This window comes from Lactuca saligna, chromosome 4 (genome assembly GCF_052625555.1).
Source record: "Lactuca saligna cultivar CGN05327 chromosome 4, ASM5262555v1, whole genome shotgun sequence".
Taxonomy (NCBI): domain Eukaryota; kingdom Viridiplantae; phylum Streptophyta; class Magnoliopsida; order Asterales; family Asteraceae; genus Lactuca; species Lactuca saligna.
The window spans coordinates 48,831,977-48,892,924 of NC_136420.1; the positions used below are offsets into that span (position 1 = coordinate 48,831,977).

Sequence of the window (60,948 nt, forward strand, 5' to 3'; positions counted from 1 at the left end):
ATAAAACTATAAACACTAAAGGGCCTAAGTGCTCTGAATTAAAAGTATCTTCAAACTACAAGTATTTTCAAAAGTATACAAGTATACCAAACGGTCGTCATCCGTAACCACAAGTAGAACAGAACATAAGTAAATGGGTGTTGTGTACTACGGTTAAACCTGGGCAGTTATGTAGTCGTGTCTAGGGTCAATATGGCCTGGCCAACTATATTCATTCGAGACACGACCAACATGTGCTTGGGAGTGACTGTGGTATGTAACATGCCTAAAACTTATCCTAATATCCCAAACATCGAATCATTATCGTGAATAATTCATGAAATACTATGGGAGTATTTCTCGATTCCAATCATCCGTAGTAATCCTCATTCGAGTAGTTCTCTGTGATCACTCTTAGCGATAAATTATCTGTTCGATAACTCCTTCCTGCTTTATCGCTTACTCGAATCATATAACTGTCATATCTATCGATTCAATGTAGAGGACTTACCATCCTCTTTTCCTTGATCTTATTAGATCAAGATGCCTCCCCGAAAGAGATCTAGCTCAAAGAACAACGACAATCCTTCTTCGCCGCCACCTCCTCCCCAGTTTGACCTAGCATCAGTTCAGGCAATGATGACAGCTGCAATGGTAGCAGCTATGTCACAAATGAACCCTAGTGGTTCGGGTGGCGGTACTCAATCTCAAAGCCCTGAGGGTAGCCAGGGACACCAAAGAGAGGGTTCCTATAAGGATTTCATGAATGCGAAACCAACATCCTTTAATGGCGCTGGAGGTGTCATTTCTTTATCTCGATAGTTCGAGAAAATCGAGTCCATCTTTGAAATCTGTGCTTGTGCGGAATCCGATAAAGTCAAATTTGCAGTCTGTACCTTCGCGGATAAAGCTTTGACTTGGTGGAATGGCCGAGTCAAATCTCTAACCTTACCCGTAGCCAATGCCATGGGCTGGGAAGCCATGAAAGAACTTCTCATTGCTGAATATTGCCCCCGTGGTGAAATGCAGAAATTAGAGCACGAGCTCTGGAACCTGAAGATGAAAGGTTCCGACATTGCTGCATATACTTCCCGATTTGATGATCTCGCACTTCTCTGCCCGGGGTTAGTCACTCCTGAAAACAAAAAGATCGAAAGGTTCGTTTGGGGATTATCTCAACCAATAAAGAGTCATGTTTTGACTGCTCGTCCGGATACCTATGATAGTGCCAAGACCTTAGCACAAATTCTGATTGATCACAACGACGATATTAAGGAAATCACTACCACTTCTGAGCCGACTCAAAGGAGTGGTGAAAAGAGTAAATTCTGGAAGAAGAAGAAGGGTCATTCTTCTCAAGGATCATCCAAGAAACAACGGACGGTAGCAGTCCATGCTGCTACTACTACTCCTGTTGTTGCTGTTTCTGCCATGGGATCCACTGCCTCAACTCCTACCAGTAAATATGCTGGTAACCTCCCTCTGTGTGACAAGTGTAAATACCATCATCATCCTGGTCCTTGTCGAGAATTGTCTTGCACCAACTGTGGTAAGAAAGGGCACACAGTTCGGTACTGCAGAACCCCTACTCAATCAGCTAACCAATCATTGGGAGCAGGTGTTAGTCAAGCCTGCTACAACTGTGGCGAAGTTGGACACTTTAAAAGAGATTGTCCCAAGAAGTCAACTGTTGGTAACACTGGAAGGGTCCTAACCATGGGACGGGAGGAAGCAGTTGCCGATCCCACTGTTGTTTCGGGTACGTTCCTTCTCGACAACTCATATGCTAGTATTCTTTTCGATTCGGGTGCTGAAAGGAGTTTTGTTAGTCATGCATTCAAACATAATCTAAAACCAAATCCTCAACCACTAACTGAAACGTTTACCGTTGAGATGGCTAATGGTGAGAAAGAAAGCGCTAACGATGTATTCATAGGGTGTACGCTTACCCTAAATGATCACTCATTTCCTATAGACCTCATGCCCGTTTCCATTAAGAGCTTTGATGTCATCGTTGGCATGGATTGGTTGAGTCCCAATCATGCTGACATTCTTTGTTACGAAAAAGCTATCCGTCTCAATCTTCCTTCGGATCAAACTCTCGTAATCTATGGCGATAAACCCAGTTCCAACCTTCATATCATTTCTTGCATCAAAGCTCGAAAACTCCTTCGAAAGGAGTGTGTTGCATTCTTAGCTCATGTGATCAACGAGAAACAAGAAGTTAGAGACCTTGCGAGAATTCCCGAAGTCTGTAACTTTCCCGATGTGTTTCCCGAAGAACTTCCAGGGATTCCTCCCGAACGTCAGGTAGAGTTCCGTATTGACCTAATTCCTGGAGCTACTCCCGTAGCAAAATCCCCGTATCGCTTAGCTCCCACAGAAATGCAGGAGTTATCAAGTCAACTCAATGAGTTACTTAGTAAAGGGTTCATTAGGCCGAGTTCCTCACCCTGGGGAGCTCCGATTCTGTTTGTCAAAAAGAAAGATGGATCCTTTCGGATGTGTATCGACTATCGCGAGCTGAACAAGTTAACCGTTAAGAACCGATATCCTCTTCCAAGAATAGACAACCTCTTCGATCAACTCCAGGGAGCCAGTTACTTCTCTAAGATAGACCTTCGATCAGGGTACCATCAGTTACGAGTCCGAGAGAATGATGTTCCCAAGACAGCATTTAGGACTCGGTATGGACACTACGAGTTTGTAGTGATGCCCTTCGGTCTAACAAATGCACCGGCTGTGTTCATGGACCTGATGAACCGGGTGTGCCGTCCCTTCTTAGACAAATTCGTTATCGTGTTCATTGATGACATTCTCGTCTACTCCCGAAGTGAAGAAGACCATAAACAGCACTTGAGGCTAGTGTTGGAAACTCTTAGGTCCGAAAAGCTTTACGCAAAATTTTCCAAATGCGAATTCTGGTTACGGAAGGTAACTTTCCTCGGTCACGTAGTAAGCGAGGAGGGTATTCATGTAGATCCTTCCAAGATTAAAGCGATAGAGAGTTGGTCGGCACCGAAAACGCCCACGGAAATTCGTCAATTCTTGGGTCTAGCCGGCTACTATCGACGATTCATTCAGAACTTTTCCAAAATCGCCAAACCGTTAACCACTCTAACACAGAAAGGTGTACCCTTTTGTTGGAGTGATAAGCAAGAATCTGCATTCCAAACGTTAAAGAGAGTCTTATGCAGCGCGCCTGTTCTGTCTCTGCCAGAAGGGACAGAGGACTTCGTTGTCTTCTGCGATGCATCTAATCAAGGCTTAGGCTGTGTGCTTATGCAAAGAGGAAAGGTGATTGCCTATGCCTCTAGACAGCTGAAAACACACGAAGTCAACTATACCACACACAACTTGGAGCTAGGAGCAGTAGTCTTCGCGTTGAAGATTTGGAGACATTATCTCTACGGAACCAAGTGCACAATCTTCACTGATCACAAGAGTCTGCAGCACATCTTTAATCAAAAAGACTTAAACATGAGACAACGGCGATGGGTAGAATTACTCAGTGACTATGAGTGTGAAATCCGTTACCACCCTGGCAAGGCCAATGTGGTAGCAGATGCCCTTAGCCGAAAGGATAGTACAAGCCACAAAGTGAAGAACCAGACGATGACCATCCATTCCAACTTACCTACGCAAATCCGAGAAGCTCAGTATGCAGCCCTCAAACCTGAAAACGTGTCAGATGAAACCTTGAGAGGAATGGAAAAGAAACTTGAGATCAGAGGTGACGGAGTTCACTGTTTCATGAGTCGAATCTGGATTCCCAAATCCGGTGGATTCAGGGAAATGGTCATGGAGGAAGCACATAGAACCAAATACTCTGTTCACCCAGGTTCGGACAAGATGTATCTGGATCTCAAGAAACAATATTGGTGGCCAAACATGAAAGCTGAGATAGCTACATTCGTGGGCAAGTGTCTGACTTGCGCCAAAGTCAAAGTTGAACATCAGAAACCTTCAGGTCTGCTCCAGCAACCCGAAATTCCCGAGTGGAAATGGGAGATGATTACCATGGACTTCATCACCAAATTACCCAAGTGTTCTAGTGGTTACGACACCATTTGGGTAATTGTCGATCGTTTGACAAAATCCGCTCACTTCATCCCGATTAAAGAATCATACAAGATGGAGAGACTCGCGCGAATCTACATCCAGGAAGTAGTGCGTCTACACGGAGTACCTGTTTCCATTATCTCTGATCGAGATGGTAGGTTTACCTCCAGATTCTGGCAATCTCTTCAGAAAGCCCTTGGAACCAAACTAGATATGAGCACGGTGTATCATCCTCAGACCGATGGACAGAGTGAGAGAACAATCCAAACCCTGGAGGACATGCTTCGGGCATGTGTCATTGACTTTGGAAAGTCATGGGATACACACCTATCCTTGATTGAGTTCTCATACAACAACAGTTACCACACCAGCATTAGGGCTGCTCCGTTCGAAGCCCTATACGGTCGTAAGTGCAGATCCCCTCTGTGCTGGGCCGAGGTGGGGGATACACAGTTAGCCAGGAGTCGAGTCCCCGACAGTGCTCTCACTGGTCCTGAAATCATCCGCGAAACCACCGAAAAGATCATTCAAATCCGTAACCGACTGAAAGCCTCACGTGATCATCAAAAGAGTTACGCTGATAATCGTCGGAAACCATTAGAATTCCAGGTTGGAGACCATGTCCTGTTAAAAGCTTCGCCCTGGAAAGGCACTGTACGCTTTGGCAAGCGTGGGAAACTTAATCCAAGGTATATTGGACCCTTTGAGATCCTCTCCAGGATTGGTCCAGTTGCCTATAAACTTCATTTACCTCACGAACTCAGTAACATTCATCCTGTCTTTCATGTTTCAAATCTTAAAAAGTGCCTATCCGATGAAACCCTAACAATTCCCTTAGACGAGATCGAGATCAATGAAACCTCAACTTTGTGGAGGAACCGATCGAAATCATGGATCGAGAAGTCAAACGTACAAAACAAAGTCGCATCCCGTTAGTGAAGGTTCGCTGGAATGCCAAGCGGGGACCGGAATTCACTTGGGAACGGGAAGACTCAATGAAACAGAAGTATCCACAACTCTTTTCTTATCCATGATTTGTATCTTGTCTTATGTTCTAAACTTGAATTTCGGGACGAAATTCCCTTTAACGGGGGGATAATGTAACAACCCGAAATTTCCGCTTCATTTCAATGTAACTTTTTCATAAATCAACTCGCGCAACCGATCGTCGTTCCGATTTCTGATTTCCGATTTCTCCGTTTAATTAAGTCATTAATTAGTACGCATCTAAAATGACTTAATGGGTGTCTTCATACATTTAGAAATCAATTTAACACCCAACTTTAGTGATCGGAATAATTCTAAAATTTACCGTATCGAGTTACGGTAACTTAATCGGGTACGACCGAAAACCCCGTCTAACGCCGGTATCGGGTAGAATTCCACTGTTTCCAAGACTTAAACACTATATAAACGTGTTTAGGACTTCATTTGAAGCCTTTGGTCAAATTATCACTAAACATTACCCACCTCTCTCCTAATCCAAGTTTAAGAGATCAAAACTCAAAGTTAAGGCTTCTAATCTCTAAGGTACCTTCCTAGCCTTAATCTATAACATATTTGGCATCCAATTTCGAGTTTGAGGCATGAATTAGACCAACATTCATGAGTTTACGGTCATGGAACCTTCATGGGCCGTAAACTCACATTTGAAGGGTTTTTAAGCCCTAAAACCCTTCCTTTGCATAGTTGGACTTTAGATATGACTATGGGACTTCAAGATATGGACTTAGAACATTTAAAACTATGATTTTGAGCCATTTAAAGGAGTTTACGGCCAAGGCATAAGCTTAGGCCGTAAACTCAAGTAAAAGGGGGTTTTTCATGCCCTAAAACCCTTCCAAATCACTCTTATGGCTTAGATATAAATTGTAGGACCTTGGCTTTAGCATTTGGACACTTGAAACATAAATTTTGTGGGACTTATGTGAGTTTACGGCCAAGGATAGTGCTTGGGCCGTAAACTCCCCAAAATGTGACATAAATCCAATTCTAGGGTGTTAGAAAGCCATCCAACACCACCAAAAGCCTTGGAATAAATCAAGGGACCAACCAAAAATACTTTAAGGGCCTAAAACACATCTTTTGTGAGACTTATAAGAGTTTCTGGCCAAGGATTGTTCTTGGGCCATAAACTCCAAAACTTTTGGTGTTAGAATGCAAACTAAACACCCCTAAAGCCCTTAGATGAAATCTAGATGCCCTTCTATGCAAGTTTTAGACCTTGAAACACTTTATATGACCCTACATTAGAGTTTACGGCCATGAGAAGGGTCTCATGGGCCGTAAACTCCATAACACCCCTCAAATGTCACATAAAGATCATACTAAGTCTTGGAATAATCTTATGAATCACATGTGATTGGTTTTAACAACATTTGACACCCATTTCATGAAGATTAAGGTGTTTACGGCCAGGAGCCTATTCTGGGCCGTAAACTCCCATAAAATAAGCTTTTGATGATTTAAATTCAGTCCAAGTGTTCCAAGGCAATTTAGAAAATCCATTCTAGCAATCCCTAAGTCCAATTGAGCCCTTAAAACACCAAAACCTCACCCACATGAGTTTACGGCCGTAAACTCATGTATGTGGGTGTTCCATTGTTGTAAACTCTTTAAAATGTTTACTTATGAGGAGTAAACTCAAGTCCCAAGTCCCTAGTGTCATTACAAATCCAAAGATGTCACCCGGGTCACTCCCAACGCTCGTTTTGAGGTGTTTAACCTCATTGGAGTGTAATGTTCCATATGATTAGTGAATGTATCTCTAATTGTATATATATGGACATTATATCATTTGACATAGGGTCATCGCGAGTAATCAAACCCCGAACCGACGTCTAGCATTCAAAACCGACAAGTTTCCGAGTCCGGTGAGTTCATACCCCTACCCTTTTTCACTGTTTTCATTGTTTTCAGGGGGGAACACAAGCAAAGTACAAGGGAATTCTTGTACTCATAACATGTTTTCAAATGTGTGTTTCATATTCTTATGCTTTTATAACTGATAACGACAACTGATAACAGATCGAACATACAGATCACGTAACATATATTTGTGAAATAAGTCTTTAAACTAGTATGTTTTACATGTATTTCACAAATGGTTTTCCACATTTTATCAGTTAAAAGCATGACATTAAAACATTTGAATATAATACCTATACACTGTTTTGTCCTCGGTAACACTCCACACACATACGCGAGTGGAGGACTTTCATATTATTACTAGTAAATTTGTTATTCCGGTACGATTGGAGACACGTCCTCGGAGAACACTCCACCTGGATTACGCGAGTGGAGGACTACACCCATAACCAGAATCTCTGGTATTTAGAGAGCGTGACTTGAGTGTATAGATCTATACGGGGCTGACTACCCCACACCTGGCTGCTAGCTACAGCCGAACCGAAATGGTTCAAGGGTGACGAAAGTCATAAGTATGTGGACGACTTATTGCCACATGTGGACTACTTATTGCCACAGGTTTCAGTCTATTGTATGGTTATGGAACTCGCAATTAGGATAACAGAGATTTACTTACAGTAATAATGGATTTCTTTATACATCGTTTACATCGTTTACATCTTTCACATCTTTTTACTTACTGTAACTAACATTCAGGAAGGTACGGGACCTTCCTGGGGAGAACATGGAACCTAATCACGATTACATCTTTTACATCTTTCACATCGTTTACATAAGATACATACATGCAGGAAAGCATGGGGCTTTCCTGGGTAATACTTACATAACTAGAAAGAGTCACAGAATGGATAACATTACATCTTTTACAATTTGTAACATACAACAAGGAAAGTATGGGACTTTCCTGGTAACACATGATAAGTAAACAGAACAGTTTAACCAGTCAGATAACCAACTATACATTTTCACATGAGTAAACATGTTTTCAGTGTACAAACTTACTATACTTTACAATTGTGAAACAATAACCAACTTTTGAGAAAATATGGGATTTTCTTGGTGTACATATCATTTCAGAAACAGAAAGGAAACCGATACATTTTCGTAAACCAAAACCGCTTATGAACTCACCAGCTTTATGCTGATTTTCAAACCGCTTGTGTTCTCAGGTCAGCGTTAGAACAGATACCCGAAGAATCCTTTTGCATGAAGACAGTGTTCATAAAGACCCGTTACATTTTGTCTATATATACTATGTATCACAACTGTACAAACTTTACTTTTGAAACAATTGTAAAACTGTTATTATGTAATGTAATGCTTGTTTTACTTTACTTACTATGTACATTGGATTTGATACTCAACATGGTAGTCCACCCCGGAAATGTATTCCGCCTTCGGTTTTCGGGGTGTGACACTTTTCCCCTCTTAATGCCCTAGACACTTCTAAAATCAGAACGATCGAATATTACAGCATATGCAATCGATCCTATACCCAAAACCTATGGGATATGATTCATAATGTCCTAAAAGACATGATACTTTTCTAGTATCCTGCTATAATATTACCATATATAGAATTTCCTTATGTTGAATCTTTTCAACATAATATTCATATATGTCCTTTGATTAAATTTGATTAAAATTTCTCGATCTAAGAATTTAGATTTCAAATGAAGTATAAATTTCTCTCCCCTAGGTATAGCAAAACAACTTTTCAACCTCTGCAACTTTTTGAATTGAAACTTTTGTTTTCTATAACTAATACTGCTAGCTCGCAACACTTAACATAATAATCATGCTCCCACTAACATGATGATTATATCTTTACCAGCATAACATTTATGTTCCCACTAGTTTTTACATGTACTCAAAAAACAGTTGGACTTCTATAAATCAATACTTATTGACTTTCTTACCAAAGTTCATATTCCTGATAGTTGATGCTTCGATAAGACTTTATCTAAGCTCATACACCTTTTATTAGAAATCTCATATGTGTGTCTAAACTATTTCAGAACTTATATCAATAAGTCCCACATATTCAGACTAATTGCCAAATCTCACAATTCGAACTATGAAGAGTGATGTCGTAATCATAATCGAATTTGAGAATGCAATTTAAACAATTGCTATCTCTTTAAAATCTTCCTCGTGAAAGTGTTTCCTCACAATCATTTTCATGAATTGGAGAGAAACCTTGTCACTTTGATTTTATGGTGTATGTGTTCCTATCCATGTGAATTTGTCATAACCATAATCATAAGAAAATGTTGCGCCAAATCCAAAACCATATGGATTGAACTTCTCCAATCTTAATTTCTTGCCACCTGGCAGAACAAGGGCCTACCATGTCTTCCAAGTAGTTGAGAAGCTCACCCATACAGATTAATGGACTTTCACCAATCAAGGTGCTTTGCCTTATGCAATCAAATGAGTACTCTTAGGACTCACATGCATAGTTAACTTAACTGGAATGACATAAAAACAAGAATATGCCAACACAATAGGTTATCAACCTCAAGTTGTGTGCTAGTGATAGACAATAGGTTTACTCTTGATAAGTTCTTGAATTCTTTTTCAAGATCTTTAAGACTCCCACTGACCTCTTGACATATCTCTTTTCAAGAAACATTCTGTGACAAACAAATATTCAACAGTTAGTGTGGGTTCTTATCATGACAAACACTTCACACAATTGGTCTTAGTTGGTCTTTGTCTTATCAAAGACATCAAAACTTACCAATTTCAAATGTGGAGGAGTAAGAACATTCCTACTTCAGATTATGTCACTCAAGGTACAATTTTAGAGTATGACTCTAAGACTTGATTTTGGAACGAAGTATGAATCACTTATTGAATTAACCATTTCAACAATTCTCGATTCCTCTTCTTAGCCATATTGGTGTACTAAGGTGTCCTTAGAGGATAAATTGTGATACGGTTTCACAATCACTAAGTCAATCATAAAACACGATACTCAAGTACTCTCCCTTCTTTTCAGATTGGAGAAACTTTTATCTTTCTCCCTAATTGATTCTTCTTATTTATTTTGCTTTACATTGAAACCTTTTCCACGATTAAGAATTACACTTATTGTTGTAAGCATAACCATATTTACTAAACTTTAAGCAAATCATGAAGAATATTCTTATCGTTCTTTGTGGTGGACTTGACCAATGCACAAAAATGTGTACTAGATCCTTTATTCCTTCACTTGACTCACATACTTATGTGAATAAGGAATTAGTCTTAATCTCCCGAATACAAAGGTTCCCATTCATCACACAATGCAAGTTGTATGATTCCAAGTTTCTGCCCAATTGAAACTTGGGTGATGAGAATCATTCCTAATTTGGTAAATTTTTGACACTACCACAAATAACATAACTAAGAATCACATTCATTTTCAATATTGTTAACAATAGAAACATACAAACATCAATTTTCACAAAAGTCATTGCAAGGATATATATATATATATATATATATATATATATATATATATATATATATATGTGTGTGTGTGTGTGTGTGTGTGTGTGTGTGTGTATAAGACAAAAATCAAAATTTCTTTTATTTATAAAAAATGCGGAAAAAGTGGTCCTTACAACACAATTACAAATGAAAACTATGTTACTAAATATGCTTAAGCAATCTCTCATAACTCCTACGTAACATCTCAAAAAATCTGATCATCGAACCATTCAATCGAAATTCATCTCTTCGCGATCAAACTCAACATACTTTTCCTTTAAGCTTCCTTTCTTTTCTTCTATCCTACAAAACATCAAAATTCAATCTTATCACATCATGTATTAAGAATCTACTAATAGGAACTTAATAGAGTTAGATAGTGGATTTTACCTGAAGCATAGGCATACATCTTGAATATCCCATCCTTGCGATCTTTCAGGTAAATATGGCAACTTCGCATCTAATGCCCCTTGTCTTGGTAGTAGAAGCAAACAAACTCTTTTGGAATAGCACATGGGACAATTTCAGATTCAGCCTTTCTCTTTACCACCCAGTCAAATGGTTTGACCTTGGTCGATCCCTTTCCACTGGAAAGAGAATACTTTTCTAGACTCCCAATGTTGCCATCATCAATGCCCACGGATGTTTGGGAGGTTGATCTACTAGTCAAATTTGCTTTACCAGTGCACCAATTCATTATTGATTCAGCGGCAATAAGCAAATAGGTAAGATCAATGATGGTCATGTCGTGGTCCATCATATAGTAATCTTTAATGAACTCACTATATGATTCGGGAAGCGATTGAAGAACCAAGTCAACATCCAGCTTTCTTGAGACTTCAACACCCAACATTCCCAATCTATCAATATATAACTTCATATTCAATACATGAGCACATACAGACTTTCCATCTTTGTGTTTGTTTTCCGTTAGGGCTTGAGTGACCTTGAAATTTTCAAGTCTTCGAACATGTGGACCAGGGAGAATTATTGGAGGAGGTGGAGGAAGTGAAGCATGATTTCCATTTCCACGATCCAATCGTGGAACATCATCTTCATGTGAAAAACTTTTTCCAAAGGATTCGGGAAGACCATAGTTGTTAGAATTTGACATCTACAAAATGGGAGAAATTCAAGTTGGTTGATTCAATCCTTAATATACCACCCAAATGAAATATTAAGGCTAGGACCCAACACAATATTCTACAATTCGGAAGAGGGATGTCGTAATCCAATTGCAAAATAGTTGAAGGTATGTAAATGATAATTTACCAATTTCCACCATAAAAAATGAAATGAAAAATTAGGTTTTAAGCGAATTGAAAGTCCTAGATCTTTTGAGATTCATTAAACTTTTCAATGGCATGTTTAATCTCGATTATGCCTTTCAAGTTTGTGAGTGGGATACCGAGGATCACAAACAAGGTGTGAATAATCCTGCAAATTAGCTTGGTACATTCGAAGACATTTATCACATAATCAATGTGTCGGTTAACCACACATGCTCCATTGATCTATGACAATCTGCGAGCTACGCATTGCCATCCTTCATTGGTCCCATATTAGTGTTTCGGTTAAGCACACACGCCCCACTAACGACCAACAACGTGCAATGTGCAATTTCATTTATTGGCACCAAATTCACATTTTTCCTAAAGTAACTAAGATTTGGGAATTTATAAAAGTGTTTAGTTACTTTGAACTACATTATAGTTATAATGGAAGGTTGTGCCATATTCTACCCGTTCGACTAACGACCTTCTACTAGTCAAGGGTACGGTGGGTAAGAGTGGATTCCTAATGGCGGTCATTTTACAAGCCACTTCCTTAAACACCCTTTATAGACCAGCTTTGTGAATGAGGCTTACTCACGGTAAGACTGACCTTTTACTTATACATATATAATGTATTAGACCTTTAATTTTATATAGTATAAGGGTGTATTTTATACATTTTAAAATACTAAGTGGTTTAATCTATTAATAAATTATACTTTTAATTTGATTAGAATTAAACCATATTATTATGGATTTATTAATTCTCTATTTTAATTAAACACTTAATTAATTTAATAAAATCCATAAGGATATAAATTTGAACTTTTCCAAACACTAGGGTTTTAGAATTTAATATTTCCAAATTAATACCTTTTAATTAAATTTTAAATTCCAAAACTTGAGGATAAATTTGAAACTTTTTCAAAATATTAGGGTTTAACTGTTTAAATTTCAAAAACTAAAACTTTTAGTTTCAAATTTAAACTATAAAACCTAAAGGGTGTAATTTGAAACTTTTCAAACTTACTAGGTTAAATATCTGAATCAAAATAATCCTATATTATCCATATTCAACCAAATCCACCAATTTTGATAAGGATATCCATACCAATCTTAAAAAATCGAATTTAGGCAAGAAAAATGAGTTTTGGTAATAATCCTAATCAAAATCTAGCCAGAAAATCAAAAAAATCCCGGCACCAGAACACTCAGCTCGTCGAGTCCACTATGGAACTCGTCAAGTTCATGCAACTCGTCAAGTCCATAAATGGACTCGGCGAGTCAGCCAGTCAGACAGCAAGTTTTTTCGATTTTCTAATCTTTAGCAGTTCACTTTTGCATCTATTCAATGGAAAAACGACCCAGGCTCTGATACCACTGTTGGGTTTTGAGCATAATATCATTCCTATCGTGTACATGCAACTATAATTGCTTTGGATCTAGGTTTTTCTAATTTGAACATACAACTATGAATACCAAAGAAATAACCCTATGAATAGCATACATATATCGAAAATCACATATGATTAGGGTTAGAATCTTTGCCTCTCTTGTTATGTTGTAATAACAAGTTTAATCCTTCTTGATCTTGACTTCTGAAATCCTAGTGCCCTAAGTCTTGCACAGCTAATGGAGCCACAAACACCTAATGCAAAAGGATAACTTAGGAGAGAGGTGAAATCAGCCAGGGAAACTCTAGGAAGCATAGATCTGATTTCCTCATGTATAAGGGTCTATTTATAGTTAAGGCTATTAGGGTTTTAAGGTGGAAACCCTAAGTTCCTTGATTAGGCCTTAAGAAATACATGGAACCCTTCTAGAAGGCCCCTTGGACGAAACCCTTATGGGCTTCCCATATATATTTCATCCAATCTCTTCTATTAGGAGTCCATAGCCCAACTAGCAACTAACAGTTAATTGCAATATCACTCCCCTTCAGTTAATCAGTCTCTTTTTATCACCAAATTAAGTCTCTTTTTATCACCAAATTAATTCCAACTTACTTTCTTATCAATACTAATTAAATAATATGATTTCCAAATAATATATTATTCTTGTAATATATTAATTAAAACAATTCGGAGTACCAATTTATTATTCAAATAATAAATTCTATTTTCTCTCTTCTTGACATCCTATCAAGTTGCATGAGTGAAGGCAACCCAAAAAGACCACGCTCATAATCAAATCAAGTACATACCAAAAATAGTTATGGGCTTAAACAACTAATCCAACATGTTTTTCATTCAAAACTACACATCCAGGGCTTTCAAACATATAAAAACTTCATTGGATAGTTTATGGCAAAAACTTCATAACTCCCTCTACAAAATTTAAAACAACGTACCGTATTTTTGTTAGAAGCTACACATCCAAAGCATTCCAAACATGTAAATACACAATTTTTGGACTTTTGGTTCATTCCATATGTAACATCCATATTTTCAGGTACATTATTTTGTATTTAAATCTTGATTTTATGGAGAGACTCGACGAGTTGAGGGTCCAACTCGTCGAGTCGAGTCGAGTTGCTCGCATGGAATTAATGATTGGACTCGATGAGTCATAGAACCGACTCGCCAAGTAGGTTCTGGGAAGAAAAACCCTAATTTCCAGAGGTTGGGGCCTATATAAGGGAACTTATGCCCCCATTTACACCTCACCAGTTACCCTACACCCCTGAGAGCAAACCCTAATCGTCAATAGAGCTAGAGAGTGAGTGAGGAGCTAATTTGAGTAGTTTTGTGCATCCTTTTAAGGAGATTTGGAAAGATTGGTGTGTTTGATCAAGGAGGGGTTGTAGATCAAGAGTTCTCCAGTGGTTAGCTTCAGTGCAAAGGTAAAAAGCTCCTATCTTGACCTTTCCTTTGTGAGATCTTAGTTTAGGGAGATTCTGAGGGTTTTCTCCTATCCATTATTGGTAATGAGTTATTTGAGCATATCATGAGGTTGAAACCTCAGATCTGGAATGTAGAAGGACTTGAGACCAAAGATCCAAGCTTTATTGAGCTAAAGTCTAGCTTTTTTGCATCTATCCCTTGTGGGAGCATGTTTTCGCATTATGAGTCTTATATGCCATGTTTAAACGTAAAGCTTGCAACTTTACGTGACAATAGAACCTTAGGATGGTAGATCTAGTGTTTGGAGTGATGGATCTGCCTTAAATCGTCTGAATGAGGACTCTGATCGAAGGGACTCGCCGAGTCCACGGCCTAACTCGACGAGTCGATCAGGGTTTGTCTCGGTGGGTTGATTGTGCGATAACTCGGCGAGTTGAGATGGACTTTTGGAGACTTCTTAGGATACAATGGGACTCGATGAGTCGCAAGAGTGCACTTGATGAGTTGGGTCAAGCATGGACTGTTGACTCGAGCTTGACATTTGTTGACTTTGGGGTTTTGGTCAACATGAGTAATAGAGACCATGGAGGGGTAAAATGGTATTTTATCCACTTCAAAGAGTTAGAGAGAGAAAGAATAGCCTTCGGTTATTTGAGTAGTGAAAAGAGTATTACTTAGATATATTCATCCTTTGTGTTAGGCGTAGGCTAGTTCGAGATCTGAGCGCGAGGTTATTTGGTCACCTGCTTGCGATGTGAGTCTTCTCACTATACTTTAACTAGAGTGGTAATTTTTGTGTGACCGGAGGGTCTTATATGTTTATTTGGGTTATGTGATATTATGCATCTTGTCTATGTGATATATGCTATATTATGTATTGTTGAGACCGGACCGGAGGGTCCAACAACCCATGAGTTCGAAAAGTCCTCACTGAGACCGGACCGGAGGGTCCAACGAACAGTGAGACCAAAGGGTCCTCACAGAGACCGGACCAGAGGGTCCAACAAGCCGTGGGACTGGAGGGTCCCACTGAGACACATTGATCGGAGGGTCTTACAGAGTTATAGCCTCGAGTGGCTAACTATTTTGTGTGCGGTATTTTGGGGAACTCACTAAGCTTCGTGCTTACCGTGTAATGTCTTATGTGTTTTAGGTTTTCTCAAGATCGCGGGAAGGCACCGGCTTGATTGTACACACCAGTGGAAGAGTTATGTTTTGAAGATCCTGGAATTTAATCAAACAGTTCTGGAGATGCGATTTATAAATTAAATAAATGAGATTTTTTGTGAAATGTGTTATGAGAACTATGCGATTTTAAATAAAAATTTTGTTTGAAAATTTATGGTGTTACAAGTTGGTATCAGAGCCTTGGTTTGAGGGATTCGGCTGCACCTTCGGGTATGTCTGGACTCAAACTGAGAATTTGAGAAAAAAAAATTCAAAAGAAACGATTTTTCTAAAACAAGCAAGAGTTCTAAGACAAAACGAGAAGGAGCAGTGTGTACAATCAGCCAGAGCCTAAACGGTGATTTCCCAAAATACCCTTACTTTTGTGTTATAAGTTATTTTATGAATTATTCATGGTAGATATAGGATAGGTATTACATATTTTTGGACTAGAGTTTCATGATTTGTGATGCCTTAGCCTAGGAGTTGTTGCTATCTTTGATATGCTTTTGAGTATGTACTGAGTAGAATAGTTAGATACCTCGAGAGGTAGGATTGCCTAAGTCGGAAATGTCTTTTAAGTTGGGAATAGATCAAGAGGAAGTATATGCGATAGTGGCTTATTATGGTAGTGGGGGGTCATTTGATGCCTGAATGTTGCTTTCTTCATGCTTTGTGGAACTCTTGATGATGGGAGACATCTACTAAGTGAATATAACGATATTCAAGAGGTAGATGGATGGCATCATGAGGAGTTCTTCAGCAGTTGATGGTAAAGAAGTGTGAGAACCTAGGAAGAGCCTAGGGAGTGAACTTAGTCAAATAAGTACGCTGACGAAGGAGAGTATTCGCTGGAGGGAGAACTTGCGTAATGGGATTGGTGATCGAGAAGGTTGAACAGCTACATGGGAAATCTGGGACGATCCTTGTGGAAAGTATGGGTAGATTTGGCAAGTAGTATGGGCCTGTAATACTAAAAACAGAGACCCATACTCGAAACAGTGAGAATTCAAGAAGTTCTAAGTAGCAGATTGAGAAGAGAGAACAAGGTTCGAGTACCATGATTCATAGTGGATTGAGAAGAAAGAACATGGTTCGAGTACCATGATTCATAGCGGATTGAGAAGAGAGAACATGGTTCAAGTACCATGATTTGTAGCGGATTGAGAAGAGAGAACATGGTTCGAGTACCTTGATTCGTAGCGGATTGAGAAGAGAGAACATGGTTCGAGTACCATGATTCGTAGAGGATTGAAAAGAGAGAACATGGTTCAAGTACCATGATTCGTAGCAGATTGAGAAGAGAGAACATGGTTCGAGTACCATGATTCCTAGCGGATTGAGAAGAGAGAACATGGTTCGAGTGCCATGATTCATAGAGGATTGAGAAGAGAGAACATGGTTCGAGTACCATGATTCGTAGCAGTTTGAGAAGAGAGAACATGGTTCGGGTACCATGATTCATAGCAGATCGAGAGGTGGCCACAAGGTTCAAGTACCATGTTTCGTGGCGTTTAGTGCTTCTGGTTTTACCAGTTATTCCATTGTGATTGGTTAGACTAAGATCAGATGTAGAATAGGATGGGGCTAGAGGGCCATGTTGAATGAGTTTCAATGAAGCATACCTTGAGAGGGAAATCGAGTTAGTTTCCAAGGGATTTTTGGTGAGATGCCATTTGGAGTCCCAAGACTCAAGGATGAGTAGAAGATGGTTATTTATGGAGGATTACGGTCTGAATTGAGCAATCGGCCGATAGAGGAGATGTCATTTTCTGTGATCAGAGCTGTGCTATTTCTGTTTCCCGTAAGAAGCAGAAGAGATATTGAGACTTTCGGTTGAGCTTGGAGGTAAACCCTATGGGGTAGCATTGGTTGCGATCTTTCAACAGAGTATTCGGGCAGTATGTCTACCGCAAGGTAGTATTATAGTAAGAGAGGATCATCAGTGGTGACTGAGATGATTAAGGACAAGGATATATGATATTTGAATATAGTAGGGCATGTGTTAGTAGCCGTGTCAGGTAATCAAGAGGAGCATTGTTGGGGCGGTGGTTTCTGTTGTTTAAGTTATGTATCGGCTATGAGAGTGAGGTCTCCTGCTTTTATGATTATTCCCGCGTTGGGAGGATTTTGAGAATTTCGGTTAGATACAGAATATTTGGAGATTGCTTCGTTCCATTAGGAAGTTCATTGAGTGATTGTGTAGTACGTTTCAAGAGTCAAGTATGACATACCTGGTGACACAGTCTATCGAATAGATTGTTGGCATGCCAATCGGTGATGGTTCGAGCCCTGAGTAGGGGAGAATTGGGTATTCTATTGAGGGGATCAGTGATTTGTTCAAGTGCGGTTAGAGAAATGGTTATGGAGATCTACGGTACGGAAACATGAGGCTAGGGTTATTGGTGGTTGAGGCGAGGGTAGAGCAAGATAATGCATGTTGTATGTGTTAAAGAAAGGATGAGTGCCCCCACTACAAGTGGCCATTGGTCGAAGACCGTGTGGTGGCTCGTAAGGATACTTTCAACCGGTTGAGAATTTCTGGTTCAATGTATGGGTTGTTATATGTACTTTGGGAAGGGTAGAAGTTTATTGGGAAACCAGTTTCCGGTTCAGTATCGGTATTCTTGCATGGGATTTTGAGCAATAGAGGAGGGAGTTTCGGATGTTCGTCAACATGTTCTGATGTGTTGATGATTCTTCCGTGTTTCAATTGACAGTTGGAATATTCCGAAGTTACGTGTTGTGTGAAATGAAGATTAGTTATGGGGTTCTGAAGGAATGCATTGAAGTGTTTGTGTATGATATCGTAAGTAGGAGATCAGTGGTTGAGGCAGGACATCGCGAGGTTCTGTGATGGTGTACCGAGGTATCCGAGTATGATGTTCTAAATTTCGGATTATTTGAGACTTGAGTTATGAGATGGTGAGTGGCGTATCCGGTATCTACGGTTCCAGTAGGATCCCTTTTAGCTAATTGACATCAAGCGGGATTATCTAAAAATGTGAATTGCAGTGAGAAAAAGTGTTTTGTCCCGATGGTGGTCGTCAGGACTAGTGATACTTAGCCTGGGTAGGTGTGTGTACCTATCTATGTTAGGTCGCGAAGCGTGAGTTAGTGAACACAGTGAAGTAATGATTTGAGGATGAGATTGTGGGGTGATAAGCGAGAGGGTGTTGCGATACTGCGGGGAGTCGCAGTACTCACTAGTCAGCGAGAGGGTGTGGTGATACTGTAGGGAGCCATGGTACTCACTAGTCAGCGAGAGGCTGTTGTGATACTACGGGGATCCATAGTACTCACTAGTCAGCAAGTGGGTGTTGTGATATTGCAGGGAGCCGTAGTACTCACTAGTCAAAGAGAGGGTGTTGTGATACTGCGAGGAGCCTTAGTACTCACTAGCCAGTGAGAGAGTGTCATGGTGTTGTGGGAATCCATGTTATTCGTTAGTCAGATCATGACGCAGGAGAGTTCTTAGGCTTGAATAGCCTTATTGGATTGAGTCTTCGGGAACCAGGTGGCCAGACCGGGAAAGAGATGGAAGTCTCCATAATGGTCGGGAATCATTATATTCTGAGTTAGATTGTGGGGACCGCAATCGAAAGGAATCAGAGAAGTGATGTACGCATGGGTTGTGGGTCATGGGTCGCGAGTTGAGTGTTTCGTTGGGACGAGTGGTTCCAATTTTGTGCCGAGCCAGAATCTCGAGTTGAGTTTGATTCTAGTGGTGTATTGAGTAGGCGGAATGAGATTCCGGATTTAGAGATGGATTTCATTTTGGAGGGGGTATTATTTCTCATCTGGTGTCTTATACCTAAGTGGGTCAGTTTGTTGGTATGGGAAAACCGCGAGACGCATGGGACTAATGAGTAGTTGACAACAGAGGTCATGGTGAGACAATCTTAGTAGGGATTACAGTAATCGCTTAGGGTAAAGCGAGCTTCATGACTTGTGTGTCACAGTGGGCTGAGATAGTTATTGTGAGAAGGAATTCAGTGAGACGTTTTGGAGCAGGTCGAGTAACCTTTGGAGGTTCAATTTTTGGGTCAGGAGATGACCTAGTGCTCATTGTCAAAAAGGGATATCTGAGGAGGGAGTTGGGGTTTATGTTTGTTAGATGTCGGAGGATACTGCTGAGCAAGCATGATCTTTTCTTTTGTCTGAGGACAGGGTGTTCAGAGTTCATCGTTAAGATGGGTTTTGTTTACAGTTCAGTTGATGCGCTCCTGGTGTGATGTGATCCATTCATTTCTTTGAGTATGTTTTGGATTGTTTAATATATCTAGCTTAAGTGATCGGCAAACGATTTTTGCGCATGGTCTTGGTTTATCTGTCACAATGAGAGAATTAGAGGGGCAATGAGTTATCGTGGTCTGTTATTCAAGGAGAAATTATCATGGTGATATCTTGAGAGGACGATCTGGCAGTGAGACAGACCACTAGAGTTTCCAGAGTCTGCAGAGTCAGAAGGGGGCGATGAAGCAATGGAAAGGTATGTCTTATAATGGGTTTGGAAGTTTCTATTTGGATTCAGGTGTCCATGGGGAAAGATATCTGAGTGATATGAAATCCTTTCAGTAGTGCTGTTTGGGTTATTGGGTTCGATCTATGTGTTCTTGAGTGTAACGACCCTATTTTTTTAAAAGAAAATTTTTCATTTTTAATTAGTCAAACACATTTGCATAACCATGAAATCCAAGCATAAATGTTTTCAAAACAAAATTCAATACAATATTATTCAAAAACATCAGAGTGTCCCCAAAAATGTATCAATGAAAGAGAGATAGAGTGCACGCCTTGCCATCACGCCTTGCCCTTGCCCTTGGGCTCAGATGTACCTGAAACAAATCAACAACCTGTAAGCGAAATGCTTAGTGAGTACCCCAGAGCATACCACACACTACACATACACATATAATTTAGGTTTTGAGCATTCTAACACTCCTATGGTGTACATACAACCCTAGAAACCTTGGATCTATGTTTTACTAAGATACATGCAAATAATTAATTTTCCAAGGTTCTTATCCTAACTAGCGTTTTCACTCTAGGGTTTGGGTTTGGGACAAGATGGCTCCATCAACCACTCACAAACAGGGACTTTCATGCACTCTAGACCTTCTCCCTTCCAGATCTGAGGTAGTAACCTCAGATCTAACCTCTAAACTCCAATACATCCAAAGATATGATTTCTAATACCCCCAAAATGATGCATCTAAGAAATAGCAGTTCAAAAACGAGATATTACCTCAAAGGAATGCCCCAACTGAAATGAAACTCGAAACCAAGCAAAGCCCCTTGCTCCAAGCCTCTTACCCTTCAAGATTTCCTCAACAATTGCTTCTCCAAGCCTCCAAATGCACTTGATCCACTCACACACGAGGGTTAGGGTTTCTGGTCTTGAAGATGAGTAAGGAGGCTAAGGAAATGGATGTTATGTTTTTTATATAGGGCTCAACCCCGAGAATTAGGGTTTTCTCCACTCAGCGCCTACTCGCCGAGTCGGCCACCTAACACGCGACCAAGTCGTGACTCTACTCGCCGAGTCCGTACATGGACTCGCCGAGTCACTCTTTCCCAATTTACTCTTTTAGCCCTTCAACTCTACTCTTGATATTTCGGATGTTACAACCTATCTTGAAATCGGCCCTCTTAGTATACTCACCACAACTAGTGTGATTTCAAGAACCAAAGCCTCCTTTATATAGTGTGGTGGATTAGGGTTACATCCATGTAAACCCTAATACCCATGTCTTTTCATTTCCGTCAGATCCATGGGTTAAAGCTCCATGGAGTATCCATGGACTTTCCATGCAAGCCTAGCCTATTCCAAATAAGCATTAGCCCACACTATATAAATACAAGAGCCCATATTTAATTAGTCATACTTTTGATCTCTAAATTAATTCTAGATTCATTATAGATCAACACTAATTAAATAATATGATTTTATATAATATATTAGAACTTATAATATATTAATAAATAATAATTTATACTATTCTCAAAAGATTATCCATAAACTGTTCAGGTGAAGTGCAACCCAAACGGACCATGCCGGGTCGGGTCAAGTACATACCAATTATAGTTATGGACTTAAACACTATATCCAATAGTCTCCCACTTGGATAAGTCTAATAACTATAGTTGCAAGTATGACTTCAGGAACCGATCAGCAATCGTAGCTCTTAAAACTCTGTTGAACTATGAAGCACCATTTTAGATAAGTGATCATATAATCCTCGGTTCTAGATATCAACCGGACAAATACATGGAACATGGTCTTGCTTATTGTCCAGCATTTGTTTCCCGATTTCCGATTTGTTTGACATAGAACTTAACTGAACACGTCAATTTAGTTCTGACCGGACCCAGTACATAGGTCAAAACAAAATCATTGAGGGACCCAGATATCGCTTCTAATCCTAGAAGGAACATATCAACTTTGACTCATATGTTTGCTCTACTACTTGTTAAATTACACACAAAGGCACGTTTTATAACATTAAGTTACCAATGCGTTTTCGTGCAATCCTTGCATAACCAACTCATAGGCAACAAATCATATCTCTAGGTTTGAAGACTTATACGATATTACTGTCTCACGATCACTCGAGATAAATTCCATGAAGTAATACCATTGAGCATGGGTTGAATCCAATACTCAGAACTTATGAGCACTCATGAGTGTTGTAGCCCCGCTTTGTCTAACATCTTAGACCTATACAAGCCAACCCATGACAGTCTTGATTCATATCTACTTCCAACATATGATCGACTGTGGAGTGTTTGAATAATATGATATATACCATAACGTAACTATTCTGGAAGTCAAAACATGCAAAAAGAAATAATAGTAAACGATTAACAAGAGATAGCAACACTTTACTTATAAATAACAGCTTTTATTTATCATCAAATGTCAATTACATATTACAAATTTCAAGATTATCTAACTACTAAAACTAATATCATCCTTCAGCCCTATGCTCCGAGCATGCTGGAGATGCTTAACCCGAGCCAGTCCCTTCGTGAGGGGATCTGTTGGGTTCTCATCCGATGATACCCTCTTTGCCACTAGGATTCCTTCTTCTATTCGATGTCTGATGAAGTGATATTTTACGTCAATGTGTGTGGATCTCCCATGATCTCTTGGTTCCTTGGCTAAGGCAACCGCATTATTGTTTTCACAGAAAATCTCCATTGGCTCCTTTATAGCTGGTACAACTCCAAGATCTCCGATGAAGTTCTTTAGCCATATAGCCTCCTTTGTTGCCTCGCTTGCTGCTATATACTCTGATTTACAAGTGGAATCCGCCACTGTATCTTGCTTGGAACTTTTCCAAGTAATTGCCCCTCTATTTAGGGTAAAGACCCATCCCGACTGAGAGCGGAAATTATACCTGTCAATCTGAAAGCTAGCATCACTATACTCTGCTACTTTCAAGTCATTACTCCCACCAAGGGTAAGGACCCAGTCCTTAGTCCTTCACAGGTACTTAAGAATATTCTTTATAGCTGTCTAGTGAGCCTTCCCAGGATTCCCCTGATATCTGCTGACCATGCTCAAAGCAAAGGCAACATCTAACAAAGTACAAGTCATAGCATACATGATCGAGCCTATAGTGGAAGCATATAGTACTCGACTCGTCTCAGCTATCTCAGCCTCTGTACTCGGACTCTGAGCTTTACTCAGTCTGGCATTACACTGGATAGGTAACTCACCTTTCTTGGAGTGGTGCATGTTGAACCTTTTCAACACTTTGTCCACATAGGTGCTTTGACTAAGTCCAATTAGTCTTTTACTCCTTTTCTTAGAATCCTTATCCCTAGGATATAGGCAGCTTCTCCAAGGTCCTTCATAGCGAAACACTTCCTAAGCCAGGAATTTACTTCCTGCAAGGTTAATATGTCATTTCCTATGAGTAGTATGTCATCCACATACAATACCAAAAAGCTAACTATACTCCCACTAGCCTTGATATATACCCAAGATTCATCTTCACATCTCAAAAAGTCAAACTCTTTGACTTTCTCATCGAAACAAAGATTCCATCTGCGAGGTTCTTGTATCAATCCATATATGGATTTCTCCATCTTACACACTCTATTAGGGTACTCTGTACTAACAAAACCCTCTGGCTGAGCCATGTAAACATCTTCAGCCAACTTTCCATTAAGGAAAGCGGTTTTGACATCCATTTGCCATATTTCATAGTCATGAAATGCAGCAATGGCTAAATGAACCCTAATAGACTTAATCTTGGCTACTGGTGAAAAGGTCTCATCATAATCAACTCTTGGAGTTTGAGAATAACCCTTTGCAACCAGTCGTGCCTTATAAGTGTGTACATTACCATCCATGTCGGTCTTCTTCATGAAGATCCATTTGCACCCAACTGTCTTATGACCTGGTAGATTGTCAACCAAGTTCTAAACTTGATTATCATACATGGACTGTATCTCGCTATCCATAGCCTCTTTCCATTTAGCATCCTCAGGGCCTGCCATGGCTTAAGTTTATCTGTTAGACTCATCTAGATTTACCAGTGTGTTATCATTGATAAGTGTATCACCTTCTGCAGTAATATGGAAACCATAATAATGCTCAGGTGCAATCCTAACTTTGGTGGAACGCCTCAAGGGTACAGATTCTTCAGTCAGCTCAACAGGAGTTTCCTCCTCAGGTTGAGGGCTAGGGGTTAAGGTTCCTTCACCACTTGACTCTTGAATTTCCTCAAGTTCAATTTGCCTCCCATTGTCTCCTTGCCTTATGAATTCTCTCTCTCGAAAGACTCCTCTTCTTGCTACAAAGACCACATTATCATTGGGTCTGTAGAAGATGTAACCAAAGGATTTATGTGGGTAGCTGATGAAAATACACCTCTCGCTTTGGGGTTCGAGCTTATCGTGAGTCTCACGTCTCACGAAATCCTCGCAACCCCAAATCTTGATGTGGTCTAGATTGGGAACTTTTCCAGTCCACATCTCGTTAGGTGTTTTGGCAACCTTCTTTGTATGGATTAGATAAAGAATATGGGCGGCAGTCTCTAAGGCATATCCCCAAAATGAGATTGGTAGTGAAGCTCGACTCATCATGCAACGCACCGTGTCTAACAAGGTCCGATTGTGCCTCTCAGCTACACCATTCAACTGAGGTGTCCTAGGAGGTGTCAATTGATAGATAATCCCACATTCCTTGAGATAGTTGAGGAACTCTGAACTAAGATACTCACCACCTCGATCGGATCGAAGCATCTTAATGTTCCTGCCCAACTGATTCTCCACTTCTTGCTTAAAATCTTTGAACTTTTCAAAAGGTTTCTGACTTATGCTTGATTAAGTAGACATATCCATATCTACTAAAATCATCAGTAAAAGTCACATAGAAGCAATTAGCATCTTTTGTGGTGGTTTTGAAGGGTCCACACACATCTATGTATATGAGGTCCAACAAACCTTCACCCCTAGCACAAGTGCTAGTAAAAGGTGACTTTGTCATTTTCCCAAGCAAAAAAGATTTACAACTATCATCCGACTTTAGTTCAAATGACACCAAAACTCCATCCTTTTGGAGTTGGCCTATGCGTTTCTTGCTTATATTTCCAAGATGACAATGCCATAAAGATGCTTTATCTAAGCTAGTGGAAGAGTCAATACACAATACATTATTTCCAAGGTTATCTACAATAGATACAGTTTCATACACACCATCACAAGGTAATGCTTTAAAATAAAGAACATTATTAAAGAAAGCATCAATACCACCATTATTATTATCAAAATAAAAGGTAAAACCTTGTATATATAATGCATGAAAGGAAATAGCATTTCTTGCAATTTCTGGCGAATAATAACATTTATTCAAATCTAATGTAAACTCACTAGTTAGCAATAATGAATAAACTCCTATCTTGGTGACGGGTGAAGCTTTCCTGTTTCCCATAATCAAGTTTATCTTTCCCTGCTCCACGTTCTCACTTTTTATTAGTCCCTGCAAGTCAGAACATATGTGAATACCATAACATGTATCAAGGACCCAAGACATAGAATGAGGTGAGTTATTAGACAATATAGTTTATATACCTCCATGGTTGGGTTTTACTTTCCAATCCTTCAAATCCTGCTGGTACTTTGGACAATTTCGCTTCCAGTGCGACTTTTCATGGCAATAGAATCATTCAGCCTCATTAGGGTTAGCAGAAGGAGTGACAAAACCTTTCTTGGTTTTGCTTGAAGAGGAGCCTTCAAGGGTCTTACCCTTGGTACCCTTAGATGGGTTCTTTCTCTTCTTCCCTTTGCCATGCCCAATTGCCAAGACATTGGCCGTAGTTGGAGTAGGAGTAGGAGTGGTAACAATCGACTTACCCTTTAGACCACTTTAGGCAATCTTCAAGAGTCCTTGAAGCTTGCTGAGGGTGACTTCTTCCTTGTTCATGTGATATGTCACGTGGAATTGATCATAACACGATGGTAATGAGTGCGAAATGATTTCTATTGCTAACTCCTCAGGGAAGTTCACATTCAACTTCATTAGACGATCCACATACCTTTGTATTTTCTGCATGTGGCCCGTGATGGGTTCACCATCCTTTATTTGGGTTGTTATCATGGAGGAGATTATTTCATTCCTTTGTTGACGAGCACTTTGATGGTAGCAGTCCATCAAATCCATGTACATCTCAAAAGGGTAGTGGTGCTCATAGGACTTTTGGAGCTCAACTGTCATTATGGCCATCATGATGCATTCTACCTTAGTAGCATCCCTTTCATGTGCCTAAAATGCAGCAATCTCCTCAAGAGTAGCAGTTGACTCATCAATCTCCTTTAGCTCCTTATCAAGGACATATTATTTGTCCTCATAATGAGTGACCATCTTGATGTTTCTGATCCAATCCATAAAGTTGGATCCATCAAAGATGACTCTCCCACAAAGATTCATGAGAGAGAAGGAGACAATAGGGTTTGAGCCAATAGGGTTTGAGCCAAGAGCCTAGTTATTGTAAGACATCTGAAAGGAAGAAAGAGTATATTAGATTAGATATAAAGATAGTCCTTAATAAAATAGCCAAATGTAATATTAAGGCTAGGACCCAACACAATATTTTATAACTTAGAAGATGGATGCCGTAATCTAAGCTATAAGATATTTGAAGGTATGTTAATGACGATTCACCAATTTCCACCACGAAAAACGAAATATTTAATTAGGTTTTAATTGGTTTAGAAAATCCTAGATTCTTTGAGATTCATTTAACTTTTCAATGGCATGTTTCAAACTCGAGTGTGCCCTTCATGTTTTGTGACTGGGATGCCGAGGATCATAAAATAAGGTGTGAAGTAACCATGTAAATTACTTGGTACCTTTAATGTATTACCCCTCAATTGATGTGTCGGTTAACCACACACGCTCCATCGATACTATGATAAACATTAAGTCACCCTTTGCCTACCTTGATAAGTCTAGGTTAGTGTGTCAGTTAACCACACACGCTCCACTAACGACTTAATCAAAGAACAAAGTGTAATTCCATGGATTAGCACCTTATTCACATTTTCCTAAAGTAACTAAGATTGGGAATTTAATAAGGTTTAGTTACTTTAGTATATTCATCATACTTAAATGAGAATTATAGTCATTGTCCTACCTTTTCGGCTAACGACCCTCCATCAAACAAGGAAGCAGTGGGTGAGAATGGACATCCATTAAGTTTCCATTTTATAGGCAAAAACCTTATAGCCCCCCTTATAGACTGGCTTCATGAATGAAGCCTACTAATGGTAAGCCGACTTTGTTCTTATACATATATATATATATATATATATATATATATATATATATATATATATATATATATATATATATATATATATATACATATATATATATATATCTTATAATATTATAAAGTATAAGGGTTGAATTTTAATAATTAAAATTCTAAGGGTTGGAACTAAAGTTTTAATATGACTTTACATGTTCCAAAACTTGAGAGCAAGTTTTGTAAACTTTCAAAACTTTACATTTCTCATAACTTATGAGTTAATTGAGTATTAAAATGAAGACTCTTCATTTTTATAACTCGTGTGTTCTTATAATGGTTTTTAATTAAAGTGTGACCTTTGGTTTTCCATAACTTTAGGAAAAGTTTTTACTGCATTAAAACACATAATGATCAAGAATTAAACTACCAAGGAGGTTACAAACAATTCCTATGATCATCTAATCTCATAAGTTCAAGAACATGATTATCAATAATTTCAAGAATCATAAATAACTTATATAAAACTTGTAATTTTTTATAATAGCCATTGTAAATGGATTAGCATAAACATTACACCATCTAAAACAAATTGTATAACACCAAAACAGTTTAGGGTAATGTTTCTAGTCCATTTCCAGCAGCAAAACTTGAAAATCTGGACACTACAGCCTCTACTCGTCGAGTGCATGAACAGACTCGACGAGTAGCATTCATTTCTTCATGGACTCGGCGAGTTTATACATATAGTGAACAAAAACTTTTATTTTCAAGTACTGTGCATCAAGTATCAAGTAAACAATCCTAGGCCCTGATACCACTGATGGGTTTTGAGCATTCTAACACTGCTATGGTGTATATGCAACCCTAGAAACCTTGGATCTATGTTTTACTAAGATACATGCAAATAATTAATTTTCCAAGGTTCTTATCCTAAATAGCATGGCATAGGGTACTGGAATCAAATAAAGCTAGTAGAATTACTTGCCTTTTAGTTGTAGTTGATTGCTTGGAGGTTTAGAGCCTAGCACCAATAATGTGGATGCCTAAAATGGAAGTCACAAATCACCACAAACTTGGAACTCTTGAAATAGGCCCTCTTAGTATACTCACCACAACTAGTGTGATTTCAAGAACCAAAGCCTCCTTTATATAGTGTGGTGGATTAGGGTTACATCCATGTAAACCCTAATACACATGTCTTTTCATTTCCATCAGGTCCATGGGTTAAAGCTCCATGGAGTATCCATGGACTTTCCATGCAAGCCTAGCCCATTCCAAATAAGCATTAGCCCACACTATATAATTACAAGAACCCATATTTAATTAGTCATACTTTTGATCTCTAAATTAGTTCTAGATTAATTATAGATCAACACTAATTAAATAATATGATTTTATATAATATATTAGAACTTATAATATATTAATAAATCATAACTTATACTATTCTCAAAAGATTATCCATAAATTTTTTGGGTGAAGTGCAACCCAAATGGACCATGCTGAGTCGGGTCAAGTACATACCAAATATAGTTATAGATTTAGACACTATATCCAACAATATCCTGTTAGCTAATTAAAGTTACACACATATCACATAAGCCATGCATAGAAAAGATAAGGATGTCGTGGGCTCGTCCCCAGGGTCTTACTCCAAGATGCCATGGGCTCCCCACATGGTCTTACACCTAAGTGACATGGGCTCTCCCATAGTCTTTGATAGGAAAGCCACAGGCTTTCCTCATGGTCTTACATCCAAGTGCCATAGGCTCTCCCATGGTCTTCCATACGAAACACACAATCACATATTATATCAAACACAGAATATCTAACACATATATTATGATCACATAATGGGCCGACCTTGGTGCCTTAGACCCATTGGTATGGTGAAGAGACTCACCGTTGTCCGCTGAAATACAAAAGATGCTCTCCTAATAGTCTGAAACCTCCCGTTCTGAATAATAATAATAAACTAATGTCAAGACCTTACTTAGTCAAAAGAAACCCAAACTCCAACCCATTCATGAGGCCCAATTATCCTTTCCTTACTAATGGGCCTAAAGCCTAAGCCCAACATAATTAATGGGCCTCTTGGACCATTAAATCCCAATCAATATATCCAAGTCCCATAACAGATGAAATGGCCCATTATTCACAGAATGCAACCAAGTCCAATAACCAAGTGAGGCCCAATAGCCCAAAACAGGTCCAAGCCCGTCTGTGACTCATACACTCAGCGTACCACCCTGGTACGCGCAGCGTACTGGGGCTTAGGGACTTACGTGAGGCATACACAAATCTACGCCCGACAAACTAACAGATTAATCACTTTTTCCATTAAGTGCTTAATGCTCGATTCTTTTACGTCCAGAAGTCAGATCTAGGCCTACTAAGACGACCCAGGGCATAAAGTTGGCAACTTTATGCCTTTGCATGTCCCATATGATCCCAACACCCTCATTAAGACCATTTTGAAGCTCTTAACCCATGCATGAGGTCAAAACTCCCACCAAGACTCCATTCTTATGTTGGAAAAGGACTAAGGGACCTCAGATTTGTTATCTTCATCCTCTGGAGTTGCTTAACTCACAAGAAAAGGGTCCAAGATCAACTAAAGGGACAAGACTAGAAACCCTAGATAGATCTAGTGATTAAAATGGAAAGGTACAAGCTTTATACCTCCAGAAGCTCCTTAAGGTCGCCAATAAGCAGATTCTTGAAGCCAAGTGACACTCCAAACTCCCTTGACAACTTCTTCTTCTTGGATGAACACTAAAAGAACCACAAATGCACTCTTAAAGCGCAAGCTACACTCACAAATGGTATTAGGGTTTTTCAGGTGCGTTTGAAGGTGAAGGAGGTTGTTAAAGGTGAGGTTCGAAGGATCTAAGGATGTTTATATAGGTCTCTAGTCCAGTTATTAGGGTTTGAACATGATGACATGTACGACCAGCATACGTGCTGCTTCTCCGCGTTCCTCCTTAGCTAGTACGCAAAGCGTACTCATAAGTCCGCCCAGCGTACTTAAGGGTCTCTTATGCCAAAATCAAGATACTTCAAGGGCTATAAACCCATACTTGATTTGGGTGTTACCACTCTCCACCACTTGAACTAGACTTCGTCCTCGAAATCACCAGCTGCAAACAAATTGGGGTAATGCTCCCGCATCTCCTCCTCTGGCCCCCAAGTCCATTCGAAACCCTTTCGGTGCTACCATTGCACCTTTACCAATTTCACCTCCTTGTTCCGAAGACCCTTCATTTTCCAGTCTAATATGGCGACCGGCCTCTCCACAAAATTTAGGCTCCCATCCACCTTAATATCATCTAAGGAAATGATTGCGGACTCGTCAGCAACACACTTCCGAAGTTAAGACACATGAAAGGTATTGTGAATCTGACTAAGCTCCTCTGGCAACTCTAAATGATACGCCACCTTGCCCACTCGAGCTGAGATCCTGAACGGGCCTATAAACCGAGGACCCAACTTTCCTTTCTTTCGGAACCAGATAATCCCCTTCCAAGATGACACATTCAACAGTACAAAGTCCCCCACCTGGAACTCGAGGTCTGATCACCACCGATCAGCATAACTCTTCTGGCGGCTCTGCGCAACTCACAACCGGTCGCTCACCTGCTGAATCAATCTGGTAGTCTTGAGCACTACCTTAGTGCTCCCCATGACCCGATGCCCAACCTTGTCCCAACACACTGGGGTCTTGCATCTCCGTCTATATACATCTCGAATGGAGCCTGGTCGATACTGGCATGATAAATGTTGTTGTACGAGAACTCTGCTAGTAGGAGGTATGTATCCCAACTCCCTTAAAAATCCAGCACGTAAGCTCTAAGAATGTCCTCCAGCGTCTGGATCGTCCTCTCACTCTGGTCATCTTTCTGAGGGTGGTACGTCGTGCTGAAATATAACTGAAAGCCCAGCTCCTCATGGAATTTCTTCCAAAATATGGAAGTGAACCCGACATCCCTGTCGAAGACCACTGACACCATCACCCCGTGTTTAGCGACTACCTCTCGTACGCATATATCAACCAATTTTTCCACAGATATACTTTCGTAAATCATAATGAAGTAAGCACTCTTCGTCAATCTATCTATGATCACCCATATGGCATCTACATCCTTCGTCGTCCTTGGTAGCTTCGTGATGAAGTCCATGGTGATTTCCTCCCACTTCCACATGGTAGTGGGTAGTGGTTGAACCTTGCCATGAGGTCGTTGATGCTTGGCCTTGACCTTCCTACAGGTCGAGCACCGCTCCACGAACCAGGCGATCTCCCGCTTCATGCATGGCCACCAATAACTCAGCCTCTAGTCCCTATACATTTTCATAGCTCCTGGGTGTATAGAGAACTTGGACTTGTGCGCTTCCTCTAATAACCTCTGTCTCACTCCCCCTGTCACTAGTACCCATACTCAGCCACATTGAGTCAAAAGGTCGCGGCTATCCTTGAAAAACAAAGGATATTATCCCTAAATTTTCTCTACCTTCCAATTCTCCTTCTTCGCCCCCTTGACCTGGGCCTCCCTGATCATATCCAACAAAGGATAAATCACGATCATCCTCAAACACATGTCCCTAATCGGGCCCCCCGTCGTCTTGTGGATCAAAGCATCGGTCACTACGTTGACCTTCCCTGGGTGGTATAGAATCTCGCAATCATAATACTGCAGCACATCCAACCACCTCTTCTTTCGCATGTTGAGGTTTTGCTGATCCATCAGATACTTTAGACTCTTGTGATTGGTATATATAGTGAACTACAATCCATATAAATAGTGCCTCCATACCTTAAGGTAAAACACCACTACCCCCAATTCCAGTTCATGAGTGGGGTAATTCACCTCATGTGGCTTCAACTTCCTCGAGGCGTAATCTATCACATTCCCCTTCTACATCAGTACTGCACCTAACCCTAAGATCGACGTGTCGCAGTACACCACTAGATCATCTAACCCATCAGTTAGTACTATAATCGGAGCCTCGCATAACCTCTGTCTCAGGGTCTCAAAATCCATCTACTGATCCGCACCCCCATCGAAAAGTCACATTTTTCTTGATCAAGCGGGTCAATGGCACAACAATCTTGGAGAAATCCTGGATAAATCTCCGATAGTAGCCCGCTAAGCCCAAGAAGCTATGAATCTCTTATGCATTCCTCGGTACTTCCCACCGCATCACAACCTTAACCTTGGCTGGATCAACTGATATACCCTCCCGATTGATAATATGCCCCGAAAACTGTACTTCCCGCAGCCAGAAATCACACTTGGAGAACTTCGCATAAAGTTTCTCCGCCCTCAGGGTTTCTAATACCTCCCTCAAATGTTGCTCGTGCTGCTCCATGGTCTTAGAGTAGACTAGAATATCGTCAATAAAAACAATCACCGACCAATCCAGCATCGGCCTACACACTCTGTTCATGAGGTCCATGAACGTTGTTGGGGAATTGGTGAGCCCGAACAGCATCACCACGAATTCATAGTGCCCATACTAAGTCCTAAAAGCCGCCTTTAGTATATCCTCATCCCGAATCCTCATCTAATGATATCCCGACAGAAGATCAATCTTGGAAAACCAAGATGCACCCTGAAGCTGATCGAACAAATCACCGATTCTCGGTAATGGATAATGGTTCTTCACCGTTAGTTTTTTTAGTTCCCTATAATCAATGCACATCCCATGCAATCTTTCCTTCCTTTTCACGAAAAGGATCAGTGCACCCCATAGGGAACTGCTCGGACGAATGAATCACCAGTCCAGCAGCTCCTGAAGCTGTGCAGATAACTCCTGCATCTCCGGTGGTGCCAACCGATATGGTGCCTTTGTTATCGGGGTGGCACCCAAAACCAGGTCAATACGAAACTCCACTTGCCTCTACGGAGGCACTCTTGTTAACTCTTCGGGTAACACATCACGAAAATCTTGAACCACTGGCACACTTCCCACATCCGTCACAGTCTCCATTCTCGTATCTGAGACATAGGCCAGAAATCTCGTGCAACCCTGCTATAAAAACCTCCTCGCCCTCGCAGTCGAATAGAGGGTCAGTCCCTGTGAGGCCCTCTCACCATGAATAACCAGTTCTCCCCCACTTGGGGTTCAAACCCTCACCAACCGGCGCTCACAATCGATCATGGCCCCGTTGGCCCACAGCCAATCTATCCCGACAATCACCTTCAGTCCTCACAACGGTATTGGGACTAGGTCGACACGAAACCTCTCTCCAAGAACATTCAAGACACAGTCCTGATACACCCTTGTAGCGCTAACGGTGCGGTCATCTGCAATCTCTACCTCGAGTGGGGAATCCAGAGCTCCGAGCCTATCCTGGAACTTCTTTCTTAGCGCAAGAGATACAAATGACCGGGTATCACCCGAATCAAACAAAACATGCGTCGTCATACCATTGACCATAAAGGTCCCTATACACGCATAATACATAGATAAGTCTTACAAATCATAATGATCAGAGAATAATAGATACGTACCAGCCACAACGTCTGGTGCTGCCTGAGCCTCCTTAGTGGACAACTGAAATCCGCGGCTCTTCACCGTCGGGACTTCTGCCTTGACAGGGCGGCCATCAGTAATCCTCATCGTGGCGGGTGCAGGCGCCGCCACCGCTCCTCCCCCTCCCTGCTACTTCGGGAAATCGGCCCGCTTATGGCCGGTTTGGTTACAGTGGAAGCAAATCAAGCCCTTTTGGGGGCAATCCCTGATCACATGGCCTGATTAGCTACAAGCTTAGCATCCTGAGACTGCGCCTCAGCAAGCCCTACTGTGCGATTTTCCACACTTGGCACACTGTCCCCGGCCCTGCTGGCCCCTGCTAGACGTATCTAAGGTCTTAGGCTTCTTAGCCTGACCCACTGCTGTCTGTTCCTACTCTGGTTTCCGTTTGGTGCGGAAATCTAACTCCATCTCCTGTTCCCGAGCCTTTTCCACCATCTCATTCAGGGTTTTGTACCCTGTAAAACTCACAAACTCTCGGATATCATCACTCATCATGGAATGATATATCGTCCTCCTCAAGTCCTCATTTATAGCGTATTGTGGGATCAACAAAGCTCGTTCCCGAAACTTGGCGGTGATCTCCGCCACAGTCTCGGTGGTCTGCTAAAGGTCGTGAAACTCCCTCACCAACCGTTGCACCTCAATAGGTGGTGCAAACTCTGCATTGAATTGCCGAACAAACTCGTCCCACATCATCTCAGCCACACCAGCCACTCCCACCTGATTGGTCACCTCTCCCCACCAATCTTGGGCTCTGTCCCTCAGCATACATGACGCAAAACTCACCTAGGCCGCATCTGAACAAGAACTCGTGCGTTGGGCATTTTTGATATCCGCCACCCAGCATCGGCTAATAATGGAATCCCTAACCCCGAGAAACTTCAGTGCCCCGCACGCCTTGAAATCCCGGGACGAGGGAGTTCAGGTCCCAACCTGACCCGCAGCCACCTCATCCCATAATGCCCTGAGTCTCTCCTCCATAATCTCCATCATGCCCTCCTTGACCGTCCCGAAAATGACCGGGGTCGTGTCAAGGATGCCCCTGGTAACGTCAGATGCAATGAGCTCGCACAGCGTCTTATCGATGACATCAGCATTATCACCCGATCCTGCCCCGGACCCAGACCCTGATCCTGATCGTCCTGCTCTAAATCGTGTCACCACCATGCTGGACTGAAATATCATAAACTACAATGATCGGGATTTCCATATAAAGGATCTTCCCACACCGATCCTTCTTGAAATCGTCAGACCTAACATTGGTTCGGGTACAGGTCATGTGCTTTCAGTAGTACGGGCCCAATACTACCTTCTACACCTACCTGTACCTTTCCCCAATAACCTACCTGACAACCCCAATTTGTCCCAAACTAAACCATATTCCATAAACTACCTCATACATCAAATCTCAGGTTGTCCTAAGATTTATTCTACTCACATCAATCAAGCCAATCATGAAAGGTTGCCTTTATGCTTGTAAATTGTACACAGAAAAGGATCAAATAGACTTTCGAATAAAAGATTCCGCCCTAGGACCACAACCAAACAAGGAATAGGAAATAAGGCCAAATCGATCATTCTGAGGCTATAAGATCCTAACCATATACAATTTAAAATCATACACATAACAAGTTCCATATAATCAACAAAGCTCAACTATCAGTATAACATGGCTAACATATTGGGGAACTACTTATTTGGCTCGTCTGATCACACGCGTTGCACTCTCATCTTTTCATTTCCTTTTGAAAACCCTTTTTAAGTTACTTTTTGAAAACAATTATACCATTGCCTTAGTTTGAGTCTAGACACACTCAAGAGTGTGCACGAATCCCTCAAACCAAGGCTCTGATACCAACTTATAACGAACCTATTTTTTTCAAAGAAAATTTTCATTTTTAATTTGTCAAACACATTTGCATAACCATGAAATCAAAGCACAATTGTTTTCAAAACCACGTTCAATACAATATTATTAAAAAACATCAGTGTCCCCAAAATGTATCAATGAAAGAGAGATAGAGTGCACGCCGCGCCATCACGCCTTGCCCTTGCCCTTGGGCTTAGATGTACCTGATACAAATCAACAAACTGTAAGCGAAATGCTTAGTGAGTTCCCCAGAGCATACCACACACTACACATACACATATCCTTTTAGCTAATTAAAGCTACACACATATCACATAAGCCATGCATACAACAGATAAGGATGTCGTGGGCTCATCCCCAAGGTCTTACTCCAGGATGTCATGGGCTCCCCACATGGTCTTACACCTAAGTACCATGGGCTCTCCCATGGTCTTTGATAGGAAAGCCATGGGCTCTCCTCATGGTCTTACATCCAAGTGTCATGGGCTCTCCCATGGTCTTCCATACAAAACAAACAATCACATAGCATATCAAACACATAATATCTAACACATATATCATGATCACATAATGGGTCAGCCTTCATGCCTTAGACCCATTGGTATGGTGAGGAGACTCACCTTTGTCTGCTGAAATAATAATAATAAATTAATTTCAAGACCTTACTTAGTCAAAAGAAACCCAAACTCCAACCCCTTCATGAGGCCCAATTATCCTTTCCTTGCTAATGGGCCCAAAGTCTAAGTCCAACCTCATTAATGGGCCTCTTGGCCCATTAAAGCCCAATCAATATATCCAAGGCCCATAACAGATGAAATGTCCCACAATTCACATAATGCAACCAAGTCCAATAACCAAGTGAGGCCCAATAGCCCAAAAGCCATAAACAGGTCCAAGCCCGCTGTGACTCGTACGCTCAGCATACCACCCTGGTATACGCAATGTATTGGGGCTCAGGGACTTACATACTAACAGATTAAGCACTTTTTCCATTAAGTTCTTAATGCTCGATTCTTTTACGTCCAGAAGTCAAATCTAGGCCTATTAAGACAACCCAGGGCATAAAGTTGGCAACTTTATGCCTTTGCATGTCTCATATGATCCCAACACCCTCACTAAGACTATTTTGAAGCTCTTAACCCATGCATGAGGTCAAAACTCCCACCAAGACTCCATTCTTATATTGGAAAAGGACTAACGGACCTCAGATTTGTCATCTCCATCCTCTGGAGTTGCTTAACTCACAAGAAAAGGGTCCAAGATCAACTAAAGGGACAAGACTAGAAACCCTAGATAGATCTAGTGATTAAAATGGAAAGGTACAAGCTTTATACCTCCAGAAGCTCCTTAAGGTCGACAACAAGCAGATTCTTGAAGCCAAGTGAAACTCCAAGCTCCTTTGGCAAATTCTTCTTCTTGGATGAACACTAAAAGAACAACAAATGCACTCTTAAAGCTCAAGCTACACTCACAAATGGTATTAGGGTTTTTCAAGGGCTTTTGAAGGTGAAGGAGGCTGTTAAAGGTAAGGTTCAAAGGATCTAAGGATGTTTATATAGGTCTCAATTCTGGTTTTTAGGGTTTGAACATGCTGGGACGTACGCCCAGCGTACTTGCTGCTTCTCCGCGTTCCTCCTCAACTAGTACGCAAAGCGTACTCATAAGTACGCCCACCGTACTTAAGCTTCTCTTATGCCAAAATCAAGATACTTCAAGGGCTATAAACTCATATCTAATTTGGGTGTTACATTAAGGGGCGATTTCGTGGACAAAATCAAATTCAAGTGGGGGAGAATTGTAACATCAGGATTTTCAGGTACATTATTTTGTATCTTAATCTTGAGATTTATGGAGAGACTCGACCAATTGAGGATCCAACTCATTGAGTCGAGTCGAGTTGCTCGCATGTAATTAATAAGTGGACTCGACGAGTCAGAGAACCGACTCGCCGAGTAGATTCTGGGCAAAGAAACCCTAATTTCCCAGGGTTGGGGCCTATATAAGGGAACTTATGCCCCCATTTACGCCTCACCAGTTACCGTACACCCTTGAGAGAAAACCCTAATTGCCAATAGAGCTAGAGAGTAAATGAGGAGCTAATTTGAGTGGTTTTGTGCATCCTTTGAAGGAGATTTGGAGAGCTTGGTTTTTTTGATCAAGGAGGGGTTGTAGATCCAGAGTTCTCCAGTGGTTAGCTTCAGTGCAAAGGTAAAAAGCTCCTATCTTGACCTTTCCTTTGTGAGATCTTAGTTTAGGGAGATTTTGAGGATTTTCTCCCATCCATTCTTGGCAATGAGTCATTTGAGCATATTATGAGGTTGAAACCTCAGATCTGGAATGTAGAAGGACTTAAGAGACCAAAGATCCAAGCTTTATTGAGTTAGAGTCTAACTTTTGGGCATCTAGCCCTTATGGGAGCATGTTTTGGCATTACGTGACAATCGACCCTTAGGATGGTAGATCTGGTGTTTGGAGTGATGGATCTGCCTTAAATTGTCTGAATGATGAATCTGATCGAAGGGACTCACCGAGTTCATGGCCTGACTCGGCGAGTCGGTGAGGGTTTGTCTCGATGGGTTGATTGTGCAATAACTCGGCGAGTTGGGGGTCAACTCGACGAGTTGAGCTGGACTTTTTGAGATTTCTGAGGATATGAGGGGACTCGACGAGTCGCGTCAAATATGGACTGTTGACTCGAGCTTGACTTCTGTTGACTTTGGGATTTTGGTCAACATGAGTAATAGAGACCATGGAGGGGTAAAATGGTCTTTTATCCACTTCAAACAGTTAGAGAGAGAAAGAATAGCCTTCGGTTATTTGAGTAGTGAAAAGAGTATTACTTAGAGATATTCATCCTTTGTGTTAGGCGGAGGCTAGTTTGAGATCCGAGCGCGAGGTTATTTGCTCACATGCTTGCGAGGTGAGTCTTCTCACTATACTTTACCTAGAGTGGTAATTTTTGTGTGACCGGAGGGTCTTACATGTTTATTTGGGTCATGTGATATTATGCATCTTGTCTGTGTGATATATGCTATATTATGTTGTTGAGATCGGACCGGAGGGTTCAACGAGCCATGAGACCGAAAGGTCCTCACTGAGACCGGACCGAAGGGTCCAACGAACAGTGAGACCAGAGAGTCGTCACAGAGACCGGGCCAGAGGGTCCAACGAGCCGTGGGACTGGAGGGTCCCACTGAGACACATTGACCGGAGGGTCTTACAAAGTTATAGCCTTGAGTGGCTAATTATTTTGTGCGCGGTATTTGGGAGAACTCACTAAGCTTCGTGTTTATCGTGTTATGTGTTATGTGTTTCAGGTTTTCTCAGGATCGCGAGAAGGCACCAGCTTGATTGAACACACCAGTGGGAGAGTTATGTTTTGAATATCCTGGATTTTAATCAAACAATTATGGAGTTGCGATTTGTAAATTAAATAAATGAGATTTTTTGTGAAATGTGTTACGAGAATTGTGCGATTTTAAATAAAAATTTTATTTGAAAATTTACAGTGTTACACCATACTTCTTGTTGAAGTTGGTCTAAAAATAGAGTTTTATGATTTCCTTATCAACATCTCTTGTGTCGAGAACACCTCCATATATACTATCTCCGCATCACCTTCTTTGTACTTGGTATTTTTAGAAGATAACAAAAAAAAATATGATTGCCTAACTATTTTATCAAATAAAATATCTTTGCTTGACCTTTGCGATTTTAAAAGTGAAGCATTTTAGAAGTTCCATAACATCACGAAGTTGTCAAAATGACCATATCTTTGCTCGATTTCACACAACGTAAGAAATAGAAAAATCCAAATCTCACCATCGTCCAATTTTCATCCAAATAGAATCAGTCACAGTACATGAAACCATCAAACGGTCAATTGTATCGATATTGGAATCACAAATAGAGCAAGCACTATTGAATATTAAAGCCTCTTTTACTAAGATTAACTTTAATTACCATACGAACTAAATAAATTCCAAGCCAACACATTTACTTTGATTGGAACCAATTTTTTCCATCGAGTGCTTCCTTCGTACCGGTGACTATGACGTTCTTAGTAGAAGAAAATGTGTACAACTCCACCGAATCAAGCTCCTATTAATGGGTTTTATAAGTTATAAAAATCTTATTTTGCTGGAAAAACTTAAACCCTAAGTTCACATGCAACCTAAAAGATCTATGTTCTCACTATGATTTGCAACAAACAATTGAATATCAAGAACCCTAAAAGTATACAACTATATTCGAAATTCACAAAAAGGTTTTTAGGGTTTACATTTTACATACCTTTTGGTTATTGTAGTAAATAATCAATAATTACTTCTTGATCAAGCTTCCGAAAGCAAGCACCATAAATCACGTATCTCTCATGGTTCACACCCAAAACCTTAATAAATAGAAGACTTGAGGAGAGAGGTGACTAGAGGATAAATTCGGCTCTATGAGGATGAGAGGAAGAGAGGACAAAAATTATAAGAGTCGGGGAGGGGTTTATATAGTTGAAGGAAACTTGAGGCCAAAGCTACGGTTTTGGGATAAGGTTGAGATTAATTGATATAATAATCAAGTTGTCTTATATTCCTAGCCAAATTTCGTTCACCCCATCCCATGGGGTTCTAGAACTTTCCCACTTCAACTTTCAATAAATAACCAAACAGTCCCTGCATTTTTAATTAATTCAATTAACTCCAAAATTAATTCCAATTAATTCCAAATTAATTATTATCATTATTAATATATTAATCATATAATATTTTAATAAACAATTTATTAATCATTTAATAAATTATCAATTTAGTCTCTCTCTCTCTCTCCAAAAATAATTATATTCGGTTATTAGTTTATGAGGGCAACCCAAAAGAAATTTTACTAATAATTCAAAATTATACTAATTTAATTATTGACTTAGACATCTAATCCAAACCCTATATCCATATGTCATGTTGATAACACAAGACAATATTAGATAAAAGATCCCAACGTTCATCCTATTAAACCTCTTTGGCCCCTCCCCATTGTCTACGCCATCTCCACCCCCTCCCCCCTCATCATTTTGAAATTTAGCATATACCATGCATTGTTTATCCATTTAAAGAGCAAACAATCTAGAAAATCTAGACAGAAAAGGAATTTCACATAGCCACTTCTCCTACCAAAAATTTGTTGAATTTCCATTATCGGGTCTTTTGGTATATGGATCCATATTACTCCCTTTTGATCAAAGATGATAAAAAGACAGAACTATTTTATCAGAAGTTCCTTGGTATTTCAGTCTTGTTACCCAAAATGAAACCCGCCAATTGGATCGAGAATTGTGTTTACCATATTAACTTATAAGAGTTGGGCTTATTCAAAGGGTTTAGGTCACTTAACTTTTGGTTTTGTGCTCATTTGGTCACTTAACTCTCTTTAAGTTTTAAAAGGTCATCAAACTTATGACTTTGTGCTCATTTAGTCACTTAACTTTTGTTTTGGTCACTTATCTTTTAGATTTGTGCTCATTTAGTCACCTAACTTTTAAAATTGTGCTCATTTAGTCACTAAACTTTTTAAAAAATTTAAAAGTTTAGTGACTAAATGAGCACAATTTTAAAAGTTAGGTCACTAAATGTGACCAAGCCAAAAGTTAAGTGACTAAATTAGCACAAAGCCAAAAGTTTGATGACTTTTTAAAAAATAAAAAGAGTTAAGTGACCAAATGAGCACAAAACCAAAAGTTAAGTAACCAAAAATGACCTAAACCCTTATTCAAATATGTTACTACTACAATGGAAACCAATTAAAAGCAAAGTAATTCTAATAGTTGCCGGAAGCTTTTTTCCATTTAATCTGTGACATCTTTTGTTCTCCTAACTCGGCTCCCCCCCCCCCCCCCCCCCCCAAACCCAAAAAAAAAAAAAAAAAAAACCGAGTTTTTAAAGACTCCAACGAATTTATTAAAAGTTTTGGAGCTTTAAATATCAACATTGTAAATATTCAAGCTCCCCAAAACCGCCTTTAGGGTGCTCGGTGTGGGCACATCTCGTCCTCGTGATGACTGAGTTGGACGTCAAAAACAACGTTATAACGAGGGGAACATTGCCCCCCCCCCCCCTCTCTTCTCGTTTCTTCTCGTTAAGGCACTTATTGTACCCATTACCACTTATTGAAACGGGGAAAATGTATACATTAGTATTTGACCATTTGCAACGGTCAACATTTCAAATAATTTTTTTTACCCTTTGTACTTTATATAAATACTCATTTTACTTCAATTTTTTACCATCTTTCTCTCATCTCTCTATATTTTATACTTTCTTTTAATAAAAAAAATGGAGCAAAACTCAAACACCCCTCCCCCCCCCCCCCCCCCCCCTCCATCATCAAACCCAAATACACAACCTCGCCTCTCGGATTTGCAGGTTATGAAAATTATTTCAACCTTTTATCGTTTCAGGGATCACCACAAATCTCATACCAAGGCGCCGTTTTCAATCCTGCTTCACCACCACTGCAATTTCTCAACTCATCATACCTTCAACAAAATCTATTTGGTCAAAACTCAAATTTACAACAAAATATTTTCCCTAATTTTTCTTCGACGCAACAAACAACCAACCAAGCACCAACCATCGGTTGAAGTGGAAGCGAGAGGTAGTAGGAGTGGGAAAGGGAAATGAAAATTGATAACGGTTGAAACAGGAAAATGCAAACGTTCCACAATGGTGGACACCAGAGAAGGAATATGCTTTGACGGCGGCTTGGTGTACTACTTCAACAGACGAACTCCGCGTAAATGGAATAAAGAAAAGAGTTTATTGGGGGCGGTGTGCGACAAGTTTCATGCTATTTTGAAGAAAACAGTATCGCAACAATGACATGTTGAGCAACAAATTGGATCAAATAACTAAGTGGCGCAACAAATTCAACGATATTTTATATTATTTCAATACACTATTGATTGCATAAATCCTTTTTCTACTTCTTCTATTTACAACCGGGTTGAGGCGCAACAGCAAAGAAGATCCAACGATTTCGATTTGTTCAAAGCTGCAAAAGAACAATATCGGGTCGAAATGAGACATGTTTTCGAGTTTGAAAAATCATGGGAGTTGTTGCAAGCAGATCCAAAGTTGAATAAAACGCCTACATCGTTGGAGGTTCAATCTAAAAGGTCTCGTAGTCCAAGCTCGGTCGACGTGTCGGACGCACGGACTCAGATCGACCTAAACGTCGACAACGATGAGATCCCCGATGATATCGAGGAGATATCCCCACCACCACGACCGCCCGGACACGACAAAGCAAGGTGCGTTGTAAGGCATGCAGAGGAGGTTGAGGCGAAAGCAAAAGACGCGGTGGAAATGAGAGCGAAATTTGACGAGCACAATTTATTAATAAAAGAAAAAAATGACTTGAAACGTCGTCATTTGGAGTTCCTAGAAAGACAGATACGGGAGAAGCAAGAGCAAAAAGAGAGAGAACTAATGACACATCAGTTGTCAATTCTTCGGACGAGCGAGGAGAGTTTGGCGCCTGAGGATGTAGCGGTGCTACAAGCAATGAAGGAACAAATCATAAAGAAATATTTTAATTAGGATATTATGAGTAATTTAAATAGTATTTTAGTTATGATTTTAGGTTTAAAATTATTTTTTTAATTGTAATCGTAATTTTAGATTTTAAATATTATGTTTTTTTTATTGTTTTAAAATTTACTGGTTTATAAAACTATATTATTCATTTTAGTGATTAAAAAAACATAAAAACAAAAAACATAAAAAAAATTCAAAAAAAAAATCAAATATAAAACATATTTATTCTCAAAAAGTTGGTGTTGCATCTTATTGTCAATTTCTCCACTTAATGTTATAACATCATCTTATTTGGCACGTGAGATGATACAATTTGATGTTGCATCTTATTGCCTACACCTAACCTAATGCTCTTAGTTTATTAATTCTCCCACTGGTAGACAACATATTAACTTTCCACTTGGAAGTTTTTATTTAAATTAGTTAACTATGGTTTTCCATCTTTCTACTCGGCAATCTAAGATATGTAAACGGATTGAAATACATTATGATGAAATGTTTATTTTTTGTATTACTGTAAGCCTAGGTCCAGTAACAAAACATAATGTAAATCCACCGAGACGTCACTTGCAAGCCCATAACAAACTGTATTTAAATTGTCTTTGTACTTCAGTAACGAATTAAAATAAATCAGGTTGTGTTGCTAAGAATAAAATAAGCGTTTCCAAATTAAAGTGGGAAAACAAGCGTTATTGGAGTATTTCAACTTTTTTCCCCAAAAGCGTTATTGGGAAAACAAGCGTTATTGGAATATTACACATTGTATATGCTCTAAACTCAAAAGTTAACTAGCAAAGAGCAAAAATAAGCAATATATATATTATTACTAGCTATCCAATCGAGAATAACATACATATAATATAAGAGTCCCAATTGCCAAACATCGTGGTATGGTATAATACGTAAATGGTAAAAATAATGGTAGAATCTTTCTAACCTATTTCGATAACATAGGATATGATCAACCAACTTTTAATGATGTAATATTACAAATAATCAACCATGGGTCTCATCGTCAAACCCTTTTAACACCACATATCAATGAAACTGCAAAAAATATCAAAACAAATCATCAATTAACTTTATAAACAAGATTTTGTCCACATAATTAATACCCGATATCCAAAATAATAAGGTTGTTTCTTTTTAATTAGCATGCTATTTACCTCATTAAACATGAAGATTGCTATGGTAACTGAGATATTAACATCTAGGCAGCAGCCTGCAAGATTTTTAATAATTTATATGTACAGGGGTATTTCAGTAAACATATAGTATTAGAAGGATCATAACTTGTTTTACCTTGTCAACCACTGGGGTGAAAAGGGCCTTAACTGTTTTAAAAACTTCTTCAACAGGCTTAGCAGCGTCGATCTGGGAGCAAATTTAGTAAAATGTTAATAACTTACACTTTTGACCCCCAAGAATCAAAAATTGACTTTTTCAGGAAGAAAGAGTAATAATATTTACCTTTCGGACCTTCTCCTTAGAGTTGTAATATTCGATAACAGGGAGACTGGATTCCAGGAAAACCTTAAATCGCTTCCTAATTGTATCAATGTTGTCATCTTCTCTCCCCTTTACAAACAATCAAAATGTTAAAAATAAATACGTATAAAATATGAGGACAAATTAGTAAATTTACAAATGTGTATTTATCAACCTGATTGCGACTTAAGAGGCGTTTCTCCATTTCTTCTTGTGGACAATCGAAGTAAAGAACAAACTCCGGGGTAATTCCAGTCTGTAAATCACCGAACTAATATGTTGATTCCCTTAATTATTATATAATGAAGATTTACATATTTTAAAAATAAATACAAAAAATAGCCCTAAGATTTAATAGAATATACAACTCACAACTGACTCAAAAGCTGCACGATTTTCCTCATTGCGAGGGAATCCATCAATAAGGAATTTGTCATTTTCATTTTCAAGAATCGCTTTTTCAAGAAGCTTGATTGTTACTTCTGAAGGAACAATTTTTCCTTCCTTGATCATGTTCTGAATCATTGTGCTACAAAAATATTACCAACACATTAGAATTGACATTTTTTTAATCATTAAAAAAACTTTTCAGAAGTTATCCACTTTTATTTTTACCCGTTTTCTGACCCGGATTTTATTTCTGCCCGAAGAAGATCTCCAGCACTGAGATGGGTATACCCGAAGTGCTCTACAATATTTGCACACTGGGTGCCCTTACCACTGCCTGGGCCTCCTGCTCAAAAGAATTTAAAAAAGACTCAATTTTTTTAAGGACTAAAAATATAAAAAATTTTATTTCTGTTAAAAGTTAAAACTAGAGTTCTCACCTAGGACAAATACAACCTTTGGCTTCTTTTGACTAAGAGAACTTCCACTTGCTTCCTGCAACCATATATGCATGTGAATTTAAGTTACTAACTTACTCATAGTAATATTTTTAACAAAGTGGGAAAAAGTAAAACTGTTGCAAAGCCATAGAAGTAAAAGATATTAATAATGAAGATATAAAGATTGCTAAAAGGCTGAGGAAATGAATACCTTGCTTGAAGCTTCAACAACAGTACCCATGAGTGGATACTATAGTTTGTATAACTTAATTCTGCATCCAAATGATCCAATACAAAACCTTGTGATTAGAATATGCTAAGCAATAAACATATATTTAATTGGTCAACTTGCTCCAGGTGTATATATATTTTAATTTACCTAGTATTCAACCCCTATGTAATGTGGCATGAGAGTGGACATGAGCATAACACATAATTGTGCATATATTTTAGTCCCAAAACAACTACAAAATGACAAGAGAAAAGAACAAATGGTCTTAAAAAAATCATAAGCAATTCGAATCCACCAAATTCGAACCATAAAGTCTACATCCTTAATCTTTTATCTTTATATTAGAATTAGATGAAAACTACAATATATGTTCATAAATAGTATCAGTGTGGTTGAAAAAACTGTTCAAATATCATTCTTAATTAGATTATGGCATGAAAACATCTAATCATTCTGACAGATTGCACATAATAGTGATAAATCATAGAACAAGATCTCATATCTGAAAATATTGCATATTTTTAACTTAAATCCAACTCGAAATTCAAAGAAGGGAAACTATTTCATAACTGCATAAACTGCATCACAAGCAGGCAATAGAAAATCAAGAACAGGACCTAAGAGAATACTCACCTTACTAGTTCAACTAGACCTAATAGTTATGAATAGTATAATTATAACAATAAGCAATATTCAATAGCTAAGACAAACAACTTGACCACATTGATTCAACAACTCAAAATTCCAAAAGCAAGTCAACTTTCATGGTTACATAAAAAAATGGGAGAAACTTAATGAACAAGCCCATTAACTTGAATACTAAAGACCAACTGCACACAAATCTCAACAACATCTACTTGAATGTAAAAGAGATAGAAAACGATCTGTGTAACAATGTGTCATGTCCAGATCCAAATATGAGACTGTCATACTCTTTATGATCAGATCTTACTCAAATTTAGAATTGCCGTTTTGGCAATCATATATAGATCCAAGTAAATGATTCTCCAAAATATCATGTATATGATTATCCAATTGCCATAGAAATGCCAGAATCACTCAGATAATCGCATAAAATTTTCAGTTAAACTCAAAAGGTTACATATAACTGTAATCATAACTACAACGGATCAGTACTTGAAAAACAACACAACATATACATCCAATTTATCTAGATCGATATAAATCCCCATAAATTTTCACAAAAAAATAGTAGTTTCGATCAAACCGGTAAAAAAGTACAGGAATGGAGATAAATCGGATAAAACTGCTAAACTAAATAATAGAACAAGATCTAACACGAGGAACCGAGTACAATCATATGAAAAACTGAAAATCCAAAGAGGTTTATCCAGATCAGTAGGTGTAATAAGAAGGACAACAGATGTGGAGCTTACCAAAATGGAGAAATCCCGTGGAGAATGGAAAGAAACGCAGGGGGAATGAAAAGATCTGGAGAATTACGTATGGGTACGTCGGTGTGAAGTGATGGTTGGTATTTATACAGGGTTCCTTAGGCCCGAGTCATTTTTAGTTCGGGTTTAAGTCGGTTTATTCATGTCGATTCGGCCGATGAGTGATGATGTGATTTTAAACATTAAACAAGTATTTAATAAAAGTAATCATATAATAATAATTTGATTAACGTTTAAGATAGCCAGGGAAGATTTTAGCATAATATAAAAAAGTAACGTGTTTTTATTATCTATATATTTAACATTTAATTATTTACTTATTACAATCTCTGTTATACGCAATACGTGGCTTTATAGATGAGCAAACTACAAAACAAGTAAAGAGCTCAACATATTTTTTTTATTGATTTAGGTTCCCTCATTCTTTTTAATGATTAAATCATTATATTTTACTAAGGGCTTTTTTTTACCCCTATTCGCTAAGATAACGATGTATTAGGTTCATTATAATTTATAATGATAAACGATTGGCCATTGTTTGTATATGGCATTATAGATTTGGACATCAAAGACATAAAAATAGCTCGGGAAAATGACTTATTAAGGTAACTAACTATTTCAATTGTCCATATATAGGTAATGTTCTTTTTTTTGTACACATTAAGGTAACTAACTTGTTTTGTTTGTTCACATTTAGGTAATATGACCGGCTATCACCTGTTTTTGCTTATGTGGCATCCACCTGGCATTACGTGGCATGGTGCATATATGGGAAAATGACTTATTAAGGTAACTAACTATTTAAATTGTCCATATATAGGTAATGTTCTTTTTTTTATACACATTAAGGTAACTAACTTGTTTTGTTTGTTCACATTTAGGTAATATGACCGACTATCACATGTTTTTGCTTATGTGACATCCACCTGGCATATGACTTGAATACGTTACACCTACGTGGCATGGTGCATATTTTGTCTTCATTCGATTACACTATAACTGTGTCATACGATTCCACCCCTAATTCTAAACCCTAGATCGATCGATGATGGCTTCTTCTTCCTCATCTTATTCTTCAAAATGACAAGATGAATTTCAAGCTGATTATCGATTGCGGTTTACCATCTCGTGTGAAGATTTCAAGAACTCCTGCAACATATTCAACAATATTGATTTACCATCGAGTTTTAACGAACTCTAAATTTTCTTCCATGGTTGTCAGGAGTTCTTGAAATCTTCACACGAGATGGTAAAACGCAATCACATGGATGATCAGCTTGAAATTCATCTTGTTGTTTTGAAGAATAAGATGAGGAAGAAGAAACAAAACAAGTCATATGTCAGGTGGATGCCACGTAGGTGTAACGTATTCAAGTCATATGCCAGGTGGATGTCACATAAGCAAAAACATGTGATAGTCGGTCATATTACCTAAATGTGAACAAACAAAACAAGTTAGTTACCTTAATGTGTATAAAAAAAAAAAGAACATTACCTATATATGGACAATTGAAATAGTTAGTTACCTTAATAAGTCATTTTCCCATATATGCACCATGCCACGTAATGCCAGGTGGATGCCACATAAGCAAAAACAGGTGATAGCCGGTCATATTACCTAAATGTGAACAAACAAAACAAGTTAGTTACCTTAATATGTACAAAAAAAAGAACATTACCTATATATGGACAGTTGAAATAGTTAGTTACCTTAATAAGTCATTTTCCCAAAATAGCTCTTGATTTCACCATATTAAATAAGGAAATTATCTCTAGGGTCCTATGGTGGCAAAGGGTGCTTAATATAAATTTGGGAGTCTCATCTCATTTATACGACCAAATAAGGTACTTTCCGCATTGTTTGGGTTAAAAATAATATGGTTTAAAATTAGATGATCCAAAAAATCTATGATTTAATATGCTTTATTTAAGTTGTTATGATTTAAAACTATTATGATTTTTTTGATATTTCATTTGTTATGATTTTAAAATATTAGGGTAAATTACATGAATGGTCCCTATGGTTTGGGTAGTTTGCATGGTTGGTCCCTAACAATTTTTTTTAACTCGGAGCATCCCTATAATTTGTTTTTGTTGCGTATTAAGTCCTTGGCACACTTAAAAAGACTATTTTACCCTCGTTTTATTTATCTTGTTTTTATTATTTATTTTATTATTAACAAAAAAATAATGATTAGATACACGGGGCCCATCCCTCTCATAACCCCCTATTTCCTTTCGTTTATGTGAAACCCAACGAGACCATCGACACCCAAACGTTCTTCACCAGCGATAGACATTGACACCTCTCTCTCTCTCTCTCTCTCTCTCTCTCTCTCTCTCTCTCTCTCTCTCTCTCTTTTTCTCTACCATCACCAGTATCTGCCACTCTCTTTGCTGCCACCAAAGTCTGACACTGTCACCCCCCGAACATCCCCTCCATCTCTCCGAACATCCAATTTCTCTTGCTCCAACCTCAATCCTCATCGGAGTCTCCTGAAAGACCACCCTCTCCTCCATCCGCCCATCTCCCTGTAAAATTCGAACCCTAGCTGACATTGATTTTTAAAATCAAAGAACATTATCTATTCCCCATCTTCTCTTTTCTCCATCAGTTGATCCTATTTACACCTTTGCCACCTCCTTTAGACCACCATCAAAACAAATCAACCGCCTTTGTGATTCAAGAACCCTCCCTCTTCCTCATATATCGGTGTTTCTCTTCAACCACTTCCGATCCCAACCACACCTCTAATGGATGTTCCATCTCAGATTTTGTTTTGACTTATAGGTATTTTGCTATTATAATCCTTGTAATTAGTTTGCTTACAGGTTGAGTGTTGTATCTAAATTTTTTTGTGACTATGAAGTTGATTTGAGTTTTTGTTTATATGATTAGGTGGGTCAACAGTGAGGTCTCACTGAAATAGGGTAATGATGGAGAGAAGGTCGGAAGTCATTACAGGGGGGGGGGGGGGAACAAAGAGGGTTCCCATCGGTGGTGGTGCTGGGCGGAGAAGCAACTAGTACGGCTTATGCTGCTTGACGAAAAAGACATGCTTGATGAAGAAATGACTTGTGCTATTGCCAAAAACACAATCCATAACTCTCCATGAAGAAGACGTGCTTAATAAGTGATTTCAGTTTTGATTTTTGTCTTAACTGTACAAGTTCTCTGAGAATTTTGTAGAATAAAGGAGTAGAAATGGAATATTCGGCAAAATCAAATAGATGATGTGGTGGATGAGATATTGACAATTCATACATCTCTCCCTCCAAGACCAAGAATTGAAAATGATGAAGGTGCAAAAATACCGATATGAAATATACTATTTGCCGGAGAAGGTTATGTTGGCAGTGACCGGATATCTTGAACGAAGAAGATGAAGATGGGGGTAATGGGGAATTGGGAAAGCAACAAAGGGATTACGGGATGGAATTAGGGTGGGAGCGTAAGCTTTTAATAATAACATAAATAATTATATAAGCAATAAATAAATTGAAAAAGAAATAAATAAGGGCAATTTAGTCTTTTTATATCTTTAAGGGACTAAAATCGCAACAAAATAATATCATAGGGATGGTCCGAGTTAAAAAAAGTTGTTAGGGACCAACCGTGTAAACTAACCCAAACCATAGGGACCATTCATGTAATTTACCCAAAATATTATGATTTAATCTTACAATTAAAAAAGTTATGATGTTTAATCGAATTTTTTTTATGATTAAAAAAATGTTATGAACTTATGATCCAAAATTTGTTAAGATTTTTTTTTTTTTTTTTTGAAAATGTTATATTCTGACCTATATAGTCCAAAATGTTGTAAACCAAAATCTATGTGATTTTTTTATAGAAATGATGTAATAAAAAAATGTTATGAATCAAAAAATATTTATTATTTTTAGATAGTGTGGGCCCCCCACACTAGGGGTGAGCATTTGGATCGAACCGGCTCTTGGACCGGACCGGATGAGTCGTGTCCGTGTCCGTGTTCGGGTCCGGGTCTAGGTCCGGGTTTTCCGGTTTTTGGACCCGTTTGGACCGGTATAACTTTAATTGCATAGAGTATAAGTAATCTACATTGATGTATAATATTATAACTTGCAAAATTAATATGTTTCCGTTTCATGCATAACTAATCTACATTGATGTATAATATTATAACTTGCAAAAATTAATTTTCCAAATAAAAGCAACTAACATATAAGTCAAGTTTACCAAAAAAAGTTATACAATTTTAAGACAAACATACAAAAGTATTACCGTAACAACAAAAATCATAGTTTAAACTTTAAAATCAATCAAACTAATAAACTTTATAAACTCATAATCTAATCTTCCACTCAAAAGCTGAATTTTTTCAGCTTTGATAGCTCTATTTTGAATGATTGTAACTCAGTGAAAATAATACCAAAATAAACAAAATTATACTCTAAGTTCATCTACAAACTATAAACTAAATTTTGGAAAAAACCAGAGCTCAATCCGACTTAAAACGAATGAGTTATGGGTGTTTAAAAAACATCACAGATTACAAAATCTTGCTGAAAAGCTGAATTTTTTCAGCTTTGATAGCTCTACTTTGAAGGATTGTAACTCAGTGAATACAATACCAAAATAAACAAAATTATAGTCTAAATTCATCTACAAACTCTAAACTAAATGTTGGAAAAAACCAGAGGTCAATCCGACTTAAAACCAATGAGTTATGGGTGTTTAAAAAACATCACAGATTACAAAATCTTGCTGAAAAGCTGAATTTTTTCACATTTGATAGCTCTACTTTGAAGGATTGTAACTCAGTGAATATAATATCAAAATAAACAAAATTATAGTCTAAATTCATCTACAAACTATAAACTAAATGTTGGAAAAGACCGGAGGTCAATCCGACTTCAAATGAATGAGTTATGGGTGTTTAAAAAACGTCACATATTACATGTCCAACCGGTTCTAAACCCGGACCGAACCGGGAAAAAAACCGGACTGAACCGGATAGAAATCTTAGAACCGAGAACCGGCCCGGGGGTCCAAAAAAACGGTCCGGTCCGGTTCACCGGTCCGATCCGGTCTGGTCCGGTCCGGTCCGATCCAAATGTTCACCCCTACCCCACACAATGAATACGATTAGTGTCATGTGGCACCGCTTATGTGAAGTAGCACCATTTTATGGGGAATGTTTTGTTTGGTGATGGTTGCAGCAGCAAAACGCAATCAACTTGCAGTATTAGTCTTTCATCTTTTTTTATATCTAAAATCTATCTTTTATTTTGGTTTGAATATATATATATATATATATATATATATATATATATATATATATATATATATATATATATATATATATATATATTATCCTAACCACAATACAGAAAATATAAATAAAAGGATTTATGATCATATACAAAAAAAAAAAAAAAAAAAACAAACAAACAAAACAAAAAAACAAAAAACAAAAAACATTGTAACTTTGTTTTAATTATTATTATGTTTTACTTTCATTTTTAGTTTTAACTATGTAATTTTTATTTCAAAATTATGAAATATTTTTATTTTTATTAATTCTTTATTTTATTAAGATTTTTTTAATCAATTTTATTTATTTATTTATTAAAGTATAGTATTTTACTTTTATTTAAAATAATAAATAAAATAAGGGAATATGAAATATAACCATTTACTAGGTTAACAGGAGTAAGCAATATTCTAAAAAATTCATCATGGCTCCGTCATGATCTGTCATGGCTCCAAGGCTTATGCTTGTTACCAAGCTTTGACAAAATGTCTCCTTAAATCACAACAAAAAAATTTCCGCCTTAAATCAGGTTTTACAAACAACGTGGTTCGTCACGCTTCAAAAAAAATTGAGACTTGACATTGTCACCAAGTCATGTCTTATGTTATTTAGAACCTTATGATTAAGTAAAGAATGAGAATGAAAAGATGACATGATATTTGGACATATTTAGAATCATATGATTAAGTAAAGAATGAGAACGAAAAAATGACATGATATTCGAATAGTAGAATAAAAATAAGATGTTGAGAGGAAGAACTACACCCTTACGTCTTATAAGTTTAGATGTTAGAATTCAAAAATGTTTAATCTCTTTTGATTCAAAAATGAACCGTTATACCACTCTTTTGTTGATTTTACTTTGAGTCTTAAGAATTTAGTAAATGTCCTTTTGTGAAAAAGTTGTAAAAATAACCTAGAGTGAAAAAGTATTAATAAAAAAGTGAAACCCCATGGAATCTAGCAAATACCTTTTGTTAAATTGACTTTGACTTTAAGATTTCCTCTTTACATTGATGTTACAAAAATGTCAAATTCTATTCTATTCCATTAAATATACATGTCTTTTGTAATACCAGCCACAATGGAACAAAATTTATACCGAAATATAAATAAAATAAATCAATTACATCGGCACATGAATAAAAAAAAAAACTTGCAAAAATAATAATAACTTAACAGGACTAAGTTACATAATGTTTACTAATTTAAATAAATAAAACATATGAAAACACTATTGTTGTCCATATCCTTTTTCAACATTGAAAAGCATATTAACCTAGAAAAAAAAAACATATTAGATGAAAGTTTTCCTTGGAGAAGAAATGTTGTCCAAAATGCCCTCAGGTTTCTGAATGTTGAGTCTTGCTGATTGAGATACCAACACCTCATGCACTCTATTCTTCAACTGAAAACCACCACAACAAAAATATGGAATGATACAGTTGTAATTTTATTTATATAATCTTCATTTACTTTTATTATTCTGCAAAAAATGGTTGTCAGATTCTAACCTCATTGAGTCCAACTTCATTTGTTACAGACACTCGAAGTGCTCCATCGGGTCCCACTTTTCGGTATTTTAATAATTCATCATTATCATCCTCAGCATTTTCAGTAACATAAAGAACCGGAGATTCTTCCAAAAGATCACATTTGGAGACAACATCAATCCAAAGATGCTCACTGAATCTTTCTTTTATTTCTTGGTAAATTAAAAACTGCATTATTATTTTTTTTTTTAAAAAAAAAACATAAGATTAAACATAAACAAAAAAATAATAATAAAATAAAAGAAGCCACAGTGTCATACCTGATCTGAAGGAGATGTCCCACATTCTCCAGTTAAATCATGAACAAATAACACAGCAGTAGGTAGATGAGACAACACAGCAAGTGTTAATTTTTCCAAATTATTCCTGTCCTCTATAAAAATTTTAATTAAAAAAAAAAAAGTATATTAGATATTTATTTAATAAATAGTCAAACTCTTTCATTATAGTCAAACACAAAGTAGGTTACCATCACATCTCCTCAAGATCCCAGGTGTATCCGTCACCTAGGATGTGAAAATACAACGTTTATTTTTTTAAATGTGTAAAAGGGTAAAAGAGTAAATTTACATGTATAGATGCAAATGAAGAAAAAGCTGACCTGAAAATTCTGGTAGCTTAAAGCAATATGGCCCATTAAAATGCCTCTAGTTGTAAAAGGGTAGTTACAAATCTACATGAAAGTGTCTTAGAAATTTGATATGTAAATATATATAATTATAGAAATTTTATGAAATAAGTGAATAAATAAATAATATTTTACATACCTCAGGCTTTCCTGTTGAGAGTATGCGGACTAAAGATGATTTTCCAACATTAGGAGCTCCAACAAGACAGAGTGTTGGCATTTCAAGATCAACAACTGGCATTGCCCTCAATGTCTAGAAATTTAAATATTGTATAAAGTTATTAACTTTATTAAAAAAAGAAAAAAAAACATGGATTGTTGAATTATATTCTTCTAAATGACAAAACCTTGGCTATTTGCATTAAATCATCAACGGCTTTTCCATCTGAAAGAAAGATTTCTTCAAGTTTTCTCATTCCCTGTGAAAAAGTTTATAGTAAATAATCATATATGAAAATCTTTAAAGAAGTAAACACAATAACAATAAGAATAATTATATAAAAAAAAAAAAAAATGAAATCTTGTAGTTTAGTGACTGACCTCAACTAACCTCTCTTCTGCTTCTCTCTTTGTTGTTGACTGTTAAAATATATAGCAAATAACAGGTGTTGAATCAAACAAGTTAACAAGTTAAAGATTAAAAGAAATTGTTACCTGAGCACAGAGTGATGCGTGTTCTTTTCCAACTGATACAAGTTTCTTCCTTAGATAATCAACTTTTCCTAAAACCTTCAATCAAAAGTCAACACATTGAATAAAACATTCATAAATTAGTTACTTCAGTTACATGATTATGGTAATCACATATGAAAAATACTTGATTGGATAATGGATTCTACCAACCTCTTCATAATTTCCATCTCCTAAAGTCAACTCAATAAGAGAACGTTCATAAGGGTGTAATTGTCTTTTGTTTGGGAAATTATCCTTGTATGTTCTCAATGGCAATGTTAGCTCCTAATAATCACCCAAAAAAAATAAACATAATTACAATAGATAATTAGATAACATCTGAAACTTGAACACTTGTAGTTGTATGATCATTATAAGATTTCAAATTACCTTCATTAGGGCATCAAGTTGTTTTGCACCTTTGTTTTTCTCACGCTTAGCAGCATTAGCTATCCCTATGAATCATGCAAACTAAAGCCTATAGTTAAAAATCAATTTAAACAAGTGCTAAACTGCTAACTTTATAAAAAAAATTTAAAATAAAAATATATCATGGTTGTTGATTACCCTTTGTAGGTGCGATTCTCTTGGCCTTTCTTAATGATGAATACAGAATATCAACTGAAGGCATCACCATGGGTAGCTTTTGAAAGGCACCAACTGTATCAAGTGTCTCAGATGCTGTTTCCTAACAATGAGTAATGTTAAATTAATGTACATATCACAGCTTTCTTTTAAAGTTTTACAATGTATTAGTCAGAAGTACCTTTGTTTTGTTTTCATGCTTGGTTTGTGATGTCTCTAAATAGCTTCCTTTCACAACTTCATAGGTGGTTGTCTGCATCTGTTTACTGAAGCACAGTGGATAAATTTTCATCCTTGGTAATGGGTATAAGCCTGCAAGGTATCAAGGGAAAAATGTCTTAGATTGACTTATACGATACGTATTCCCTAGTTGTCATCTTTTCAAACAATTGTTGAATTTGATTCTGTCCCCAAGTTCGCATTGTTTTGTTACTAATGAAGGTGTTTATATATACACGCAAACAGGATATGTTTATCTACTAGCATCCATAGAGGGAGTATCTAATTCAGAAATCGACGAACTAGGGTTTATAGTGATTAAACGATGAAGATATATCAGTAAACCGACACGGATATATACACATAACAGAAATATATACGTATATCCAGCAGTTTACTTTACAGAGAGACTGTAATGTAATCCAGACATTGACGAACAAGGGTTTATAGTGCATAAACGATGAAAACGCATCGGAAACCGAGACAAACATGAAAATCAACAAAAACCTTTACAGAGCTTGGTGCGATTGAATAACAACGTGGAGTAAGGAAGTTGCCATAGCTGTAGCAGAGTAAAACTCCCGCTCGTCATGCTCTTGCTCTCTGTGTCACTGTCGTTGGATATTGTGAATTTCGGCAGAGGGGGTTTTGTGTTCTTTTTTAATCTAAAAGGGGTTTAGGACATCCAGTTTTGGTGGGACATACAAGGATAATTTTCCAAATTTTTTAAGAGGAAATGAAAGTTCATAAGGGTTTAGGACATCCAGTTTTGGTGGGACAAAAAAACGTTAGGAAATGAAAGTTTTACTAGTTTTATTTAAGAGGAAATTTTTTATGTTAAGAAAACAAAACTGAAAACCGATAATTTGATAATTTTATTAATTACATACTTATAAAGCTTATATTTTTTGTTAATCTCATGCATTTGAAACCATTTTTTAACTTCTCAAATCACATTCATTTGAAACCCTCTTTTTTTTAAGTACTGCAACTCAAAAGTTTTCTTAGAAACCATTTTTTAATTTCTCAAATCACATTCATTTGAAACCCTCTTTTTTTTAAGTACTGCAACTCAAAAGTTTTCTTAATTATTTAACACTTAAAAGTTTTATAATTTATATTATATTTAATTAGCATTTAGCAAAAAGTTTACTATAAAAAAGATCAATATTTTGGGAAAACATGCATATAAATCATATATAAACTTCACAGAAAAAAAAAAATTAAAGGTTTTTGGGTTGGTTGAGGTCTTATGACCACTTTTGAAAATATGATATTATATTAGAGCTTTTAATTTATAAGTTTGTTATACTAATTCGTTTTTATATTTTCTTTGTTTTTGGATTTATTGTAATACAGTCGTTGTATATTATCGTTTAATTATTAATATATTGATCATATGTTATATAGGGTGATATCGAATATATTGAATAACATTTTTTCTTGAATCTCATTCATTTGAAACCCCATTTTTTAACTTTCTCAAACCACATTCATTTGAAACCCCATTTTTTAACTAATGCAACTCAAAACTTTTCTTAATTATGATTTAACACTCAAAAGTTGTATAACTTATATTATGTTTAATTAGCATTTAGTGAAAAGTTTACTATAAAAATGTATATCTTTTAGGAAGACATGCATACAAATCATATACAAATTTCAGAATGAAAACAAACTTAAAGGTTTTTTGTGTTGGGTTGAGGTCTTATGATACTTTTAGAGATATGCTATTATATTAGAGTTTTTAATTTGTAACTTTGTTATAGTAATTTGTTTTTATATTTTCTTCGTTTTTAGATTATTGTAATATAGTCGTTGTATATTGTGGTTTAACCATTAATATATTGATCATATGTTATATAAGGTGATGTCGAAAATATTTAATTAAGTATTTTAAATATGTTTTTTTTTTATTGTACCGATTCAAAAAGATAATTAATTAAAACTCATACATATTTTATACTTTTCATATATATATATATATATATATATATATATATATATATATATATATATATATATATATATATATATTATAATAGAGATCAAAACACTTCAACCAAAATTTATTTAAAATCCAATATTTCAAATGTTTTTTAATAATAATTGTAAAAATTAACATGTGTTACTTGATTGATTGATTAATAAAAATATTAATTTTTTGAAACTCCTAACTATTAAACTTATATTATTTAATTTTTTCGTTAACTAAAATATTTTTCCTACATAAAGATAACATTTTTATGTTTGGTTACTCATATTTGTTTATGTAATTAGAAAACAAGGTGTACATATAATGACTACTTCAATTTCACAGAGGAATAACTACCACTAGAGAGGTATGTTTTCTTTAGCTGGTTGTAGGAGATCCACATATCCTTTTGAATTATTTATATTAATGCTTAGTAATATCTCATTTATATTCTCATTCACCTTAATTTTTTAGGTACAAATTAAGGAAGAGGATTCTCGGCGCACCAACATAAAATCAAATGTACGCATTGCAAAATATGTAATTAAAATTAAATATCAAATTTACTAATTGACTTATTTTAAAACTCTTGATGATATTTATGTATAATGATATATTTTGTATGAATTCATTCTTAAGTTTAATGTTTAATATTTGAAAGTTCATATATGAAACCTTGCATGTTTTGGTGTAATATAAATAGTGTAATACAAAGTTTATTGTTTCATTATTGTTTATTAATATCTCATTTAAAACAATTTATTTCTTATTTAATCCAAAAAAATATTATCGGACATAAAAAAAGTAGATTATATTAAAGTTATACAAAAACTTATAATATATATTGGATATTATAAAAGTAAAAGTAAAGTTTATAAGGTATGGACTATATTAGATAGTACCAAAATACAAGTTGATGGATTTTTATGTTATTTGATAATTCGGTTAATGCCCAATGCATGACTAAAAACGTAAATTTCAACATATTTCTATTTTTTCCAATAATTATTTTAACCACTTAAATGCATTCTTGTGCAACGCGCGAGGTTACGTCTAGCACGTGTGTGCGTGTGTATATATACATACAGAGAGAGAGAGAGAGAGTAATCATGTTCTTTTGAGAACCAAATGATCAGTGAGAACTTGCAGATTCATAATCAGTTAATCAATTTAAAAAGCCAAAAACACAAATCTTCTGCAAATGGTGCGTCAAAGCCATATCTAGACTAAAAAAAGATTTGATGATTTTTTTGGGGTTTTCAAAAATGTGGATTTATGCATAATCAACAGTTATTTAGATTGCTAATAAACACAATCAACAGTCATATGGACTGTTGACTGTGAATACATACAAATTTCCAAAATGAATAAAAAAAATTATCAAATCTTTTTTTAAGCCTACATATCGTTTAGATGCACCATTTGGAAAAAATTAATATTTTTGGTTTTTAAAAACGATGAGAGCATTATAAGCTAGCAAGTTCTCATATTTTTTTTGTTCACCCAATAACTCAATATATATATATATATATATATATATATATATATATATATATATATATATATATATATATATATATATATATATATATCATTATTATATATAAAAACCTTATTTATTTCAGAGCGCGTACAGCGCGTGAACATGCCTCAAAGAAAAGCATATGACAACAATTGAAGATAGTCATTCGTTGCTTCAAATGACGTTTGAAAGAGAGCTATCTCTTTTCTCAACCACCGTGTTCTTTAGAGAACATTTTAACGACGCCAGTCAAAATCGATGCACACCGCTTCATACTCAAATCTACCGTATGTGAACGACACCATGTAAAAGTGATCCACAACACTTCCTGTTTCTGTATCTATCCACTGTTCTAATATTCTGATAATGTTTATGCAACAAATCGTAATGCTTTGCCATGTCTATGCAAGTTCCTCCCTTCAACCCAGAAGGCAAGACCGACATCATTTTCCTAATTTCAATTAGGTAACTTATTTCCTCTTTGATTTGCAATAAAATATTGCGAAGGTTTTAGTTCTTTTCCTAATTTCCCCTGATTAGGTTTTCAGTGTTATTGTAGCGTTCGATTGGAGAAAACTCACTGGTTCTACGGAGAGGTTGCATACGAATCTCAAGAAATTATCATAATCGAGGGATATTGATTTCCCAAAATGGTTCTGGCACTACCATGTAACTTACGCCCAAAAACTTACATTATTTTGTAGTTGTTTTTAGTTTAAATCTGAGACAAACTCTATAAATCTACATGGTTGACTTCGCTTAAGGGAAATCATGCAAATATTTAATATATGAAGGGACTTGGGCACTTGGCAGATTCAATATGAAACTGTCAATGAGAGTTGTTTGTATAATCATGTTATACATTGAATATAGAACAACCAATTTTCATGTCTTGAAAAAGTAACAATTTTATAGTCTTTATGTCTCTCCCATTGCTGAAAACTTCAATTTCACTTAGGTTTGATTCGCTCCCCAAATAGAAAATGGGTTTCTTTGTTCTATAATCTTTAAAACTAACATGTTCATGAGATAATCTGATATGGGCTTTGTTAA

General features: G+C 37.4%; 2 protein-coding genes across 4 annotated transcripts; both read right to left on the reverse strand.

The window, feature by feature from the left end:
- Nucleotides 1-44,287: 44,287 nt before the first annotated feature.
- Nucleotides 44,288-47,544, reverse strand: LOC145041784 (UMP-CMP kinase 3-like). Of its 2 annotated transcripts, XM_078989961.1 has the most exons (11): nucleotides 47,427-47,532; nucleotides 46,177-46,261; nucleotides 46,009-46,069; nucleotides 45,798-45,852; nucleotides 45,586-45,703; nucleotides 45,343-45,499; nucleotides 45,146-45,226; nucleotides 44,953-45,060; nucleotides 44,785-44,856; nucleotides 44,649-44,704; nucleotides 44,288-44,529 (listed from the first exon to the last, which is right to left on the reverse strand). In XM_078989961.1, exons 3-10 carry the CDS (start codon nucleotides 46,036-46,038, stop codon nucleotides 44,693-44,695), a joined length of 633 nt encoding a protein of 210 aa, XP_078846087.1. In that variant the 5' UTR covers nucleotides 46,039-46,069; nucleotides 46,177-46,261; nucleotides 47,427-47,532; the 3' UTR covers nucleotides 44,288-44,529; nucleotides 44,649-44,692. The 2 variants fall into 2 exon arrangements, with proteins under 2 accessions (XP_078846087.1, XP_078846086.1); XM_078989960.1 differs by lacking the exon at nucleotides 46,177-46,261 and having other exon boundaries at nucleotides 47,427-47,544.
- Nucleotides 47,545-53,897: 6,353 nt separating this feature from the next.
- On the reverse strand, nucleotides 53,898-57,067 carry PDE318 (P-loop containing nucleoside triphosphate hydrolases superfamily protein). Of its 2 annotated transcripts, XM_078989962.1 has the most exons (14): nucleotides 56,906-57,067; nucleotides 56,361-56,491; nucleotides 56,162-56,282; nucleotides 55,985-56,049; nucleotides 55,766-55,879; nucleotides 55,577-55,651; nucleotides 55,463-55,501; nucleotides 55,270-55,341; nucleotides 55,062-55,175; nucleotides 54,896-54,967; nucleotides 54,764-54,800; nucleotides 54,555-54,667; nucleotides 54,256-54,462; nucleotides 53,898-54,149 (listed from the first exon to the last, which is right to left on the reverse strand). In XM_078989962.1, exons 1-14 carry the CDS (start codon nucleotides 56,988-56,990, stop codon nucleotides 54,039-54,041), a joined length of 1,356 nt encoding a protein of 451 aa, XP_078846088.1. In that variant the 5' UTR covers nucleotides 56,991-57,067; the 3' UTR covers nucleotides 53,898-54,038. The 2 variants fall into 2 exon arrangements, with proteins under 2 accessions (XP_078846088.1, XP_078846089.1); XM_078989963.1 differs by lacking the exon at nucleotides 56,906-57,067 and having other exon boundaries at nucleotides 56,162-56,275; nucleotides 56,361-56,483.
- Between the last annotated feature and the right edge of the window lie 3,881 nt (nucleotides 57,068-60,948).

Bases quoted from the DNA above. Each gene is read 5' to 3' on its own strand.
- PDE318 (XM_078989962.1), bottom strand. From the start codon at position 56,990: ATGACGAGCGGGAGTTTTACTCTGCTACAGCTATGGCAACTTCCTTAC. The intron at 56,050-56,161 runs GTAATCAACAAC...CATGATTCATAG, and splicing joins GAGAATCGCACCTACAAAGG to GGATAGCTAATGCTGCTAAG. The intron at 55,502-55,576 runs GTAACAATTTCT...ATATTTTAACAG, and splicing joins ACGCATCACTCTGTGCTCAG to TCAACAACAAAGAGAGAAGC.
- LOC145041784 (XM_078989960.1), bottom strand. From the start codon at position 46,038: ATGGGTACTGTTGTTGAAGCTTCAAGCAAG. The intron at 45,500-45,585 runs GTAAAAATAAAA...ATATTTTTGTAG, and splicing joins AAATCCGGGTCAGAAAACGG to CACAATGATTCAGAACATGA. The intron at 45,061-45,145 runs GTTGATAAATAC...TTGTTTGTAAAG, and splicing joins GCCTCTTAAGTCGCAATCAG to GGGAGAGAAGATGACAACAT.